Here is a 71,409-nt window from a genome sequence, read left to right on the forward strand (position 1 = left end):
TATTCCTTCCATAACAAGAATATCCCTACTTAATTTAGAATATCCCTTGTAATCTCTTCCTTAATTAGAATATATATTATAATCCTTTCCTTGATTAGAATATATCTTCCAATCCCTTCCTTAATTAGATTATCTTCCAATCTCTTCGACTCGCACCGCATCAATATCCCTACTTAATTTAGAATATCCCTTGTAATCTCTTCCTTAATTAGAATATATATTATAATCCTTTCCTTGATTAGAATATATCTTCCAATCCCTTCCTTAATTAGATTATCTTCCAATCTCTTCGACTCGCACCGCATCACATTAGTAACATCGGTCACCTCTTCCTCACCTTGAGATGTAGCAGCAGCCAAGACATATTCAAGACCATGTGTGACTTCAGCCATTGTAGGTCGTTCAATAGTCTGGTTATGCAAGCATTGGTTTGCAAGATCAAGGTATAATTTGAGGGAACGAGTTGATATTTGTCCCCTCAAACTCGAATCAATGATTGCGTCAACTATTCCTAACTTAAAGCAGCGTTGAACCCACAAAACAAGGCTTCGCTGTTCACCGTCTATTCTAGTATCTAAAGCTGGCCTCCCACATAATGCTTCCCACAGCACCACACCGAATGCATACACATCAGATTTCTTGGTTAGCCTATGGGTCGAGTAATACTCCGGATCTAGGTAACCAAAAGTCCCCTTTACTTCGGTACTAATATGGGTGTGAGTATTGCTCGTAGTTCCCACTTTGCATATGCCGAAGTCTGCAATTTTGGCCACCCAATCCCTATCCAACAAAATGTTTTCGCTCTTCACATCTCTATGTATCGTGTCCTGTTCACTATTGGTGTGCAAGTAATCTAACCCGCGAGCAGCATCCAAGCATACATTGAGCCTTTGCTCCCAAGAAAGCGGAGTCATTTCTCCATTGCTACTACCATCACGTTTATTCTTGTGAAGGTGATCTGCGAGAGTTCCATGTTCCATGTACTCGTAAATAAGGATCATCTCACGACCCTCATTGCAATACCCTATCAGAGAGACAAGGTGTTTGTGTCGAAGCTTTGAAAGAATATCAATTTCTGACCTAAATTCTTTCTCTCCCTGCTTAGATTCAGAACTTAACCTTTTAATTGCAACTGTTTTCGTCTTGCGATCAATAACTCCTTTGTAGACCTTACCAAAGCCCCCATGTCCAATCTCTAATTTTTTATCAAAGTTATTGGTTGCGGATAAGATCTCACCAAATGAAAATCTACGACAGAATTCCACATCCAGCAGTGATGGCGAAATGTTTTTACTCAAACTTTTTCCACTCCATTCACAAATTTGGTAAGCAATGACATTCAAAAGTGTAATAAAAATTATAACAAGAGTTGCAATTTCATTTCTACTGATTGTCTTTATCCAAGCATGAGGAAGGGAGATGACTGGATTCACTCCAGCAAGACTGTCGTCCGGGTTACTTAGTTTGAAAACCTCAATTCCCTTAAGAACTGAGTCAATAAATTCAGTTGTTTGATCATAGTTACCTGGGTACAAAGCTACAAATAGATCTTTCTTACCAATCATTTTGTCTCCTCTCACCGTCACCAAGTAATCCTTATGGATTGCAACTCCAATCTCACCACCCCAGCTGATCAAATCTCCTCTAGGCTCAATCATTTGATTATTTATTAGAATACTAAACTCCTTTTGCCCACTCTCCTTCACCTCATAATCAAGCTCACAAAAATGCATTCTGATGAGATACCCGAAACCCGAATCCACAGGCAACTTCCATGTAAAACTTACTCGTTCACTAATTTGCTTATTTCGGTTCATTGACCAAGACATCTGGAACAGTCGCTGTGGTGCACCATTTTTTGATGTTTCAGTATACTTGATCCGATTTGTTGACGTTATGGGAAAAACATTCGATTCTATGAGATGGTTTGAATCGCTGGTCCACTCCCTGAACATACTTGTGTCATGAGAAGATGAAAGTGAGCTGCCACCAATGTTTAACCGATGGGCCATCTCCATTGCAATGGCTTTACTGATGGGACGTCGGTAGTTCTGCCCTACAACATGCACCCCTGCATCTCCCTCCATGGTGTAGTAAAGTCCAAGCGGCATGGGAACGACTTCAATTCCATTTACAAATGCAAATGTCTCATCAGAAGGGATTACTCTTGAGGGGGAGAAAGTAATTGATAAGGGTTCGTCAACAGGGACATAAAGGGTGAATTCCTTCACAATGGATTTCAGGCCGAGAGAACCGACGGCTAGGAAAGCACTGAAATTGTTGAGGAGTGTATACGGGCCTGATTTTACGGTTAAGAAGGCCGTTGACCTTTTGAAACCAGAGTAAGAAGCTGGGTAGAAGTAAAGGCGGATGAACTTGTAGCCGGAGCCAACATGGAAGGTGTAGGTGAATGATGCCCGAGAAGCTCTAGCTGTCATATACGGAGTGGGATCGAGGAGGTTGTGAATGGAGTAAGGAGGGCTGACTGATTGACTTCCAGGTCCATGAAAAATGATCATGGTAGCAGAATCTGTTTCTCCAACCCATTGTCTGCCGTTAAGTGCTGTGGAGTTGCGGGGGAAACCGCAGTTGACGGCGATAGCATGCTGTGAATCGTACTCAACAGGTGATTTGTCGGCGGTTATCGATCGGAGGAGAATAAGGAGAGGAAAGAAGATGGAGCTGAAAGTATTCGGGAAATTGAACGGAGGTAAACCCATGGAAATGTCGGGGGGGCTTTTCCGATGTCGAGGGTCCAGTGTGGTAGATGAGGAAGAGACACCGAGGGCAAATAATTTATTGAGTTTTTCTTCTAAATTTCATGTAAGTTTCTTTGTCTAAGACCAGCCGCAGCAGGGGAGCATTTGGGGTGTTATTTGAGTGTCAAAAGAGGAGAGTGGGAGGCAGCAGGGGCAAAAGTGAGTGTCAAATTTTGGGTGTCAAAATTTGACATGGGTGTCAAATTTTGTTTGGCCCAATGAGAGGCTGCCATGTGGCAGGATAATATCTACTTTTAATTTTAGTTTTCTTATTTTAAAAATACATTTTAATAATAATTGATCAATAAAAAAAAAATTTATATCAATATTTTTTATTTTTCACGATCTATAAATAGAGACTTGGTTTGTGTCATTTGGACACCAAAAAATTTCAGAAATTTTCTACCATATTATCATCCTTGTTTGTATCACCTTTCTTTTGAAATCTTCAAACTCTTTCATCATTGTTTAGAGTGTTTGTTTTCTTCTTCGTTTTAAATAATATTTGTATGTTTGATTTATCAAGTGATGAATAATATTGTTTGTGGTTAAAAAAATGAAATTATGTATATGTTTAAATGATGTGGAAGTGAGAGAAAGTAAAAAAGTAATTTTGATACCTTGAATAACACGCTGCTGTATGACATGTTAAAAAGTGGGTGTTAAAAGAGGTGTTAAGCTGATGTGGCAGGGTGTTAAATGAAAAAATTTGATACCCTGCTGTGGGTAGTCTAAGAGAAAGAGAAATGGGTGGTTGTTGTATAGTTGACTTCCCAATTGTTTTACTTTTTTTTTAAAATAAAAATAAAAATTTATCATTAATTTAAATAAAAATTAAAAATAAAATTATAAAATAACATAAATCAAATCAACACGCCTAAACAAAATTATAGTGGTTAAATAGTATAATAAATTTACAATAACTAAAATTAAAATAAATAATTTCAACAATTTTATAAATTTTTTTTGAGAGTGACTCAAAAAATTTATTAGGATAAGTAACTAAATATTTTAAGCGATAATAAAAAATATCTTTAATTGATGGTCAGTAAAAACGTTGGAAAAAATTGTATTAAGTGATAATAGATCATACGTATATAATAAAAAAACGAGAAACTCATCAAAATAATGTGTAAATATTTGTAAAAAATCTCCCATTAAAAGATTAGTTTTAGTTTTTCTATATTTAAAAAATAAAAAACAATTTAGAATGCTAAGAATTAGATAAACACAATTTTAAAAAATAATCAAAATCCATGATTAATCTCCTGCAATCAAAATAGAGAAATATAAATGTTGTAAGGTCGGTCCTAAGATGAGACTAAGGGTGTAAATAAAATCGAAAAATTCGAACCAAAACAATAATAGAAAGCACAGAAAAGTCGATTGACGGTAGATTGGACACTGAATTCAATATTGAGGCTTGACGCCCCGAATGATTTAGGTTTTTCTAACCAAGCCTTAATTTGCCTAAAAAGAGAAAGAAGCTTCCCTAAACAACGAGAGAAGCCGAAAAAACTACACTCGGAGAGCCCTCCTCGACCTCGTAAAAAGACAAAAGAAAAACACATATCCAAGAGAAAGAGGAGACCGAGTTAGAAGAGGGAGGTCAATCTATCATCATTCACATGTTTTATCATATTTTATTTGTTTGACTCAGAACCTTTGAACCTTGAAGTTTGGCTTCTTAAATTAGAATACATCTTCCTTAACTAGAATATTCTTTGTATTGGGCCTACTTAGACGATTGAGCCTCCCCTTAAGTTAGAAAGTTTGAGAGATAATTCTACAGAAACATAATAGAGTCTAATATGTTTTCAAAATCATCTCAAACACAATACACGACTTGAAAATATTTTTCTCAAACTTGCTTGAACATGAATAACTCTCTTAGATATTCTACGTGTATTCTTACGCGAACCAATACGTACGTCCATTCTTACATGAACCAAGTCCTAATTGAGGAAGAGTTACAGGGCGTAAAACAAACAAATATACGGAGGGTTGTACGGTCCGATGAATAGACTCTCGACTTCCATTATGTTTTTTTAATATAAGAAATAATATAGAAATATATTTAAATTCGAGCATTTGGGGCTCGAGCCGAATTCGCACTTAATATTGAAAGCTCGATCGAGCTCGAGCTCGAGTCGAGCCAAACTCGAGCTAGAGCTAATTTACCCCTAATTAATATATAATGATTAGTGGGTTGATTTCAATAATTACTAAGCGACTTACTTTGGGTCCACCACATATTTACTGCTGAAACCTTTCCCCACTCCTAGCTTAATAATTTTGAAGTGTTCTTGAATCCTCTTTGACCCAAAATTATATTCTCAAAACTTAAGATTAAGTAAATATTATCAAATAATAATTCATATTTAACTCAAAAATTTATTTTTAAACTTAAAAGAATATTTTAAAAATATTTATTTTTACACAAATTTATAACTTTTTCAATAATTATCTATATATTTATCAAATTTTCAAGTAAACATTAATAATATTTTTTTAAAATCACACCATTGAAAAAATTGAAAAAAATTATGATAAAATTAATTATAGATCAATTAAATATTTTTTTTCAATTTTATAAATTCGTACCATTAAAAAAAATTATGATAAAATTAATTATAGATTAATTAATTATTTTTTTTTCAATTTCGTAGATGGTAATCAATTATTATTTTTTATTTCAACAAAATTATTTTTGTTATTTTTTATTTTTTTTATCAATTATATTTATTATTATAAATTTATGTTGGTTAAAAACGTATTATAAAATATATAAATAAATTATATAAAAAACTATATTTATAAATATATAAATCGTATAAAATGTTATATAAAAAATTAACTAAATATATAAATTATATGAAAAATTAAATAAAAAAAAATTAAAACACCAAATTATAACTTTGAGTTGTATGAATACTAAAAACCCATAGGGTTGGAGTCTATATACCTATTTTGAGTTTGAGTTTGCCATTATAACTCCGTCAAAGATGGTTTAAGTCATGTGAATAATTTTGTTTATAAAAATATGGGAAAATGATTGGTTAGTCATTTTTTTATTATAAATAAAATTTATATAAAAAATACCTTAGAAAAATTTGAACATAAAATTGACTTAAAAGTATTACACCATTTAATCAATTAAATTAATTAAATTATGTTAAATATATTACAAAATTATTAATCTTTACTGTATAACATACCAAAAAAAAATTATTTAAATTAAAAACAATAAGAATATTTTTGTTTTCACACTATCCAAAATTCGAGCAGAAAAACTCATTTAACTTTTTATAGATTTATCCTTTAAATTTAAATTTAAATTATTCTTATTTATATTTATATCTTATTATATTGAAATTTTCAAAAACTAAAAAAATGGTATAAAATGACATTTTGGTTAAGAGTGCAACATTACTTGCAAAATGAAAGAGTTTTTTTTAGAAAATATTTAATTTATTTTTTTAAATTAGTTATTATTTTTAATTTAAAATTTTAAGAAAATAATCATCCACCACTTCAATCTGAATGAGAATGATTTACCATTTAAAACTTAGATTTGAAGTGATACACATCAATAATAATAATAATAATAATAATAATAATAAAAGTGGGATAAAGAATATAAAGGAATAGAAAATAAAATATTTTTGTAAAAAATGATAAATGTTGAAGCTTAAGGTTTGATTGATTTAGTTATCTTTTTGTTATTGTTTTTATATACAATCAAAAGTCCAAAACAATATACGTTTTTATATATGTTGTCATGAATGTTGTATGAGATTATAAGAACTGCACACTTGTTCAAAATTTTGTATTATAATTTATTATCTACAATTAACTATATTGAGATATGTGACTATTTTTTTTTCTTATATTTGAGATTTTTTTTCTTATATTTGAGGATAGTGAAAATGTAACACATGTGATGAAGCTATAAGAACGATAAAACATAACTCTTAGGACTGGTTCTTTTTGGGTTTTCAAAAAAATTCAACAAAAATTAAATTTTAAATCAATCACTTCTCAACAATTACACCACTCATTTCATTAATCAAAATACTAAAATACTCTTTATTTTAAATTATTATTTTTTATTTTATTTATATATTAATACCCTTTAGGTCTTTCTACCAAAAATAATCACCACCTCCTTAAAATCATCACCAATCATTATTTATTTTTTTCTCTAGGTTTAAAAAAAAAATTAAATCCGAACAAAGCCTTATTTAAAAAAACAAAAACTTAATTAGAAACTCTTAATTGTTAAGAGAAAATGTCCACAATCAAACTTTTTTTCTTCTTTTGATACCAATGTACTCCAATTTTATTTTCAATTAGCATAACTTTATATATTTGTTAGATTTTCTAATGAATGAATGCATGTAAAAAATAATTCACAAATGCCAATAAATATTATGATTATTTTAGTAAGTTTTTCAATATGATATTGTATTTTGTGCTGTCTATTATCAGCACAGACAAATTGTTTATATTTTTCGATTGTATCACACTATTCAAAATTATCCACAATTGCATAGTATGAAATTAGTGTCAATTGAAAGTGGGACAAGTGAAATAAACTTTGTACTTATCTTTGTTGTTATGAAACTTGTAAGTTGTAATTTAAAACAAATTATAATAAATACTTCACCCAAAAGTGACTTGGGGATCAATAATTTATTGACTTATAAATTTATAATACAGTGAATATGAACTATACATAATCAAGCTAATTAAGCAAGCTTCTTGTAACAATAATGGATGAGTTTATGTGAAGACTAGATGGTGCAACTTTGAAACTTATGTCTTCATGATCACAGTCATGAGCTCAAGTCTTCACACTCTAACTGCCATCTCTCTTGTAACTCTAGTGTGTTGCGCAGGCCCAACAACACCGCCTCCATTGATGGCCTCTCTATTCCCCTATCTTCCACGCAATTCATCGCAATCCGCAAGTACTGAATCAAGCAGTCCGGATCAATCTTTCCCACTAGATATGGGTCCACGACATCGTCTATTCTATTCTCTTGGATGATGTTTCTTATGTAGTTGACTATGAAGTCTTGTTCTTCATCAAATACATCAATAGATTTCTTGGCACAAAGTACCTCTAGCAATACCACACCAAAAGCGTAGACATCGGATTGTTTTGTAATATGGCCGGTCAAATAGTACTCCGGATCTATGTAGCCATAGCTGCCATGTAAAGCCGCACTGACATGGGTAGAGGAACTCAATGCAGCCGATGCAAAATCAAAGTCTGAAATCTTTGCGACCAAGCTTCTGTCTAGAAGGATATTACTTGACTGCATACAGCAATGGATCACTCTTTTTTGTGACATCTCAGAATGAAGGTAGTGTAGTCCCTGAGCAGTACCAATGCATATCTCCAGCCTCTTTTTCCAGGGAAGACGATTCTTCTTCTTATCATGGAGATGATCATATAGGGACCCGTTATTCATATATTCCAACAAAACCAACATTTTGCCTTCCTTAATGCAGTACCCAATGAAATTGACTATTTTAGGATGATTAATATGTGACATAATCCAGAGTTCATTTTGTAAGTCTTCAAACACTAGCTCTTTCTCTTTGATTGCAACAACAGTGGTTCCATCATTAATCCTTCCTTTGTAACATTTTCCAGAACCACCTCTTCCAATAACATTACTGAAGTTGCGTGTTGCCGTTCTAACCTCATCAAGAGAAAAACTGCGGAAGGGTAAATGAGGATCCAAGCTCTTTCTCCGTCGAAAATCTATGCTTCTAAATAAAGCTTGGAGACTCTTTTGGAAGAAGTTGCCATCAGTCATCTTCTTCTTTTGCTGCATGTAATTATCATCCAATTCTAGTGTCCCAGAGGAGGTGGAAGAGAATGAACCTTCAGATATAGCAGCTGCCAATACAGATTCAAGACCATGTGTGACTTCAGCCATTGTAGGTCGTTCATTACTCTGGTTATGCAAGCATTCGTTTGCAAGATCAAGGTACAATTTGAGGGAACCAGTTGATATTTGTTCCCTCAAACTGGAATCAATGATTGCGTCAACTATTCCTAGCTTGAAGCAGCTTTGAACCCACAAAACCAGGCTGCGCTGTTCGCCTTCTATTCTAGTATCAACAGCTGGCCTCCCACATAATGCTTCCCACAGCACCACACCAAACGCATAAACATCAGATTTCTTGGTTAGCCTACGCGTCAAGGAATACGAAGGATCTAGGTAACCAATAGTCCCCTTTACATCGGTACTAATATGGGTGCGAGTATTGCTCTTAGTTCCTACTTTGCTTATGCCAAGATCTGCAATTTTGGCCACCCAATCTCTATCCAACAAAATGTTTTCGCTCTTCACATCTCTATGTATGGTGTCCTGTTCACTATTGGTGTGCAGGTAATCTAACCCTCGAGCAGCACCCAAGCATACATTGAGCCTTTGCTCCCATGAGAGAGGAGGAGTCACGTTTTCCTTGTAACTACCATCACGTTTTTTCTTGTGAAGATGATCTGCGAGAGTTCCATGTTCCATGTACTCGTAAACAAGTATCATTTCACGACCCTCATTGCAATATCCTATCAGAGAGACAAGGTGTTTGTGTCGAAGCTTGGAAAGAATATCAATTTCTGACCTAAATTCTTTCTCTCCCTGCTTAGATTCAGAACTTAACCTTTTAATTGCAACTGTTTTCGTCTTGCGATCAATAACCCCTTTGTAGACCTTACCGAAGCCTCCATGTCCAATCTCTAAGTCTTTATCAAAGTTGTTGGTCGCCAATGAGATCTCATTAAATGAAAATCTACGACAGAATTCCTCATCTAGTAGTGATGGCGAAATGTTTTTACTCCAAATGTTTTCTCTCCATTCACAAATTTGGTGAACGATGACATTGAGAAGAGTAATCACAATTATAACAAGAGTTGCAATGTAATTTCTACCTGTTGTAGTCAGCATTTTAAGTATTTGGTTAATCGGAGCATGAGGACGGGAGATGACTGGATTCACCCCAGCAAGATTATCATCCGGGTTACTCAGTTTGAAAACTTCAATTCCTTTAAGAACTGCGTCAATAAATTCAGTTGATTGATCCTCGTTACCAGGGTACAAAGCTACAAATAGATCTTTCTTGCCCATCATTCTGTCTCCTCTTACTGTCACCAAGTAATCTTTATGGATTGCAACTCCAATCTCGCCACCCCATCTGATCAAATCTCCTCTAGGCTCAACAATTTGATTGTTAATTAGAATACTAAACTCCTTTTGCCCACTTTCCTTCACCTCATAATCAAGCTCACAAAAATGCAATCTGATGAGATACCTGAAACCCGAATCCACAAGTAACTTCCATGTAAAACTAACTTTTTCACTCACTTTTGTATTTCTGTTCATAGACCAAGACGTCTGGTACAGTCGTTGTGGTGCACCGTTTTTTGATTTTTCTGTATACTTGATCCGATTTATTGACGTGATGGGTAAAACACTTGATTCTATGAGATGGTTTGAATCACTGGTCCACTCCCTGAACATACTTGTGTCGTGAGAAGATGAAAGTGAGCTGCCACCAACGTTTAACCGATGGGCCATCTCCATTGCAGTGGCTTGACTGATGGGAGGTCGGTAGTTCTGCCCTACAGCATAAGCCTCTGCATCTCCCTCCATGGTGTAGTAAAGTCCCAGCGGCATGGGAACGACTTCAATTCCATTTACAAATGCAAATGTCTCGTCATCAGAAGGGATTGCTCTTGAGGGGGAGAAAGTAATTGATAAGGGTTCGTCGTCGTGAGGGACATAAAGGGTGAATTCTTTTACAACGGATTTGAGGCCGAGAGAATCGGCTGTTAGGAAAGCACTGAAATTGTTGAGGAGTGTATACGGACCTGATTTTACAGTTATGAAGGCCATTGACTTTTTGAAACCAGAGTAAGAAGCTGGGTAGAAGTGGAAGCGGATGAACTTGTAGCCGGAACCAACATGGAAGGTATAGGTGAATGATGCCCGAGAAGCTCTAGCTGTCATATAGGGAGTCGGATCGAGGAGGTTGTCAATGGAGTAAGGGCTGACTGATTGACTTCCAGGTCCATGAAAAAGTATGGTTGCAGAATCTGTTTCTCCAACCCATTGTCTGCCGTTAAATGCTGTGGAGTTGCGGGGGAAACCGCAGTTGACGGCGATAGCATGCTGCGAATCGTACTCAACAGGTGATTTGCTGCCGGCGATTATCGGTCGGAGGAGGAGAAAGGTAGTAAAGAATGTGGAGCTAAAGGCGTTCAGGAAAGGTAGTGGATACAAACCCATGGCAAGTTTGTGGGACTTTTTCGATTTCGAAGATTCAGCACTTCAGTGTGGTAGATGATAAACCCTTCTTCTCTTCCCGCGCGCAAAAGAGATCTTCGATGCTCTGTTTTACATTCTTCTAATTTTCATGGAAGTTTCTTCGTCAACTCATTTTGATCAATAATAATAAATAAATAAATATATAAAAAAAAAACAATGTAAGAAAATATCATTACTTGATTTTATAACATTTAAATTTTAAATATTTTTTTATAATCATTTTATTAATTAAAAAGTCAAATAAATGTTAAATGTTGTAATATTTAATTTATAGTTGACTCCATAGAGTTAATTAATCCTTTATCTATATATATATATAAAAAAAGAGATTTGTTATGAAATCTCATGTTAAAAGAATCATTCCTAACCCAAAAAAACATTTAGTTTCTTCCTTTTTTATTAGTAAATTTATCAAATGATTTTAAGGAAAGGTAATTCAACAACACTTAATTTTTTCATTTTTATTTTATAATTAAATAATCAATACTAACATCCAATTTTTAAATCTTATCTTTCTACAAATTTTAAATAAACTTTCTTCTACTAAGATTTTGATATAATAATTTAAACAAAACATTGTCATTTCATTCACCATATTATTATTCAAATTAATCAATTGATCAATCAAATTATCAAAACAATCTTTATTAAATATTAATACTATTTAATATTTTTACCTGATAATCTACCTATTTATAACTCCAAATTAAACATAACCCTTATCCTAACAAGGCCTAAAAAATTATGCTATTTTACTTTAAAAAAAAGTCACATCTCCTACTAACCCTTATCTTCATCAGTCAAACAAGTGCATCATCATGAAGCCTTTCCTATATGGAATAATATTTTAATTAATTTAGTCTCAGATTGACTAATTGTATTTTTTATACAAGAACATCTCAAAATACAAAAGAGAGGAATAGAGATGAAACAAATGAAAAACCACACCCACATAGGAATAACAGAACCTTGTACTAAAGGCTGAAGAGTTCAAAGTCCATGTTCTACATTTCCGATGTTCTTGCTTGTGGTAGGAAGGATAAGTAAACTATTTAATAGTTTAATTAAGATAGCAACTCAAAGATATAATATTGTTCAATCCAACTTAAAATAATAATTCTTCATTTTCATTGTTTACCAATTGATATAGAATGAAACTTGACAGATCTCTTCTAAAAAAACCGGATATTCTCCATATTAGGTCCAACTCATTTGATGGGCAATAATAAGGGATAAACGCTCAAAGATAATATTTATACAATTGAGTAGTTCGTATTAATTTTGACTCGAATCACAGATGTTGAATTTACACGGCGTTCTCTACAATCCGACCAATTTAGATCTTTGTTTGTACTTCTCTTATATACTAATTTCTCGTCAGGAGCTCCGGGTTCATGTTTCAATATTCCACTTCAGTGAGATTTATTTTTATTTTTGTCTTGTAATACACTATTAATGATGAATATTTTGTATTATGCGTACTAGAGAAAAACTTTAGTGTAACTCACTACAAATATAGTGAATTGTTTGTAAGAGTCATATGGATATCGTAGTTTCACATTAAATTAAATTAATTTATTTTTGTGTGCTTGATTTTATTATTGGCTATTTGGTTTTGTTCGGTTGATTAACTCATTGTGGCATATAAAGAGAAAATAACAATTATTCCGCAATTGTTATTAGTTATTTTTTTCATCAAGTGATATCACAGTTTTTTATTTGACCAAATAGATGAGCAAAATTCGATCCGAATTGATTAAATTAACCTCAACGAATTTTTTGGTATGAAAACACAAGATGCTTGATTTGCTAATTTGTAGAGATTTGTTTAGGCGTGACAAAGCTAGACACGATAAGTGATAAAGATTGAAAATTTATGAATTGGAAAGCAACTTGTCACGTCCCATTTTTATGGGGTGCAAACATCGAGCCACAAGGTGTACTTCCATGATATTCCAGAATGCAAGTCTATGTAATCTGTGCTCAAGGGACTTGTGCACAGATACGAGGGACCGTGTGGGGAATGTTTCAAGGAAGAGGTTGAAGAGTATCAGGCCAAAGTCGAACCGAGTACGGCCACGACTAAGGTGGGGGAGTATGTCGCGGCCCATTAGAGTCACGACCCAATCCAGGGGATGTCGAGGCTCATTATAGTCTTGGTCTGATAGTGCGCTAATCTTGTTAGCCCAAGGGGAGGCCCAGTTGCCTACGTGGGCCCAGCGAATCTTCTAATCAAGGAAGAGATTGGAATATAATCTAATTAAGGAAGGGATTGGAAGATATATTCTAATCAAGGAAGGGATTAGAATATATATTCTAATTAAGGAAGAAATTACTAGAGATATTCTAAATTAGGTAGGAATATTCTTGCTATGGAAGGAATATCCTAAATTAGTGTAATTAAATTGTAATTAGACGTAATTCCTAATTTAACACATGTAAGTCCTATAAATACCCTGAAGGTATTTCATTGTAATTATCAAGCATTCTTTCAATATATATTATTCTCAAGAGTTTTCTCTCTCTAAGTTCTTTCTTGCGTTTGAGTTCTTCTTGCATTGTGTTTAGAAAGGCTTTCTAAGCTAGAATCAGGGTCGATTTAGCTTAGTGCCGCACGGGTCGAATTTTAGCCCGTGACAAGTGGTATCAGAGCAAGGTTGTATTTCCGCATTCAAGCTGCAAGAAATGGATTCACGAACTACCGTCACTAAGGTTCCGACCGGCCAACATAAGGACAAGGGATCCAAGAGGGATAAGTTCGTCGAGAGAGGTGCTGCCATGGAAGTGCGGGTGACCCGGCTTGAAGAAGGCATGAGCGATCACCAAGAAGCTCTCGAAGTGTTTAGCGCGGTGGCCGAGAAGGTGACGATGTTGGACGAGGGTGCTGAAAAGTTGGAGAATGAGTTAATGGGGATCATTAACGATTCGAATCGTAGCATTCGTGACGAAGTGCTAGGATTGGTTCGAGGGGAGGTTAATGACATCTGCCAGAAGGTGCTTGATCCAATCCGGGGAGAAGTCCATGCAATGGTTGAGACTCTCAAGAGGGAGATCTTGGAGAGGCTAGAATCGATGGAAAGACGGATTGCGAGGAATGGAGGGGAACATAGAGGTGCGGCACCTCAACGGATGGATGTTCCTAAGCCAACTCCATTCAAAGGCTCGAGGAGTGCAAGGGAAGTGGAGGACTTCCTTTGGAACATGGAGAGGTACTTTCGGGCATCAAGCATACTTGATGATCGTGACAAGTTGGAGACGGCACCTTTCTTCCTACAAGAGATGGCGTTGCTGTGGTGGAGGAGGCGAGAAGGAGATATTGAACGAGGGACCTTGAGGATGGAAACGTGGGAAGACTTCAAGACCGAGTTCAAAAGCCAATTCTTCCCAGAGAATGCCGAGTACGAGGCAAGGAAAAGGTTGAGTCAACTTGTGCACAAAGGAACCATCAAGGAGTATGTGAAGGAATTCCAGGAGTTGATGCTCGAGTTACCTAGTCTAACGGAACAGGAGACACTGTTCGCGTTTGTTAATGGCCTCAAGACTTGGGCACAGTTGGAGCTGCAAAGGGCCAAAGTGCGGGACGTTTCCGAGGCAATAGCGGTTGCAGAAAGACTGATAGAGCTCAAAGTGTCTGTGGACAGGCCGAAGTTCATCAGGGATGATGGAGAAGAAGGTGGGGGAGACCGCCCACAGGACCAGGAGAAATGTGGGGGAGACCGTTCATCTAAGAAGGGCATGCACATACAAACTCAGGGAGGCAAGCCGACGAGTCGGAGAAGCCAAGAGCCTGTTATATTTGTGGTGCCCATAATCACATAAAGTTTATGTGCCCGTTTAAGGGGGAAAAGGTTGCAGCAGTTAAAGGAACTGAGTCCTCTGATGAGGAAGAAGAGACTCAAATAGGATCCTTAAGACTGCTCAATGCTATGAAGACTAGTGTTGCGAAGCTGGACAAGGGAACAAGGAGGGGCTCTTTGTTTGTGGAAGCTTGGATCGGGGGAAAGCGCATCAAGGCACTAGTAGACACAGGGGCTACGCACAACTTAATGCGAGAAGGAGTAGCCAAGGTGTTGGGTCTGCGGATCAGCCCAACAAGAGGGACGGTGAAGTCCTTCGATGTAGCCAAGCCGGTAAATGGGGAGGCTAGGAGAGTGCACACCAGGATCGGAGGCTGGATTGGGACAGTCTCATTTACCTTGGTCCCAATGGAAGACTACGACGTAGTGTTGGGACTCGAATGGTGCGATCAGGTACGCGCTTGCATAATACCTTATTCCGATTCCTTAATCATTTTGGATCACGGGAAGACTAGCGTGATTCCAGCAAGGAGAGAATCAGAGGGAATAAGCAGATTCTCGGCGATGCGATTCGTTCGAGGTCGTAAACATGGTAAAGAGATATTTGCCACTTTTGCCAAGATGGGTGATGGGGACGGGTCCAAGGGAAAAGAAGAAGTACCCGAGGAAGTCCAGATAGCGTGTGTCGAAGCCTTCGAGGGGCTCAAGGCCAAAGACAACACACAACCATCAGATCCACAAGGTTTGGCCACAGGCAACGTGGTCCAAAGTCAGTCTGCCTTCACTCGCACCAAGTCCGTGGGAAAGGAAGCAGATCGTGCTCGGACATATTCAGAGGGAGACACCGGGAATATGAAGAGAGGGGCAGATCTAAGAGGGTGTGCAGTCATGAAAGGGGACGATGGAAAGGGGGAAGTTGCCCCCGCAACTGTTGAAGTCTATGCGGTATGTGCTCAAGGGGCTTGTGCGCAGATTCAAGAGACCGTGTTCAATCGAGAGATGTGTGGGAAACGTCTTATATCGGTTAAGGCTGGCGACCATAAGTGCACCCAATGCCGTGACGTGCAAAGGGGGAGGAAGAGCGCTCAGGGGATGCCAGAAAGAAGATCACCATGCACCGGTCTAGGGTCGTGCCGAGGACGGCCACGACTTAGGCGGGGGAGTATGTCACGTCCCATTTTTATGGGGTGCAAACATCGAGCCACAAGGTGTACTTCCATGATATTCCAGAATGCAAGTCTATGTAATCTGTGCTCAAGGGACTTGTGCACAGATACGAGGGACCGTGTGAGGAATGTTTCAAGGAAGAGGTTGAAGAGTATCAGGCCAAAGTCGAACCGAGTACGGCCACGACTAAGGTGGGGGAGTATGTCGCGGCCCATTAGAGTCACGACCCAATCCAGGGGATGTCGAGGCTCATTATAGTCTTGGTCTGATAGTGCGCTAATCTTGTTAGCCCAAGGGGAGACCCAGTTGCCTACGTGGGCCCAGCGAATCTTCTAATCAAGGAAGAGATTGGAATATAATCTAATTAAGGAAGGGATTGGAAGATATATTCTAATCAAGGAAGGGATTAGAATATATATTCTAATTAAGGAAGAAATTACTAGAGATATTCTAAATTAGGTAGGGATATTCTTGCTATGGAAGGAATATCCTAAATTAGTGTAATTAAATTGTAATTAGACGTAATTCCTAATTTAACACATGTAAGTCCTATAAATACCCTGAAGGTATTTCATTGTAATTATCAAGCATTCTTTCAATATATATTATTCTCAAGAGTTTTCTCTCTCTAAGTTCTTTCTTGCGTTTGAGTTCTTCTTGCATTGTGTTTAGAAAGGCTTTCTAAGCTAGAATCAGGGTCGATTTAGCTTAGTGCCGCACGGGTCGAATTTTAGCCCGTGACAAACTGCTACAATTAGGTAGTGGATTGACCAAAATATTTTTTATCGCATTGCAGAAAAGAACGACGCGCAAACTCTTTTGAAGTAGTTAGAGTCGATGTTCGTAAATGGTTCTTCTAGGAACAAGACGATAATAATTCGGCGATTCGTCTCTCAAGAACTCCACATACCATTCAAGATCCAAGTATATATTGAAGTGAGGTATCACTAGATTCGAGATATAATCGAGACGAAGCAATTCAATTTAGAGAAAGTTTATCTCATTGAGAATGGATCTGATAGATGGTCAAACATTTGTCTAAAGAGAAGTTAGATCCAACTGATTTGATGGGTTTGGACAATAAGGCTGAAAATCCAAAATAATTTTTTTTTTAAAGAATTCTTTTTCTTTAGAAAAGAGGATAACTATAAACATGCACTTAGAACAAAATAATATAGAAAGAGAGAAAATAAACAAAAGTAGAGTTAGATATTTAGAGTTTCGGTAATATAATAGGACAATCGAACGTATGTAATCAGTTTTGGCTCGAATCATAGTGGTGAATCCTTGCGGCATTCTCTACATTTCGACCCGTCTAGACTTTTGTTTGGATATATCTTATATACTTGTTTGAGTATTCCATTTCGGTGAGATTTATTCTTGTAATTTATCATTAACGGTGAAGATTTTGTATTAGTTAATCTCTAAGGTGCTAAAGAAGATTTGATGTAACTCACTACACTATAGTGAATGTGTTTTTAATAGGCCTACGAGTTACGTAATTTTTTTTTTATCATTGTTAGATTTTTTACGCTAAAATTGATGCGTATCTTTGTGCTTAATTTTATTGATTATATGATTGTGCCATAAAAGAGAGATTTTTTTTCCTAATTGTTAGGTGATTTTTCGGTCTTTAAATAGTTGTGCAAAACTAACTTAAAAGCAATTAAACCATTGACAAAAATGAAGCAAAAATATTGATTTTTATGATAGTTACTCATTTGTAATTTGTAGCAAGAATATCGGTGACATTTGAGTTGTTATTCCTAGCATAAGTAGGTTGCTACAAACTATGGTATCTACATATTTAGATGAGGAGGTGTCACCACTCACCAGGTCCAGTTAGAGGAGGGTAAAACAGCCTATACAATAATATAAGGACCCATCCCAAAAATTTAATTCTTATTTAACTAATAATAAATATATATATTATGAATTAATTAAATCGTTTCTCATCAATTATACTAATATTTATTTTAAAAGTTTTATATAATATATATTAATTTTATATTTAGATGAGGTGGTGTCACTACTAATAAACAGGTTTATAGTCTAACTATATGGGCTTAAACAAGTCTCAAAGACAGTGGGATTGAAATCTTCTTTGTTGCAGTGTTAAGTCCATATACATTATACCAGATTATATATGTTCTTCTTTTTCAAAAGAACCGCACCAAAAGCATGGACTTCAGAATATATTTTGCATCCAGTTAACTTGCAACAAAATATGTCCTTCAAAAAATGTATGTGATGAGGGAATGTGCTGCTCTGTTTTGCTGTATAGTTCATTTAGAAAACAAACAGACCCAAATTTAGGTAACTAATTAGTTTGAAGATACTATATTCCATGTGCAGCTCCAATGCAAATATTCAGCCATTGTTCTCATCATAGGGGAAGTAGTAAAAATATACTTAAGGCATTTTTCTAGGGATGATTAAACAGAGTCTTTGTGTTCTTGTAGAGATGCTATGCTTTGACATAGACTTCAAACACTTTACAACATCATCTAATATAAATGTTTCTTAAATACAAATTCAAATTGAAATACTCACATACAAACATACAAGTGTATCCAATTACACCATACTTCTTGTGGAGACTTATAGCTCAGTGGAAGGGCTCGAGTCTTTACACTCGAATCATTTATAAAAAAAAAGGTGCCCGGGGAAGGGAAAGTTGGTTGGTATGAATAGTTTGAGGTCTGATTCTATTTGGTGCAGTCCTAGGAGACTGGGTACCCGACTTCTAGCCTCATCCTACCTTGGACTCACACTGTCAGCCCATATACTACCCGTCGATTCTGTTGTGGAAAATCCCAATGACACACGAGTAGGATCAGTCAGCGAGAGAGGGAGGAAATCTTCACTTTCCGAGCTTCCATGCAGCATTATGTTGTTGTAGGCCCTCCCCATGGCCATGCGGAACCATTCCTCTGTCGTAGAATCCATGGAAGATTCTGTAGGCCCAGAAAGTGGATCAAGTGACACATCAAACTGCCATCTCTTTTGTAACTCTAGTACGATACTCAGGCCTGTCAACACTGCTTCCATTGATGGCCTCTCTATTCCCTTATCTTTCACGCAATTCATTGCAATCTGCAAGTACTGAATCAAGCAGTCCGGAGCAATCCTTCCCACTAGATAAGGGTCCATGGTCTTGTCTATTCTATTCTCCCGGATGATGTTGCTGAAGTATTCGACTATGCTATAACCACTCCTGTCTTCACCATAAAACCCACAAGGACTCTTGGCACAAAGTACCTCCAGCAATACCACACCAAAAGAGTAAACATTGGATTTCGGTGTAAGATGAAAGGTCATTATGTACTCCGGATCTATGTAGCCACTGGTGCCACGTACCTCCCCAGTGACATAGGTACTGGATCTCAATGCTGTCGATGCCAAATCCAAGCCTGAAACCTTTGCTACCCAATTACTGTCTATTAGAATATTTGTGGACTTCATATCTCGATGGATCACAGTTTGCGACATCTCAGAATTTAGGTAGTGTAATCCATGAGCAGCACCGATGCATATCTCCAGCCGCTTTTTCCAGGGAAGAGGATTTTTCTCCTTATGATGAAGATGATCATATAGGGACCCATTTTCAACGTATTCCAGCACAATCAACATTTCGCCGTCCTCATAGCAGTACCCAATGAAATTGACTATGTTAGGATGATTAAATCTTGACATAATCAAGAGTTCATTTTCGCAGTCTTGAATCTCTTGCTTTCTCTGATTGATTATTACCGGGGTGGTTCCACCATCAATCTTTCCTTTGTAACATTTGTTAAAACCACCTGTTCTAATAACATTACTGAAGTTGTGTGTTGCCGTTCTAATCTCATCAAGAGAGAAACGGCGGAAGTGTAGAAGCACATTCCCTACACAAGGCTCCATTTTCATAACGCTGTCACTGCTCTTTTTCCGTCGAATATCTATGCTTCTGACTAAAGCTTGGAAATTCTTCTGGAACATCTTGCCAAGCTTGGTCTTATTCTTCTTTTGCTGCATGTCATTGTCATCCAATTGCATTGGTTGAGAAGAGGTGGAAGAGATTGTACTAAGTGGAAGGGAATTCTTACTTAGATCTATTTCATCGGTACCATTATATTCTCCATCTGAACCAAAGTCGCTAGTAACATCGTTCACCTCTTCCTCACCTTGAGAAGTAGCAGCAGCCAATACAGATTCAAGACCATGTGTGACTTCAGCCATTGTAGGCCGTTCATTAGTCTGGTTATGCAAGCATTGGTTTGCAAGATCAAGGTACAACTTGAGGGAACGAGTTGATATTTGTCCCCTCAAACTCGAATCAATGATTGCATCAACTGTTCCTAGCTTGAAGCAGCTTTGAACCCACAAAACGAGGCTGCGTTGTTCGCCATCTATTCTAGTATCAACAGCTGGCCTCCCACATAATACTTCCCACAGCACCACACCGAACGCATAGACATCAGATTTCTTGGTTAGCCTACGCGTCAAGAAATACTCGGGATCTAGGTAACCAATAGTTCCCTTTACATCGGTACTAATATGGGTGCAAGTATTGCTCTTAGTTCCCACTTTGCTTATGCCAAGGTCTGCAATTTTGCCCATCCAATCCTTATCCAACAAAATGTTTTCGCTCTTCACATCTCTATGTATCGTGTCCTGTTCACTATTGGTGTGCAGGTAATCTAACCCGCGAGCAGCACCCAAGCATACATTGAGCCTTAGCTCCCATGAGAGAGGAGGAGTCACGTCTTCCTTGCTACTACCATCACGTTTTTTCTTATGAAGATGATCTGCGAGAGTTCCATGTTCCATGTACTCGTAAACAAGGATCATCTCATGACCCTCATTGCAATATCCTATCAGATAGACAAGGTGTTTGTGTCGATTCTTGGAAAGAATATCAATTTCTGACCTAAATTCTTTCTCTCCTTGATTAGATTCAGAACTTAACCTTTTAATTGCAACTGTTTTTGTCTTGCGATCAATAACCCCTTTGTAGACCTTACCGAAGCCCCCATGTCCAATCTCTAATTCTTTATCAAAGTTGTTGGTTGCGGATAAGATCTCACCAAATGAAAATCTACGACACAATTCCTCATCAGGTAATGATGGCGAAATGTTTTTACTCAAAAATTCTCCTCTCCATTCACAAATTTGATAAACGATGACATTCAGAAGAGTAATCACAATTATAACAAGAGTTGCAATTTCATTTCTACTGATTGTCTTTATCCAACCATGAGGATGGGAGATCACTGGATTCACTCCAGCAAGACTGTCATCTGGGTTACTTAGTTTCAAAACCTCAATTCCCTTAAGAACTGAGTCAATAAATTCAGTTGATTGATCATAGTCACCTGGGTACAAAGCTACAAATAGATCTTTCTTACCCATCATTTTGTCTCCTCTCACCGTCACCAAGTAATCCTTATGGATTGCAACTCCAATCTCACCACCCCAGCTGATCAAGTCTCCTCTAGGCTCAATCATTTGATTGTTTATTAGAATACTAAACTCCCTTTGCCCACTCTCCTTCACCTCATAATCAAGCTCACAAAAATGCAATCTGATGAGATACCTGAAACCCGAATCCACAGGCAACTTCCATGTAAAACTTAATCGTTCACTAACTTGCTTATTTCGGTTCATTGACCAAGACATCTGGAACAGTCGCTGTGGTGCACCATTTTTTGATGTTTCAGTATACTTGATCCGATTTGTTGACGTTATGGGAAAAACATTCGATTCTATGAGATGGTTTGAATCGCTGGTCCACTCCCTGAACATACTTGTGTCATGAGAAGATGAAAGTGAGCTGCCACCAATGTTTAACCGATGGGCCATCTCCATTGCAATGGCTTTACTGATGGGACGTCGGTAGTTCTGCCCTACAACATGCACCCCTGCATCTCCCTCCATGGTGTAGTAAAGTCCAAGCGGCATGGGAACGACTTCAATTCCATTTACAAATGCAAATGTCTCATCAGAAGGGATTACTCTTGAGGGGGAGAAAGTAATTGATAAGGGTTCGTCAACAGGGACATAAAGGGTGAATTCCTTCACAATGGATTTCAGGCCGAGAGAACCGACGGCTAGGAAAGCACTGAAATTGTTGAGGAGTGTATACGGGCCTGATTTTACGGTTAAGAAGGCCGTTGACCTTTTGAAACCAGAGTAAGAAGCTGGGTAGAAGTAAAGGCGGATGAACTTGTAGCCGGAGCCAACATGGAAGGTGTAGGTGAATGATGCCCGAGAAGCTCTAGCTGTCATATACGGAGTGGGATCGAGGAGGTTGTGAATGGAGTAAGGAGGGCTGACTGATTGACTTCCAGGTCCATGAAAAATGATCATGGTAGCAGAATCTGTTTCTCCAACCCATTGTCTGCCGTTAAGTGCTGTGGAGTTGCGGGGGAAACCGCAGTTGACGGCGATAGCATGCTGTGAATCGTACTCAACAGGTGATTTGTCGGCGGTTATCGATCGGAGGAGAATAAGGAGAGGAAAGAAGATGGAGCTGAAAGTATTCGGGAAATTGAACGGAGGTAAACCCATGGAAATGTCGGGGGGGCTTTTCCGATGTCGAGGGTCCAGTGTGGTAGATGAGGAAGAGACACCGAAGTCTTCTCGCGCGCAATTGATTTATTGAGTTTTTCTTCTAAATTTCATGGAAGTTTCTTTGTCTAAGAGAAAGAGAGAGGGAGTGGTTGTGGGAAATTGGATGAAATGACCCTACAAATAAGGCTATTTGCATCCGTGGTAATGTTTAATAATTTTTGATCTGATGACCACTTATTTTTTTTTTGACGATTTTACCCTTTTCGCGTAACGCGAAAGGACTCCGCGTTTCGCGAAGTGAAACGGTATTGATATATATACTCAAATTTTTTCATTTCTCTCATTTTCTTTCTCTCTCCTCCTTTCTTTCCTCCGGATTTTGTCGCCGGCGGCGTAAACTCCGGCGACGTCGACTATTATGAATGAAATCTACAAGATAAGAAACCTAATCCCCGAATCTATGTTTATATAACAGATTTATGTTCTTATTTGTATTTTTTAATGAAACCCTAACCCTAAATATGTTCTTTTTGGTGATATTTGTTCATATTGAATCATATTTGTTCATATTGGGTTATATTTGTTCATATATGTTCATATTTGTTCATATATTGGTTTATTAGTTCATATTGGTTCATCTTATTGATTGTTCTTTTGGCTGTGATGATATTTGCAGATGATATCGTTTCTGCTAGTTACTTAACGAAGCGTTAAGTACTTAACGCTTCGGCACGCGCGCGTAGGAAGACGAAGAGGCGCGCGTATATGCACGCGCCATACCATATATTTTAAAAAATAAAACATTTGGACATTCATTTCTTTCCCTCTTCTATCCTCTCGATTCCTCTCTCTCTACAACCGTCTCACTGAAGAACACATTGACAAGGCCGATCTTCCCGTCCCCCTCGTGTCCTCCCTCTCTATCATTTATTCCCCATAAATCTCAGGTTAGTTTTATTTTGGTTGTTGCATGTCTTTTTTTGGTTATGGGTTTTCATATTTGCATGTTTAGTTTTAGGGTTTTAGCTGTTTCAGTTTATTTGGTTAGGTTTAGCGTTTAATGTTTGTTTCTGGTTATTGATTATTGCATTATATTTGCATGTTTGTTTCTGGTTGTTGGTTATTGTTTCTGGTTTAGGGATTCGCGAAGTACTTAACGAAGCGTTAAGTACTTAGCGAAGCGTTAAGTACTTAACGCTTCGTTAAGTACTTAACGCTTCGTTAAGTACTTAACGCTTCGCTAAGTACTTAACGCTTCGTTAAGTACTTAACGCTTCGTTAAGTACTTAACGCTTCGTTAAGTACTTAACATTTGATGTGGTCTATGTATATGATCTTACATTTTTGTTGTTGTTCCTTTTGTAGATGGCAGAAACCACCGTTCCTGATTTCCCTGGACGGATTTCTTGGAAAAGCGCCCTCTGCCTTAAGAAGATTGTAACGAAGTTTGAGGAAATGGATCTTGTGGAGAAGGTGTACAATACCCAATTCCGATATATAGTCTCTGCGCCAGTGTTGCAGTTCTCAGGAACTATTGTACATCACATGTTGCTTAGGAGGGTAACCTCAACCTCCAAGGAGATTACTTTCAATATCAATGGGCAAGAACTTGTGTTTGGTATGAAAGAGTACGCCTTGGTGACGGGCCTAAACTTCGGAAGGTTTCCTGAGGTGAACGAAGAAGAATGCCGAGGTTGTCCACCTCTGTTGGTAAAATATTTTAAAGGGAAGTCGAGTGTAGTAATGCAAGACTTGGAGACTGCTTTTTTGAAATGTAGAGATAAGGAAGATGCCTGGAAGATGGGGCTGGTATGCTTGATTTGCCAGTACCTATTTTCATTTGACCCAAGGAGGGTGGTATTTGCCAAAATCCTCCACATGGTCGAAGACGAGGAAAGTTTCCTCCGATTTCCTTGGGGGAAAGTGACCTTTAGAGTCACCCTCAAGGGTTTGAACAAGAACATGAGACATCTCAGTCACAAATATTATAAGAAGAAGAAGAAGAGTACTACTGATCCTTATGCTCCTTTTGCTTATAACATTTATGGGTTTGCACTGGCATTTCAAGTGTGGACATACGAGGTCATCAAAGGTTTTGTTCCTAAATTTGCTAGAAAGAATGAGCTTAATGATCCTCTACGCCCAAGGTTGTTAGTCTATCATTCCAACAGGAAGAACACCTTGATCGAGATAAAGTCTGCCCTGGAGACAACGGATCTGACTGAGATGGAAGAGTCCTCCATGGAGAAGAGGTTATACAGTGGTGAGGACTTTGAACAAATAGATGAGTCAACTGATGAATTTTTTGAGGGATTTACAGAAGGGAAGTTAGTGAAGGAGGATTATGATGATGAAGAGGAGGGAAGTGAACCTGAGGATGAACAAGAAGAACCTACTTCCAAACCAAACACCCGGAAGAGAAAGGCTGCGCTTAATCTCAAAGAAGCAGTAAACCTGAAGAGGAAGCTTGCTTATGAATCTAGTCCTGCCAACATTCCTAGCCCCCCATCCGCTACTACTCCTGGATTACCTCCAACATCTTCTGTTGGATGTAAATGTGAAGAGCTGAAAGAGGAGGTAAAAGCGCTGAAGGAGGAGCTCATCAAAGAGGTGAAGGAGGAGCTCAAAGAGATGAAAACAGCTTACGAAGAAACTCAAACAAATCACAAGGCTTATATGAAAAAGTTGGTTGTTAGTATGTGCGAACAGTTATTAGCCAAATCCAACCAAAGGATGGCCACTTTAATTGTCAAATTAGATAGTATGGAGGAGGAGAGGAAGAAGAAGAAGAAGAGCAAATTGGAAAAGAAGGGCAAGACTGAGGTAAAATAAAGATACTTATCGCTTCGTTAAGTACTTAACGAAGCGTTAAGTACTTAACGCTTCGTTAAGTACTTAACGCTTCGTTAAGTACTTAACGCTTCGTTAAGTAATTATCTTTTGTTGTTCTTAACTAACCACACTGTTGTTTTATTTTTGCAGGAAGGGAATGTGGAGGAGATGAAGACGAATGACATGGAGATGAAGGATGGGAAGGTGGAGGAGGAGAGTGAGAAGGTGGAGGATATAACTGAAGTAAGTTTTACTTAGTGAAGTCAAATGTTGTTTCGGGAAGTAAACGCTGACCACACTGTTGTTTTCTTTTTGCAGGATGGGAAGGTGGAGGAGATGATGACGAATGAGATGGAGATGAAGGATGGGAAGGTGGAGGAGGAGAGTGTGAAGGTGGAGGATAAAACTGAGGTAAGTTTTGATTAGCGAAGTCATATGTTTCGGGAAGTAAACGCTGACCACACTGTTATTCTATTTTTGCAGGATGGGAAGGTGGAGGAGATGATAACGAATGAGATGGAGATGACGGATCGGAAGGTGGAGGATAAAACTGAGAGTGTTAATGTGAAGGTGGATGGTGGGGAGATTGAGAACGATGTGAAGGTGGATGGTGTGAAGGTGGAGGATAAAACTGAGAGTGTTAATGTGAAGGAGGATGGTGGGGAGATTGAGACTGATGTGAAGGTGGATGGTGGTGAGACTGAGAATGATGTAAAGGTGGATGGTGGGGAGATGTTTCTCTCCGATATGATGCAAGAAATAATTGAGAAAAAGAAGGATAAGGTCAAGGTTGAGAAGGTTGAGAAGGTTGAGAAGAAAGCCAAGGTTGGGAAGGTTAAACTCAAGGTTGGGAAGGTTGAGAAGAAAGTCAAGGTTGAGAAGGATGCCACGGATGGGAAGGATGAGAACGATGGGAAGGATGGGAAGGATTCGAGGGCTGGGAATGATGAGAACGATGATGATGACTTCCAATTATACAACACTCCACCTAAAGGAGTAGTTCCCAAAAAAAGAGTGAGGAAGCAGAAGAAAGATGAAGACTACACCAACCCTTCTTTGTCAAAACAGCCAAAGACGAATGATCCATTAACTATCAATCCCCTTCAAAAATTTGATGATGAGTTGTTGGTTCAATTACAGAATTGGTTGAAAGATGAAGCTACCAATGATGAGACAAAGACTGTGTTTACTTGCGAAGCACGAAAGAAGTTGTTTGTTAGAGTTCTAACAAAGTCCACATGGCTTAAAGATCCTGTAAGTCTTGCATTTCATATTAATTCTTTAACTTATGAATAAGGTTTTTGATATATGCTGCCTTTTGTAGGAAATCGACGCAGTGTGCCACTTGTTGCGCAAAAGGATTGAGCAATATCCCAAGACATATAAACATTGTAAAGTATCAATAGGGGATTGCTTATTAGCAGATATGATGAGGCGAGAGTACCCGAACTATAAAAAAGATCCTGAAAATTTTCCAATATCAGACGTCTTTTCTCAGTACTTCTGGGGAGCGCCTCATAGACATATGCCAGAATGGCCACTAGTAGACGATATTTACGTGCCTTTGAACATTGGCAACAAGCATTGGGTACTGTGCGTCGTTCGTGTACAAGATAATCACATTGACGTTTATGACTGCGACTCGAGTATTTATAGGAATCTCGATCCATACATGAGACCTTTGTGTGAGATGTTTCCACGAATATATGCAATGGGAGCCAGTGATGCTGAGCTAAAACGGTATCCTAATTTCAATTTCCAGAAACTGACATATAAAAGGTTGCCACACCCAGTCAAAAATGCAGTCGCCAAAAATGGGGAAGTCCCTAGAGCAGAAGAAAGTGGGGATTGTGGTGTATTTATGCTTATGCACATGGAATACTTGACTGCTGGTTTAGGTGTAGAGAAGGTGACTTCCAATGAAATGGACTTTTTTCGACAAAAGATGGCGGTCCGGTTATTTCATCAAATTACAGAACCTTAGTTTGTATTGTAATCGTTTATTGATTTTTGGATAGAACTTGACTTGTGCTTATGTATTCTGAACTTGTATTACTTTTTGGGTAGAACTTCAACTTAAGTTACATTTCATGTTAAAATATTTTTAGTTTTAATGTAGTCTAGTTTGTTGGTAGTCTGATATTTTAAAAACCAAAGAATTGAACATATAAATCAATGTACCAAGTAACTAACTTAAACTCACTTAAACCCAGTTTTACTTAACGAAGCGCTTAACGAAGCGTTAAGTACTTAACGAAGCGTTAAGTACTTAACGAAGCGTTAAGTGCTCCTACAGTACACAGATAAACTAGATACAACATACAGATTACAACTTATCCGATTACAACTTATCCGAGTTCAACTTATCCGAGTACAACTTATCCGAGTACAACTTATCCAAAACATAATACAACTTATCCAAAACATAATACAAATTATCCAAAACATAATACAACTTATCCAAAACACTTATACAACTTATCCCAATCCCAATCAATCTAAAGGCTCATATTGTTGAGATGATGGCTCGTGCTGTTGAGAAGATGAGTCATGATGCTTAGATGATGATGCTTTTGCAGTAGATGGAGCAGGCATGACTGCTTTGCATGTGGCCCTATTATGTCCTAGTCCACCACATGAGGTGCATCGTCTCGGAGCCTTACGTACCTCACCTTGAGATGACCTACGCTTTGTTTGTGGACGCCCTTTCTTAACCTTCACGGGTGGTTTTAGACATACTCGTTCCTTGATCATTTCGGGAATATCCCAATCGTCTTCATCACCAGCAGGGTAACATGTCTCCGCATATGCATTCATCCAAGATTCAGTTGTGTAATATCTGTAAGAATGGAAAATAAAACGATTAAACAATTGGTTAAATAGATTGAACATGTGAGCTGAATAATACCTTGAACAAAAGTCATAACAAACCAAATTGCGGTGACGGGCAGCAGCCATTGCATGAGTACAAGGAAGACCAGAAACTTCAAATACCCTACAAGTGCAGTTCATGTCTTTCAAATTGACTTTAAAATGAGACTGATTGTCATGCACATAAAACTCGAATCGGTTAAGCGATGATACTGTATAGAATCTAGCCTTCTCGAATCCCTCACGTAACCACTTTTCATATGTTGGAGATAACACTTCTCGGTGGTTGGACGCTCTTTCTCTTCTCTCATTAAACCAACCTTGTATTGTCACTCTTAAATACTCCGCCATTGAGGAAATGGGGTACTTTCTGGCTTCCCTGCTCTGACTATTAAAACTCTCAGCATAATTGCTTGTTAGTTGATTGTATCGCTTACCGGGGAAAAATGCTCTACTCCATCTTTGAAATCCAATTTCTTCCAAATAGGCAGCAATCCTATTATCTTTAACCCTTATCTTGTCAAAAAAACGATTGAATTCGTGGACGGTGTACGCACGAGAAGCCATATCAAACTCCATATGACAATTATCAGTTTTGAATTTCGCGTTGATATTCATCTTTATGTGATATGTGCACGCACCGTGGTATGCTTCTGGAAAAACAGCACATAAGGCATTGGCGATGCTTGGGTGTCTATCGGATACGAAGACGAGATCATCAACTAATCCAATTGCTTCTCTCAATTTTTGCATAAAATAAGTCCAAGAGTTATTATTCTCTGAATCAACAACTCCGAATGCGACAAGATATAATTGTTCATTAGCATCTAATGCAATAGCCACCAATAGTTGACCTCCCACCTTGTGCTTAAGAAAACTGGCATCAACACACAATACGGGACGACAAAATGCTTTGAAACCCCTAATAGAGAGGCCTAGGGACATGAACATATACTTGAAGTGCCCGAACTCGTCTGTTTGGATGTCTGTTATGGTACCAGGATTATGCTTCTCCAACATGTATAAGTATGAGGGTAATTTTTCATATGAATCCTCAACCGTTCCTCGCACCGCCACTAATGCCATTTCCCTAGCCCTCCAAGCCTTATTATAAGTCAAATTTACCCCATAAGTTGTCTGCATGTCTTCAATTATTTTCTTAGGCAAGTGATTATGGTGATGGTCCATATACTTACTCTTCACGCACTGCCCAATAACCCATGCTGGTGTTTGCATTTTTTTCTCTGGCCTAGATAGAACTGAGCATGAGTGTTGTTGGTCGAATTTCCGGATCTCAAACATCTCAGATAATTTACCTTTCACGGCACGCAATCTCCATTTGCATTTCTCATCCAAACATTTCACATACCAAAGATGTTTTCTTGACTTCTCCACCTTGAATTCAAAATGATTAGCCATCGCATATTTATATAGCATCAGTTGTAGTTCTTTTTTATTTTCAAACAAGGCACCGACTTCCAATACAGTTTCAGTAGTTAACGCCAACGCAAATGAGGGGTCTGTCGGTGATATGTCTGTCGGTGATATGTCTGTCGGTGATATGTCTGTCGGTGATATGTCTGTCGATGGTGTACCAAATGATGATCTTCTTGCACTACATGGTGTACCCAATGATGATCTTCTTGCACTAGTAGGTGTACCCGTTGATGCTCTTCTCGCACTATGTGGTGTAGGTATCGATGCATGAAAGTCCTGAGTAAGTGGGATGTGAGGCAAAGAGTTATCTCCGGCTTCATTACTTTCAACAAAGACCTCCGAGGGTAAAGCTTCTGGTACAATTTTCTGAGTAAATTGTGGGAGAATACTTTCTTGAGTTGGGTAGGTAAGTAGTGGTATCTTTTCTTTAGTAAATTGTGACTTCTCTACTACAGACACAAACAATGGTGACACAGTTCTACCCAAAATCAAGCGTGATAAATATATGTTCAGATCCTCATCATCTTCAATAAAAACGGGTTTAGGATTTGTGATATTCGGAATATCATACTTCACTTGCAGCACTAAATCATAGGTAGATTTCTGCACTTGAAGTCTTTCATGGAGTTTATCAATTAATTCAGCATAACGAGTACTTTGGGGTAAATCCAATGTTTTGATTGAAGAGGCATCAAAAAACCATATTCCATTAGCATCAACTTTCCACTCTCCATTATAGAAAACGAAAACTTCGGCTGCAAGATAAATTGGAAACGGGATAATTAATACTGTGAAATGGAAACCCTTCGCGAAACGGGAAGTACTTAGCGAAACGGGAAGTACTTAGCGAAACGGGAAGTACTTAGCGAAACGGGAAGTACTTAGCGAAACGGGAAGTATCATCAGATGAAACCCTAAACAACGCAGTGATTCGAAAATGCATAAATGAACAACAATAAACTTGAAATACATAAACTTACCAATTGTTACAGTGCTTGTGCTCGTCGTGGAGCTCATTGAGTGCCGCCGTTGAACTCCGTCGCCGGCGAGATTAGAGAGAAGGAGGAGAAAAGAGGAAGGGAAGAGAGAGAAGAAGAAGAAAAGAAATGAAAAAAAGATGGCCGGATTTTATTATATAGTAAGGGTATTCTGGACTTTTCACAGCGTCTCACTTCGCGAAACGCGAAGTCCCTTCGCGTTACGCGAAAAGGGTAATTTCGTCCAAAAAAAATTAAGTGGTCACCAGATCAATTTCAATTATCTGGTGACCACGGAGGCAATTTGCCTTATTTGTAGGGTCATTTAGTCCAATTTCCCGTGGTTGTTGTATAGTTGACTTCCCAATTATTTTTACTTTTTTAAAAATAAAAATATATTTATCATTAATTTAAATAAAAATTACAAATAAAAAATTAAATTACAAAAGAACATCATCCAAAACAAAAATTTAGATGTTAAATAATATAACAAATTTACAATAACTAAAATTAAAATAAATAATTTCAACAATTTTGTAATTTTTTAGGATGACTCAAAAAATTTGTAACGATGAGTGACTAAATATTCTGAGCGACAATGAAAATTATCTTTAACGATAGTTAGTAAAAGTTGAAAATGATTTTATTAAGTGATCAAATATGAATATGATAAAAAACGATAAACTCATCAAAATAATGTGTAATATTTGTAAAAAATAAAACTCCAATTAAAAGATTAGTTTGAGTGTTTCATTATTGATAAAAAAGAAAAAAACAACTTTAGGCTACTAAGATGATGGAGGAGGCCGAGACAGAATAGGGAGGCAATCTATCACCATTCACATGTTTTATCTGTTCATTTGTTTGACTCGAAATCCTTGAACCTTGAAACTTGCTAAGAAAGAAGTGTCATATTTTTTATTGGTTTATAATTTCTTATATCAATCATGTTTTTTTTATTAACTATAAAGATCTATATATTTTGATTATGGGTTTGAATCTTGGCACACATTTGTTTTTATAACTTTTTTTTAAAATTAATTTTGATTTAAATAATATTTAAATATACATTTTATTTAAGTTAATTAGTTATTTTGTTACATAAATTATTATAATTTTATTTATGAAAAGTTTCTCCATCCTTTTTCATTTTTAGTTTATTAAATTATATATATGTTTCATTTTTTTAGTTTATTATATATATATTTATTGTTTTTTCAATTACTAAACTCAACTGACCTAACAAATTATTTATTTGTTTTTTTAAACGCTGGGTTCTGTTTCTCTTTTGGAGAGCGAATAATCCTTACGGGTTAAACATATAGCTCACAAACACACTTAGTCATTTAATTAGGCGTAAAATTTGTCACCTAACGGCCTCGAACCCAGAACCTCAGATTGGTTGAGAATATCCACATCTTGTTGATGTTAAGCTAGAAAAGGGGATGACCTAACTAATTTTTATAACAAACTAAATTACATTGACGGATGGAGAGGAACGCAAGAACATTTTCAAGGGTTTGAAATAATGTGGAGTTTGTTTGAAATACAATTATTTTTTATGAAAATTCACTCATTCGAACGTGGAGTCGAATTCTCATTTGTGAAAAAATGGTAGATTTGTCAAAGATGAAGAATTGCATATAAGAAAGTCACCATTACTTTTGATTTCAAGGCGCTCTAGATTTGTTGTTTGTGTTTTTCACTTTTATTCTCATTTTAGTTGTATTTTTTATTTTCATCTTGTTAGTTCATTCATTTTTTTGTAAAGACTTGTTTTGCCTTGAACTCTTATAATATATATATATGGGAAGAATGCCAATTTTATTTACAAATTTGGTCGAATGTGTCAAATTTATTATTAAAGTTGTAAGATTCTATATAGGTATATAAACTTGACAAAAAGTGTCAAATTTATTATTCTTAACAGAATTATTTAACGAAGTTAAAATTTCGTTGACATGGAATTGCCACGTCATATTCAAATATTTTTATATATATATTTTTTATAATTCAAATTGATCATTTCAAACATAATTTTATCATATTAACCTCTTCAACCTATTTGGTCTTCCACCTTTCTGAAACCTTGTCGCTCCGATGCAAACTACACATTTCGAATAGGTTCCAGTTTTTATTCTCTACTTCGAAGCTCTTCTCTTCTAACGCTTCACTTGTTCCTCTTTCATTTCCATCCCGCCTAATTCCAACATAATTGCCATGTGTTGTATTTCTCTCTTATAATGATGATATACAGAGGAGAGGAGGGAAGATGATGATGAACAGTGATGAAAAATAGAAACAAATGAAGGCAGTTGATAGTAATTCTGAATTGATAGACATTAAATAAAAGCAACTTGACAAGGGTTATAGTGAAATGAAATCCAAATTTCTCAATCCCATCTAAATTGCAGTGCCCCAGCTAACCGACAACTGCCGATCTTTCACACCTTTCAGACTAAAAGAAATTCTCCATCCTTCTATTCCAAATTGGCGAACCGTCAATCTTCGTCGTTCTCAAATTCCTGCTCGACGCCGGAGGCTGTGACTAAAGCAACGTCCAAGTTGAAATCGTGGCAGTTGATTAAGGCCTTGGTGATGTTGATTGCCAGTGGCTTCCGTTTCTATGTGGGCGTCAAATAGAATCCGAGTGGAATTGATTGTAAAAATGCTGAAGTTATTAGGAACGATTTGGATTAGAAATAAGATTGCAGCATTAGAAGTAGAGTTAATATCGGATGAGCGGACGGTGAAGCCGTCAGTGGAAAGAGCCGAAGTGATTAGCTTCTCGAAGGAAGGAATCCTTCCTGATGTCCGACCAGGATAGATATTCGCAAGAGGAACTCCGGCGAGAATGGGCGACTGAGGAAGCCCGACGGAATAATTGGGAGAAATTAAGTTATGTTTGAAATGATATATTTGGGTTATAAAAAATATATATATACAAAATATGTAAATATGACGTGGTAATGTCATGTCAACAACATTTTAACGGAGTTAAATTATTCTGTTAAAAATAATTAATTTGACATTTTTTGTCAAGTTTATATACACATATAAAATTTTACTACTTTAATAATAAATTTGACACCTTCATCCAACTTCATAGATAAAATTGACATTCTTCATATATATATATATATATATATATATATATATATATATATATATATATATATATATATATATAACTCATTTAATTTAAGCATTTATTAAGATATATACTATTAAAAAATGATTTTATTTATTTTCTCACTTACTTATAATTATTAAACTGGTTAATTTATTCTCTCTCAAATCTCTCATCACTCCTCTCTTGTTATTATTATTTTTTTATTAAAATCAGTTTATAATATATTTATATTTTTGTTTTCAATATATAAAAATTTATACTTCAATTAAAAATATATAATTATATATTTACAAATTATTTAAATTTAAATTAATTTAAAATTTAAATATTATTTTATTTAATATTATAAAATGTTTTAATAAATTATTAACCACTAATAATTTTTATTTAAATAACATCTCATCACAGCTCAAAATAAATTAAAATAAATTGATACACTAATTATTTGAAATATTTAAAATTTTGATACCACTAATATTATGAAAAATATTTATACTATTGAATAAATAATATTTAAAATAAAATTTTATTTAAATAATATTATAAACTCACTTTGATAAATAAAAACTAAAAAATTGAATAAAGTATTAAATATATATATATATATATATTGAATAGTATATATAGTATAAACTCTTACCTAATTTATACTTTTAAATGAGACAAATTTATTATTAAATATATATATATATATATATATATATATATATATATATATATATATATATATATATATATATTTTAGATCAATATTTACAATTATAAACCAATATTTATATCCAGTTTTCAAAACTTATAAATAAAAAATAACATTTTTTTTAATCCACTATTTGGAGATATTCATTATTCAGAACAATCTCATACGTCATAAAAGAATTTGAAAGAAAGAAGATAATTTAATATGTTTTAAAAAATGACATGAATGACAAATTTCAAAATTACTAGATTTATTTTGCATTTCAATAAAATTATAATTCCCATATCTTATTAAAATCATTATTGCCTTTAAGTCATTCAAAAAAAATCAAAAAGATCAAATTCAATATAAACCTAGTTGTAATTTTTTTTTAACTGTTACTAAATATTTGATAAGTTCATGGACATGAAAGACATTTTTTAAATAAAAGATAGGACGATGAGATTTATATATTCAGAAGCTTAATAATGTGTTGGAAACATTATTTGTTTACTTAGAAATATTGAAAGGCATAAGTCACTATTTAAACTAGTATGAAACCCTACGTTGTACGGGGAAAATATAAATGAAATTTTTATAAAATATTTAATTTAATAAAAGAGAATATATTTATATGAAGAGAAAATATATATAATATATATATATATAATTAGAGAAAAAAAATAGAAAAAATAATTATTATTAATTGTTTCATAATATAAATAATATAAGTAAATTGTATAAAAATAAATAATAAATAAATAATATATAAATAATTGTGAAAAAATTATGTAAGGAAAAATATATTTATATAAAATTAATTATGAAATATATACATGATGTGGGAAAAAAGAATGATTGATTAAAACTGAAAATAATAATAATACAATACAAACCAAAAGACTTGATTTAATTTAAACTATTGAAAGCAAAATAAAAATTTAAGTTAACACAATATTAAACAAACATTCATAAAAAAAATGTATAACTCTAGTATAATTTAAGATATCCTATATTATAATAATAGTTAATAATGTATACTAATAAAAAACAACTTCCATAGAATAAAATTAAAAAATTGTAAAATAAAAAATAAAAACTAAATTTTTTGTCTTTTTTGTCCTATCTCTTCAAAATAATTCTCATATCACAAGGTATTTTTTCATATTTCTCTCTCTTCATTTATGAATTGTTTTTCTTTCCCTCACTATAAATATATTAATTAATTTTAATTTGTATATATATATTAATGTTATAATTATTATTAAAATATATTAAAATTTAATATTTTACATATACACGTTAAACCAAATATTTATCTATATTAATTGAGTTTAGCATTAAATACTAATTATAAAACATTAAAACCTGCAATAAAATCAAGAATTTCAAATATATATTATATTAATTATAAAATGTAACTTTCAGTTATTCCATTATATTAATTATAAAATAGAAAAAAAAAAGTTATCATGTTTAACATTAAATACTAACTACAAAATATTAAAACCTACAATAAAACTAATAATTTCAATTATATATTATATTAATTATAAAATTTAACTTTCAATTATCATATTATATTAATTATATTAATTATAATATAAAACTTAACCTGCAATAAAATCAAGAATTTCAAATATATATTATATTAATTATAAAATGTAACTTTCCGTTATCCCATTATATTAATTATAAAATAGAAAAAAATGTAGTTATCATGTTTAGCATTAAATACTAATTATAAAACATTAAAACTTACAATAAAATTAAGAATTTCAATTATATATTATATTAATTATAAAATTTAACTTTCAGTTATTATATTATATTAATTATAATATAAAACTTAACTTTCAGTTATCATATTATAATAATTATAAAATTTAACACAAAAAAATAATTATGAAAAACATAAACAGTGTAATTAAATCAATATAATAAATCAACCAAACTTTTCATCTTCTTTTCCATCTAAATATTTATTTTCCTATAAATAATTTTACATCAACAAGGTTCAATTTAAGAGAGAAGAGTGATATTCTGCCTATTCGGTTTACTTTTGCGGCTTTCACTGTTTTGCTTTTTTTTTTTCTCAGGAATTTTATAAATTTAGTCAACTACAACAACATTTTATTTTTTGAATTCCATCTTGGTTAAAGTGAGTAATAATTAAATTATATTAACATCAATTTCTCTATCAACATCATTATTTCATTCAATAATTAAATTGGCAATATGTTATGTTTCACCAATCTATTGTTCATTATTTTTTTTTTCTAGGAATTTGATCATTTCAGGCCGCTGCAACAACGTCCTATCTTTTGAATTTCATCTTGGTTAAAGTGAGTAATAATTAAATTATATTAACATCAATTTCTCTATCAACATCATTATTTAATTCAATAATTAAATTGGTAATATGTTATGTTTCATCAATCTATTGTTCATTGTTTTTTTTTCCAGAAATTTGATCATTTCAGGCCGCTACAACAACGTCCTATCTTTTGATTAAATTTTATAACTAATTAATAAAATAAAAAATTTAAATACATATAATCTCTTTATTCTTAGCATAATATTTTTTTTCTATTCTCCAATTTTTTTTAAATATTATTATTACTTATTATAACGTTTAATTAATTAATTTATTATTCATATTATTTTTATAATATTTGTCATATTTAATATATTTATATTATATTAATAATCTTTTTATTATTATTCAATCTAAATATTTTTAAAATTATTTTAGTTGAAGTTATCCAATATAATATTCATCCTTTCTTTGAGTCAAAGTAGGAGTAATGACTATATTTTATGATTTAATAAAATAAAAACAATTTTTTAGGTTAAATATATTTAATTTTTTTAAATACATATAGTTTTATTAGTTAAAAAAAGATGATTTCTATTTTTTGAGTATATAATTTTTTTTCTATTCCAAACAATTTCAAATGATAAAGTTTAATGTATTTAATATTATTTATAGGAAAAGAAATATTTAGATGGAAAAGAAGATGAAAAGTTTGGTTGATTTATTATATTGATTTAATTACACTGTTTATGTTTTTCATAATTATTATTTTTGTGTTAAATTTTATAATTATTATAGTACGATAACTGAAAGTTAAGTTTTATATTATAATTAATATAATATAATAACTGAAAGTTAAATTTTATAATTAATATAATATATAATTGAAATTCTTAATTTTATTGTAAGTTTTAATGTTTTATAATTAGTATTTAATGCTAAACATGATAACTACATTTTTTTTTTCTATTTTATAATTAATATAATGGGATAACGGAAAGTTACATTTTATAATTAATATAATATATATTTGAAATTCTTGATTTTATTGCAGGTTAAGTTTTATATTATAATTAATATAATAATTGAAAGTTAAATTTTATAATTAATATAATATATAATTGAAATTATTAATTTTATTGTAGGTTTTAATATTTTGTAGTTAGTATTTAATGTTAAATATGATAACTTTTTTTTTTCTATTTTATAATTAATATAATGGAATAACTGAAAATTACATTTTTATAATTAATATAATATATATTTGAAATTCTTGATTTTATTGCAGGTTTTAATGTTTTATAATTAGTATTTAATGCTAAACTCAATTAATATAGATAAATATTTGGTTTAACGTGTATATGTAAAATATTAAATTTTAATATATTTTAATAATAATTATAACATTAATATATATATACAAATTAAAATTAATTAATATATTTACAGCGAGGGAAAGAAAAACAATTTATAAATGAAGAGAGAGAAATATGAAAAAATACCTTGTGATATGAGAATTATTTTGAAGAGAGCATGAAGTACACCGTCAACCTTTCAAATTAAGCGTTATTAGATATATATAGATTAGTGGTAAAATATAAAATTAATGATCAACAGGTCCAGGTGAGTGCTCAAATATCTATTGTGATTAAATAACCTTATTAATAAATAGATAATGTTAGTTGGTTGATTTTTATAATTACTAAGCGACTTGACTTTGGATCCACCACATATTAATTGCTTAAACCTTTCTCAGCTCAATAATTTCCAAGTTTTTTTGAACCATCTCTATTCCCTCCTCTAAAAATATATTTTTAAATTCAAAATAAATATTACATTAAATAATAATTCATCTTCAACTTAAAAATCCATTTTAAAACTCCAAACAATATTATAAAAATATTTAATTTTTAACTTTTTTTTCAATAATTATATATATATTTATCAACTCTACAATTAAACATAGACAATATTTATTTAAAATCACACTATTGAAAAAAATTAATTATAGATTTTTTTTCAATTTCTTAAAATCATATTATTAAAAAAAATTATGATAAAATTAATTATAGATTAATTAATTATTTTTTTTAATTTCGTAGATGGTATTGATTATTATATTTTAACAAATTTGTTTTTGTTAATTTTTAAATTGTTTTCAATTATGTTTATTATTATAAATTTATGTTATGTAAAAACTTATTATAAAATATATAAGATAAAAAAAATTAAATATATAAAAACTATATTTATAAATATATAAATCATATAAAATGTATAAAAAATTAACTAAATATATAAATTATATGAAAAGTTAAACATAAAAAGTTGAAGGACCAAATTATAACTTTATAAAAAAAATTGAGTTTTATGAACACTAAAAACACATATATATAGGGAGGGTTAGAGTCCATATACCTATTTTGATTTTACATTTATAGCTGGGTTGGAAATGGTCTAAGACATGTGAATGATTTTGTTTATAAAAATATGGGAAAGATGATCGGTTAGTTAATTTTTTATTATTATCAACAAAATTTATATAAAAAATACTTTAGAAAGACTTGAACATAAAACCAACCGGTTAAAAAAGTATTATACTATTTAATCAACTAAATTAGTTAAATTATGTTAAATATATTATAATATTATTAATTTTTACAATATAATATATAAAAAATAAGTTAAATAAAAAACAAGAACAATATTTTTGTTTTCACGTGGTTCAAAATTTCGGGAAAAAAAATTTATTATTTTTATTATAGATTTGTCCTTTAAATTTAAACCGTTATTATTTATACCCTATTAGATTGACTTTTTCAAAAAATCTAAATAAATGTATAAAATGACAATTTTTTTAAAGTGCAACATTACTGGTAAAATGAAAGAGTTTTTGTATAAAATATTTAATTTATTTTTTTAAATTAGTTATTATTATTATTTTTTAATTTAAAATTTTAATACAATAATCATCCACCACTTCAATCTGAATGAGAATCAATTTACAATTTAAAAACTTAGATTTGAAGTGATACTCATCAATAATAATAATAAAAGTGGGGATAAAGAATAAAGGAATAGAAAATAGAATATTCTTGTAAAAAATGATAAATGTTTAAGTTTAAGGTTTGTATTATAATTTATTATCTACAATAAACTATTGAGATATGTGACTATTTTTCTTCTTCTTATATTTGAGTACATAGAAAATGTAACACATGTGGATGAAGACATAACCCTTATTTAAAAAAACAAAAACTTAAACAGAAACTCTTAATTGGTAAAAGATGTCCTCCAATCAAACTTCTTTTTTTTCTTCTTTTGATACTAATGTAATCCGATTCGATTGTCAGTTAGCATAACTTTATATATTTGTTAGATTTTCTATTAATTGAATGAATGCACGTAAAAGATAATTCATAAATGCCAATAAATATTATGATTATTTTAGTAAGTTTTTCAATATGATATTGTATTTTGTGCTGTCTATTTATCCGCATAAGCAAACTGTTTATACTTTTTCGATTGTATCACACTATTCAAAATTATCCACTATTCAAAATTATCCACTATTGCATACTATGAAATTAGTGTCAATTGAAAGTGGGACATTTGAAATAAACTTTGTACTTGTCTTCTTTGTTATGAAACTTGTAAGTTGTAATTTAAAACAAATTATAATAAATACTTCACCCAAAAGTGATTTGGGGATCAATAATTTATTGGCTTATAATACAGTGAATATGAACTATACATAATCAAGCCAACTTCTTGCAGCAATAATGGATGAGTTTATGTGAAGACTAATGGTGCAACTTAGAAATTTATGTCTTCACAATCATGAGCTCAAGTCTTCACACTCTAACTGCCATCTCTCTTGTAACTCTAGTGTGTTGCGCAGGCCCAACAACACCGCCTCCATTGATGGCCTCTCTATTCCCCTATCTTCCACGCAATTCATCGCAATCCGCAAGTACTGAATCAAGCAGTCCGGAGCAATCTTTCCCACTAGATATGAGTCCACGACATCGTCTATTGTACTCTCTTGGATGATGTTTCTTATGTAGTTGACTATGAAGTCTTGTTCTTCATCAAATACATCAATAGATTTCTTGGCACAAAGTACCTCTAGCAATACCACACCAAAAGCGTAGACATCGGATTGTGTTGTAATATGGCCGGTCAAGAAGTACTCCGGATCTATGTAGCCATAGCTTCCATGTAAATCCGCGCTGACATGGGTAGAGGAACTCAATGCAGCCGATGCAAAATCAAAGTCTGAAATCTTTGCGACCAAGCTTCTGTCTAGAAGGATATTACTCGACTGCATACAGCAATGGATCACTCTTTTTTGTGACATCTCAGAATGAAGGTAGTGTAGTCCCTGAGCAGTACCAATGCATATCTCCAGCCTCTTTTTCCAGGGAAGACGATTCTTCTTCTTATCATGGAGATGATCATATAGGGACCCGTTATTCATATATTCCAACAAAACCAACATTTTGCCTTCCTTAATGCAGTACCCAATGAAATTGACTATTTTAGGATGATTAATATGTGACATAATCCAGAGTTCATTTTGTAAGTCTTCAAACACTGGCTCTTTCTCTTTGATTGCAACAACGGTGGTTCCATCATCAATCCTTCCTTTGTAACATTTTCCAGAACCACCTCTTCCAATAACGTTACTGAAGTTGCGTGTTGCCGTTCTAACCTCATCAAGAGAAAAACGACGGAAGGGTAAATGAGGATCCAATCTCTTTCTCCGTCGAATATCTATGCTTCTAATTAAAGTTTGGATACTCCTTTGTAAGAAGTTGCCATCAGTCATCTTTTTTTGCTGCATGTTATTATCATCCAATTCTAGTGTCCCAGAGGAGGTGGAAGAGAATGAACCTTCAGATATAGCAGCCGCCAATACAGATTCAAGACCATGTGTGACTTCAGCCATTGTAGGTCGTTCATTACTCTGGTTATGCAAGCATTCGTTTGCAAGATCAAGGTACAATTTGAGGGAACCAGTTGATATTTGTTCCCTCAAACTGGAATCAATGATTGCGTCAACTATTCCTAGCTTGAAGCAGCTTTGAACCCACAAAACCAGGCTGCGCTGTTCGCCTTCTATTCTAGTATCAACAGCTGGCCTCCCACATAATGCTTCCCACAGCACCACACCGAACGCATAAACATCAGATTTCTTGGTTAGCCTACGCGTCAAGGAATACGAAGGATCTAGGTAACCAATAGTCCCCTTTACATCGGTACTAATATGGGTGCGAGTATTGCTCTTAGTTCCTACTTTGCTTATGCCAAGATCTGCAATTTTGGCCACCCAATCTCTATCCAACAAAATGTTTTCGCTCTTCACATCTCTATGTATGGTGTCCTGTTCACTATTGGTGTGCAGGTAATCTAACCCTCGAGCAGCACCCAAGCATACATTGAGCCTTTGCTCCCATGAGAGAGGAGGAGTCACGTTTTCCTTGTAACTACCATCACGTTTTTTCTTGTGAAGATGATCTGCGAGAGTTCCATGTTCCATGTACTCGTAAACAAGTATCATTTCACGACCCTCATTGCAATATCCTATCAGAGAGACAAGGTGTTTGTGTCGAAGCTTGGAAAGAATATCAATTTCTGACCTAAATTCTTTCTCTCCCTGCTTAGATTCATGACTTAACCTTTTAATTGCAACTGTTTTCGTCTTGCGATCAATAACCCCTTTGTAGACCTTACCGAAGCCTCCATGTCCAATCTCTAATTCTTTATCAAAGTTGTTGGTCGCCAATGAGATCTCATTAAATGAAAATCTACGACAGAATTCCTCATCTAGTAGTGATGGCGAAATGTTTTTACTCCAAATGTTTTCTCTCCATTCACAAATTTGGTGAACGATGACATTGAGAAGAGTAATCACAATTATAACAAGAGTTGCAATGTAATTTCTACCTGTTGTAGTCAGCCTTTTAAGTATTTGGTTAATCGGAGCATGAGGCCGGGAGATGACTGGATTCACCCCAGCAAGATTATCATCCGGGTTACTCAGTTTGAAAACTTCAATTCCTTTAAGAACTGCGTCAATAAATTCAGTTGATTGATCCTCGTTACCAGGGTACAAAGCTACAAATAGATCTTTCTTGCCCATCATTCTGTCTCCTCTTACTGTCACCAAGTAATCTTTATGGATTGCAACTCCAATCTCGCCACCCCATCTGATCAAATCTCCTCTGCGCTCAACAATTTGATTGTTAATTAGAATACTAAACTCCTTTTGCCCACTTTCCTTCACCTCATAATCAAGCTCACAAAAATGCAATCTGATGAGATACCTGAAACCCGAATCCACAAGTAACTTCCATGTAAAACTAACTTTTTCACCCACTTTTGTATTTCTGTTCATAGACCAAGACGTCTGGTACAGTCGTTGTGGTGCACCGTTTTTTGATTTTTCTGTATACTTGATCCGATTTATTGACGTGATGGGTAAAACACTTGATTCTATGAGATGGTTTGAATCGCTGGTCCACTCCCTGAACATACTTGTGTCGTGAGAAGATGAAAGTGAGCTGCCACCAACGTTTAACCGATGGGCCATCTCCATTGCAGTGGCTTGACTGATGGGAGGTCGGTAGTTCTGCCCTACAGCATAAGCCTCTGCATCTCCCTCCATGGTGTAGTAAAGTCCCAGCGGCATGGGAACGACTTCAATTCCATTTACAAATGCAAATGTCTCATCATCAGAAGGGATTGCTCTTGAGGAGGAGAAAGTAATTGATAAGGGTTCGTCGTCGTGAGGGACATAAAGGGTGAATTCTTTTACAACGGATTTCAGGCCGAGAGAATCGGCTGTTAGGAAAGCACTGAAATTGTTGAGGAGTGTATACGGACCTGATTTTACAGTTATGAAGGCCATTGACTTTTTGAAACCAGAGTAAGAAGCTGGGTAGAAGTGGAAGCGGATGAACTTGTAGCCGGAGCCAACATGGAAGGCGTAGGTGAAGGATGAACGAGAAGCTCTAGCTGTCATATAGGGAGTCGGATCGAGGAGGTTGTGAATGGAGTAAGGGCTGACTGATTGACTTCCAGGTCCATGAAAAAGTATGGTAGCAGAATCTGTTTCTCCAACCCATTGTCTGCCGTTAAGTGCTGTGGAGTTGCGGGGGAAACCGCAGTTGACGGCGATAGCATGCTGTGAATCGTAGTGATGAACAGGTGAGTTGCTTCCGGCGATTATCGGTCGGAGGAGGAGAAAGGTAGTAAAGAATGTTGAGCTAAAGGCGTTCAGGAAAGGTAGTGGATGCAAACCCATGGCTAGTTTGTGGGACTTTTTCGATTTCGAAGATTCAGCACTTCAGTGTGGTAGATGATAAACCCTTCTTCTCTTCCCGCGCGCAAAAGAGATCTTCGATGCTCTGTTTTACATTCTTCTAATTTTCATGGAAGTTTCTTCGTCAACTCATTTTGATCAATAATAATAAATAAATAAATATATAAAAAAAAAACAATGTAAGAAAATATCATTACTTAATTTTATAACATTTAAATTTTAAATATTTTTTTATAATCATTTTATTAATTAAAAAGTCAAATAAATGTTAAATATTGTAATATTTAATTTATAGTTGACTCCATAGAGTTAATTAATCCTTTATCTATATATATATATATAAAAAAAAAAGATTTGTTATGAAATCTCAAGTTAAAAGAATCATTCCTAACCCAAAAAAAAACATTTAATTTCTTTCTTTTTTATTAGTAAATTTAGCAAATGATTTTAAGGAAAGGTAATTCAACAACACTTAATTTTTTCATTTTTATTTTATAATTAAATAATCAATACTAACATCCAATTTATAAAATCTTATCTTTCTACAAATTTTAAATAAACTTTCTTCTACTAAGATCTTGATATAATAATTTAAACAAAACATTGTCATTTCATTCACCATATTATTATTCAAATTAATCAATTGATCAATCAAATTATCAAAACAATCTTTATTAAATATTAATACTATTTAATATTTTTACCTGATAATCTACCTATTTATAACTCCAAATTAAACATAACCCTTATCCTAACAAGGCCTAAAAAATTATGCTATTTTACTTAAAAAAAAAGTCACATCTCCTACTAACCCTTATCTTCATCAGTCAAACAAGTGGCATCATCATGAAGCCTTTCCTATATGGAATAATATTTTAATTAATTTAGTCTCAGATTGACTAATTGTATTTTTTATACAAGAACATCTCAAAATACAAAAGAGAGGAATAGAGATGAAACAAATGAAAAACCACACACACACACACATAGGAATAACAGAACCTTGTACTAAAGGCTGAAGAGTTCAAAGTCCATGTTCTACATTTCCGATGTTCTTGCTTGTGGTAGAAAGGATAAGTAAACTATTTAATAGTTTAATTAAGATAGCAACTCAAAGATATAATATTGTTCAATCCAACTTAAAATAATAATTCTTCATTTTCATTGTTTACCAATTGGTATAGAATGAAACTTGACAGATCTCTCCTAAGAAAACCGGATATTCTCCATATTAGGTCCAACTCATTTGATGGGCAATAATAAGGGATAAAAGCTCAAAGATAATATTAGATATTTAGAGTTTCGACTATACAATCGAGTAGTTCGTATTAATTTTGATTCGAATCACATATGTTGAATTCACACGTCGTTCTCTACGATCCGACCAGTTTAGATCTTTGTTTGTACTTCTCTTATACACTAGTTTCTCGTCGGGAGCTCCGGGTTAATGTTTCAATATTCCACTTCAGTGAAATTTATTTTTATTTTTGTCTTGTAATACACTATTAATGATGAATATTTTGTATTATGGGTACTAGAGAAAAACTTTAGTGTAACTCACTACAATATAGTGAATTGTTTGTAAGAGTCATATGGATATCGTAGTTTCACACTAAATTAAATTAATTTATTTTTGTGTGCTTCATTTTATTGTTGATTATTTGGTTTTTGTTCGATTGATTAACTCATTGTGGCATATAAAGAGAAAAATAACAATTATTCCACAATTGTTATTAGTTTTTTTTCCATCAAGTGATATCACAGTTTTTGATTTGACCAAATAGATGAGCAAAATTAGATTCGAATGATTAAATTAACCTCAACGATTTTTTCGGTATGAAAACACAAGATGCTTGTTTTGTTAATTTGTAGAGATTTGTTTAGGCATGACAAAACTAGACACGATAAGGGATAAATATTGAAAATTTATGAATTGGAAAGCAACTGCTACAATTAGGCAGTGGATTGACCAAAATATTTTTTTATCACATGGCAGAAAAGAACGACGCGCAGACTCTTTTGAAGTAGTTAGAGTCGATGTTCGTGAATGGTTCTTCTAGGAACAAGACAATAATAATTCGGCGATTCGTCTCTCCAAGAACTCCACATACCATCCAACATCCAAGTATATATTGAATTGAGGTATCACTAGATTCGAGATGTACTCGAGACGACGCAATTCAATTTAGAGAAAGTTTATCTCATTGAGAATGGATCTGATAGATGGCCAAACATTTGTCGAAAGAGAAGTTTAAAACTTATCGGTGAAGAGCGGGATTCTTAGAGCCTACCCAATGATTTGGAGGGGGTTGTTGGATCCAACTGATTTGATGGGTTTGGACAAAAGAGAGAAAATAAACAAAAGTAGAGTTAGATATTTAAAGTTTCTGTAATATGATAGGACAATCGAACGTATGTAATTAGTTTTGGCTCGAATCATAGTGGTGAATTCTTGCGGCATTCTCTACATTTCAACCCGTCTAGATTTTTGTTTGGATATATCTTATATACTTGTTTGAGGATTCCATTTCGGTAAGATTTATTCTTGTAATTTATCATTAACGGTGAAAATTTTGTATTAGTTAATCTCTAAGGTGCTAAAAAAGATTTGGTGTAACTCACTACAATATAGTGAATGTGTTTTTAATATGCCTACGAATCACGTTGTTTTTTTTTTATCATTGTTAGATTTTTTACGCTAAAATTGATGCGTATCTTTGTACTTAATTTTATTGATTATATCATTGTGCCATAAAAGATTGATTTTTTTTCCTAATTGTTAGGTGATTTTTCGGTCTCTAAATAGTTGTGCAAAACTAACTTAAGAGCAATCAAACCATTGACAAAAATGAAGGAAGAATATTGATTTTTATGATAGTTACTCATTTGTAGCAAGAATATCGGTGACATTTGAGTTGTTATTCCTAGCATAAGTAGGTTGCTACAAACTATGGCATCTACATATTTAGATGAGGAGGTGTCACCACTCACCAGGTCCAGTTAGAGGAGGGTAAAACAGCCTATCCAATAATATAAGGACCCATCCCAAAAATTTAATTCTTATTTAACTAATAATAAATATATATATTATGAATTAATTAAATCGTTTCTCATCAATTATACTAATATTTATTTAAAAAGTTTTATATAATATATATTAATTTTATATTTAGATGAGGTGGTGTCACTACTAATAAACAGGTTTATAGTCTAACTATATGGGCTTAAACAAGTCTCAAAGACAGTGGGATTGAAATCTTCTTTGATGCAGTGTTAAGTCCATATACATTATACCAGATTATATATGTTCTTCTTTTTCAAAAGAACCGCACCAAAAGCATGGACTTCAGAATATATTTTGCATCCAGTTAACTTGCAACAAAATATGTCCCAAAAAATGTATGTGATGAGGGAATGTGCTGCTCTGTTTTGCTGTATAGTTCATTTAGAAAACAAACAGACCCAAATTTAGGTAACTAATTAGTTTGAAGATACTATATTCCGCCATTGTTCTCATCATATGGGAAGTAGTAAAAATATACTTAAGGCCTTTTTTCTAGGGATGATTAAACAGAGTCTTTGAGTTCTTGTAGAGATGCTATGCTTTGACATAGACTTCAAACACTTTACAACATCATCTAATATAAATGTTTCTTAAATACAAATTCAAATTGAAATACTCACATACAAGTATATCCAATTACATCATACTTCTTGTGGAGACATATAGCTCAGTGGTAGGGCTCGAGTCTTTACACTCGAATCATTTATGAAAAAAAGAAAAAGGAGTGGGCACGAGGGAGGGAGGGAAAGTTGGTTGGTATGAATAGTTTGAGGTCTGATTCTATTTGGTGCAGTCCTAGGAGACTGGGTACCCGACTTCTAACCTCATCCTACCTTGGACTCACACAGTCATCCGACAAACTACCCGTCGATTCTGTTGTGGAAAATCCCAGTGTCACACAAGTAAGATCAGTCACTGAGGGAGGGAGATAATCTTCACTTTCCGAGCTTCCATGGAACATTATGTTGTTGTAGGCCCTCCCCATGGCCATGCGGAACCATTCCTCTGTCGTCGAATCCATGGAAGATTCTGTAGGCCCAGAAAGTGGATCAAGTGACACATCAAACTGCCATCTCTTTTGTAACTCTAGTACGATACTCAGGCCTGTCAACACTGCTTCCATTGATGGCCTCTCTATTCCCTTATCTTTCACGCAATTCATTGCAATCTGCAAGTACTGAATCAAGCAGTCCGGAGCAATCCTTCCCACTAGATAAGGGTCCATGGCCTTGTCTATTCTATTCTCCCGGATGATGTTGCTGAAGTATTCAACTATGCTATAACTACTCCCGTCTTCACCATAAAACCCACAAGGACTCTTGGCACACAGTACCTCCAGCAATACCACACCAAAAGAGTAAACATTGGATTTCGGTGTAAGATGAAAGGCCATTATGTACTCCGGATCTATGTAGCCACTGGTGCCACGTACCTCCCCAGTGACATAGGTACTGGATCTCAATGCTGTCGATGCCAAATCCAAGCCTGAAATCTTTGCTACCCAATTACTGTCTATTAGAATATTAGCCGATATGAAGTCGGGATGGATCACAGTTTGCAACATCTCAGAATGTAGGTAGTGTAATCCATGAGCAGCACCGATGCATATCTCCAGCCGCTTTTTCCAGGGAAGAGGATTTTTCTCCTTATCATAAAGATGATCATATAGGGACCCATTATCAACGTATTCCAGCACAATCAACATTTCGCCGTACTCATAGCAGTACCCAATGAAATTGACTATGTTAGGATGATTAAATCTTGACATAATCAAGAGTTCATTTATGCAGCTTCGAATCTCTTGCTTTCTCTGTTTGATTATAACCGGGGTGGTTCCCTCGTCAATCATTCCTTTGTAACATTTGCTAAGACCACCTGTTCTAATAACATTACTGAAGTTGTGTGTTGCCGTTCTAATCTCATCAAGAGAGAAACGGCGGAAGTGTAGAAGCACATTCCCTACACAAGGCTCCAATTTCATAACGCTGTCATTACTCTTTTTCCGTCGAATATCTATACTTCTGACTAAAGCTTGGAAATTCTTCTGGAACATCTTGCCAAGCTTGGTCTTATTCTTCTTTTGCTGCGTGTCATTATCATCCAATTGCATTGGTTGAGAAGAGGTGGAAGAGATAGTACTGGGTGGAAGGGAACTACTATTTACATCTATTTCCTCAGTACCATTATATTCTCTATCTGAATCAAAGTCACTAGAAACATCGGTGCCCTCTTCCTCAACTTGAGATGTAGCAGCAGCCAATACAGATTCAAGACCATGTGTGACTTCAGCCATTGTAGGTCGTTCAATAGTCTGGTTATGCAAACATTGGTTTGCAAGATCAACGTACAATTTGAGGGAAGGAGTTGATATTTGTTCCCTCAAACTCGAATCAATGATTGCGTCAACTATTCCTAACTTGAAGCAGCGTTGAACCCACAAAACAAGGCTGCGCTGTTCACCGTCTATTCTAGTATCTAAAGCTGGCCTCCCACATAATGCTTCCCACAGCACCACACCGAATGCATACACATCAGATTTCTTGGTTAGCCTATGGGTCGAGTAATACTCCGGATCTAAGTAACCAAAAGTCCCCTTTACTTCAGTACTAATATGGGTGTGAGTATTGCTCGTAGTTCCCACTTTGCATATGCCGAAGTCTGCAATTTTGGCCATCCAATCCCTATCCAACAAAATGTTTTCGCTTTTCACATCTCTATGTATCGTTTCACTATTGGTGTGCAGATAATCTAACCCGCGAGCAGCATCCAAGCATACATTGAGCCTTTGCTCCCAAGAAAGAGGAGTCACTTCTCCATTGCTAATACCATCACGTTTATTCTTGTGAAGGTGATATGCGAGAGTTCCATGTTCCATGTACTCGTAAACAAGGATCATCTCACGACCCTCATTGCAATATCCTATCAGAGAGACAAGGTGTTTGTGTCGAAGCTTGGAAAGAATATCAATTTCTGACCAAAATTCTTTCTCTCCCTGCTTAGATTCAGAACTTAATCTTTTGATTGCAACTGTTTCCGTCTTGCGATCAATAACTCCTTTGTAGACCTTACCGAAGCCCCCATGTCCAATCTCTAATTCTTTATCAAAGTTGTTGGTTGCGGATAAGATCTCACCAAATGAAAATCTACGACAGAATTCCTCATCTGGTAGTGATGGCGAAATGTTTTTACTCCAACTTTTTTCTCTCCATTCACAAATTTGATAAACTATGACATTGAGAAGAGTAATCACAATTATAACAAGAGTTGCAATGTAATTTCTACCTGTTGTAGTCGGCATTTTAAGTATATGGTTAATCGGAGCATGAGGATGAGAGATGACTGGATTCACCCCAGCAAGATTGTCATCCGGGTTACTTAGTTTGAAAACCTCGATTCCCTTGAGAACTGCGTCAATAAATTCAGTTGATTGGTCTTCGTTACCAGGGTACAAAGCTACAAGTAGATCTTTCATGCCCATCATTCTGTCTCCTCTTACTGTCACCAAGTAATCTTTATAGATTGCAACTCCAATCTCACCACCCCATCTGATCAAGTCTCCTCTAGGCTCAACCATTTTATTGTTTATTAGAATACTAAACTCTTTTTGTCCACTCTCCTTCACCTCATAGTCAAGCTCACAAAAATGCAGTCTGATAAGATACTTGAAACCCAAATCAACAGGCAACTTCCATGTAAAACTAACTCGTTCACCCACTTTTGTATTTCTGTTCATAGACCATGACGACTGGTACACTCGTTGTGGTGCACCATTTTTTGATGTATCTGTATACTTGATCCGATTTGATGACTTGATGGAAAAAACACTTGATTCTATCAAATGGTTTGAGTCGTCAGTCCACTCCCTGAACATACTTGTGTCATGTGCAGATGTAAGTGAGCTGCCACCAATGTTTAACCGATGGGTCATCTCCATTGCAGTGGCTTTACCAATTGGAAGTCGATAGTTCTGCCCTACAACATGTACCCCTACATCTCCCTCCATGGTATAGTAAAGACCAGGCGGCATGGGAACGACTTCAATTCCATTTACAAATGCAAATGTCTCATCATCAGAAGGGATTGCTCTTGAGGGGGAGAAAGTAATTGATAAGGGTTCGTCGTCGTGAGGGACATAAAGGGTGAATTCTTTTACAATGGATTTGAGGCCGAGAGAATCGGCTGTCAGGAAAGCACTGAAATTGTTGAGGAGTGTATACGGACCTGATTTTACGGTTATGAAGGCTGCAGACGCCTTGAAACCAGAGTATGAAACTGGGTAGAAGTGAAGGCGGATGAACTTGTAGCCGGAGCCAACATGGAAGGAGTAGGTGAAGGATGCCCGAGAAGCTCTAGCCGTCCTATAGGGAGTGGGATCGAGGAGGTTGTGAATGGAGAAAGGAGGGCTGACTGATTGACTTGCAGGTCCATGAAAAATGATCATGGTAGCAGAATCTGTTTCTCCAACCCATTGTCTGCCGTTAAGTGCTGTGGAGTTGCGGGGGAAGCCGCAGTTGACGGCGATAGCATGCTGTGAATCGTAGTGATGAACAGGTGAGTTGCCGGCGGGTATCGATGGTAGGAGAATAAGGAGAGAAAAGAAGATGAAGCTGAAAGTATTGGCGAAACTGAATGGAGGTAAAGCCATGGTTATTTCGGGGGGATTTTCCGATGAGGAAGTGAAAAGACACCCTCTTCTTTTATCGACCCATATGAGTGATCGATGGAGTTTACTCGGAATTTTCTTCGTCAGAGATGGTGGCTGTGGTTATGGTTGACTCCCCAATTTCCACAGTCTCCCGCGTTAAGGAAGTAAGTAAGGAAGGAAAAAAGGGAAAATAAGAGAAGAAAAAGTTGTCGTTGGGAAATCAAGTTAAGGTCCTGTTTGGTATGAATTCTCTAGTTAAGAGAATTATCCCTACCGAAAATCATGATGAAACTGGTGATCATTTTCTTGCTAAGATGAAACTGATAATCAATAACACTTGAATACTGTAAAAAAAAATCATCCTATATTAATATTTATAAGTCAATATTAAAATCTACATCAACTAGCTATGCTGATAGTTTTGTAGTCTAACTATATGGGCTTAAACTGGTCTCAAGACAGTGGGGTTGAAATCTAGGAGCAAGTTTTCAATCTTTGATTCAGTATTAAGCCCATATACCAGACTACAAAGAATCACACGAAAAGCAGCAGATTTCCTAGTGAGTCATTGGGTTCGCAAATATTCTGCATCCAATAAATTATCACAAACAATGTCTAAACTTCAATTCAACTGTTTTTTTTTATGGGTTTTACAATTTGGTTGGAATTTTTGCAATTAAATGAAAATAAATGTATTTGATGAGGAGAAGGTGCTGCTATTGTTTGCTGTATAGTTCATTTTGAAAAGGAAAAGAAAAAAACAGATTCTGAAAATTTAGCCAACCAATTAGTCTGAATACAAATATTCAGCCATTGTTCTCTCGTGATAGAAATATACCTGAGGCCTTTTCTGGGGATGATTAGCCAGAATCTTTGAGGTCTTGTAGAGATGATAAGCTTTCACATACACTTCAAACACTTTACAACAACAGTTATGAATCCTTTCTCCATCACCTTATATAAATGTTTCTCAAATACAAATACAAATACAATTTCAAATACCAAAAGTGTATCCAACTACACACCATACTTCTGTGTGATTATAATTACGTATGCAAGAAGACTCTAACAAAACATTTATAGTATACTATATCCAAAAGAAGTAAAATGGGATTACCAATTGTAATCAGAAGGAGGGTGGTGGTGAGGTGGAATCCCATGTCTCAGCAGTTGCAATCCTCAAAAGAGAAACTGGAAAACTGAATCTTCACAGGGCACACACGAGAGAGAGATGATTTTTGCGTTTAATCAAGACATGTTCCAGAAGAGCTTTAAGGGAAGGTTGGTTGAATTATGAAGAGTCTGGACTCATCCTACCAAACAAGAACCTGCCAGTTTATTCTGTTGTGGACGAATCAGAAGAGAAATCGGTAAGATCATTCTGAGGGAAAGGGAGATAGTCATTCTCTGAAAAATGGACCCCTCCGCTGTCATAATGTATCATGTTGTTGTAGGACCGCCCCAGGGCAAGGCGGAACCATTCATCTGAATCCGAATCCATGAAGGATACTGCTGCCCCAGAAGGTGGATCTAGAGACGCATCAAACTGCCATGTCTCTTGAATCTTTAGCATTTTACGGAGGCACGACAACACTACCTCCATTGATGGCCTATCAGCTCCCCTAACTTTCACACAATTCATTGCAATCCGCAAGTACTGAATAAAGCAGTCTGGAGCAATCCTTCCCACTAGATACGGGTCCATGGCCTCATCTATTCTATTATCTTCGATGATGTTTCTTATGTAGTCGACTATGTTTTGTCTATCAACCTCCTCAAATATATCAATAGATTTCTTTGCACAAAGTACCTCCAGCAAGACCACACCAAAAGAGTAGACATCCGATTTTAGTGTAAGTCGGGCAGTCATGAAGTACTCTGGGTCTAGGAAGCCCATGGTGCCACATACAGCCGTGCTGATATGGGAATTGGAACCCAATGCAGCAGATGCCAACTGAAAGCCTGAAACCCTTGCGACCCAGTACCTGTCTATTAGGATATTAGCCGACTTCATATCGCGATGGATCACAGGTTGCGACATCTCAGAATGCAGGTAGTGTAATCCCTGAGCAGCACCGATGCATATCTCCAGCCGCGTTTTCCATGGAAGAGGATTTTTCTCCTTATCATGAAGATGATCATATAGGGACCCATTATCAACGTATTCCAGCACAATCAACATTTCACCATCCTCATAGCAGTACCCAATGAAATTGACTATGTTACGATGATTAATTCTTGACATAATCAAGAGTTCATTTACGCAACCTCCCACCTCTTGCTTTCTCCTTTTGATTATAACTGGGGTGGTTCCATCATCAATCATTCCTTCGTAACATTTGCCAAAACCACCTCTGCTAATAACATTACTGAAGTTGTGTGTTGCCGTTCTAATCTCATCAAGAGAGAAACGACGGTAGGGTAGAAGCACATCCTCTAGACGAGGCTCCAATTCCACAACACTGGTGTTGTCACTGCTCTTTTTCCGTCGAATATCTATGCTTCTGACTAATGCTTGGAAATTCTTCTGGAAGATCTTTCCAAGCTTGGTCTTCTTCTTCTTTTGCTGCATGTTATTATCATCCAATTGCAGTGGTTGAGAAGAGGTGGAAGAGATTGTACTAAGTGGAAGGGAATTCCTACTTAGATCTATTTCATCGGTACCATTATATTCTCTATCTGAATCAAAGTCACTAGAAACATCGGTGCCCTCTTCCTCAACTTGAGATGTAGCAGCAGCCAATACAGATTCAAGACCATGTGTGACTTCAGCCATTGTAGGTCGTTCAATAGTCTGGTTATGCAAGCATTGGTTTGCAAGATCAAGGTACAATTTGAGGGAAGGAGTTGATATTTGTCCCCTCAAACTCGAATCAATGATTGCGTCAACTATTCCTAACTTGAAGCAGCGTTGAACCCACAAAACAAGGCTGCGCTGTTCACCGTCTATTCTAGTATCTAAAGCTGGCCTCCCACATAATGCTTCCCACAGCACCACACCGAATGCATACACATCAGATTTCTTGGTTAGCCTATGGGTAGAGTAATACTCCGGATCTAGGTAACCAAAAGTCCCCTTTACTTCGGTACTAATATGGGTGTGAGTATTGCTCGTAGTTCCCACTTTGCATATGCCGAAGTCTGCAATTTTGGCCACCCAATCCCTATCCAACAAAATGTTTTCGCTCTTCACATCTCTATGTATCGTGTCCTGTTCACTATTGGTGTGCAGGTAATCTAACCCGCGAGCGGCATCCAAGCATACATTGAGCCTTTGCTCCCAAGAAAGAGGAGTCACTTCTCCATTGCTACTACCATCACGTTTATTCTTGTGAAGGTGATCTGCGAGAGTTCCATGTTCCATGTACTCGTAAATAAGGATCATCTCACGACCCTCATTGCAATATCCTATCAGAGAGACAAGGTGTTTGTGTCGAAGCTTGGAAAGAATATCAATTTCTGACCTAAATTCTTTCTCTCCCTGCTTAGATTCAGAACTTAACCTTTTAATTGCAACTGTTTTCGTCTTGCGATCAATAACTCCTTTGTAGACCTTACCGAAGCCCCCATGTCCAATCTCTAATTCTTTATCAAAGTTGTTGGTTGCGGATAAGATCTCACCAAATGAAAATCTACGACAGAATTCCTCATCTGGTAGTGATAGCGAAATGTTTTTACTCCAAAAATTTTCTCTCCATTCACAAATTTGATAAACGATAACATTGAGAAGAGTAATCACAATTATTACCAGAGTTGCAATGTAATTTCTACCTGTTGGGATCGGCATTTTAAGTATATGGTTAATCGGAGCACGAGGATAGGAGATGATTGGATTCACCCCAGCAAGATTGTCATCCGGGTTACTCAGTTTGAAAACCTCAATTCCCTTGAGAACTGCATCAATAAATTCAGTTGATTGATCCTCATTACCAGGGTACAAAGCTACAAGTATATCTTTCTTGCCCATCATTCTGTCTCCTCTTACTGTCACCAAGTAATCTTTATAGATTGCAACTCCAATCTCACCACCCCACCTGATCAAGTCTCCTCTAGGCTCAACGATTTGATTATTTATTAGAATACTAAACTCTTTTTGCCCCCTCTCCTTCACCTCGTAGTCAAGCTCACAAAAATGCAGTCTGATAAGATACCTGAAACCCAAATCAACAGGCAACTTCCATGTAAAACTAACTCGTTCACCCACTTTCGTATTTCTGTTCATAGACCATGACGTCTGGTACACTCGTTGTGGTGCACCATTTTTTGATGTCTCGGTGTACTTGATCCGATTTGATGACGTGATGGAAAAAACACTTGATTCTATCAGTTGGTTTGAGTCATCAGTCCACTCCCTGAACATACTTGTGTCATGTGCAGATGTAAGTGAGCCGCCTCCAACGTTTAACCGATGGGCCATCTCCATTGCAATGGTTTTACCGATGGGAAGTCGGTAATTCTGCCCTACATCATAAGCCCCTCCATCTCCCTCCTTGGTGTAGTAGAGACCAAACGGCATGGGAATGACTTCAATTCCATTTACAAATGCAAATGTCTCATCAGATGGGATTGCTCTTGAAGGGGAGAAAGTAATTGATAAGGGCTCGTCGTGAGGGACATAAAGGGTGAATTCTTTTACAATGGATTTCAGGCCGAGAGAATCTGCTGTTAGGAAAGCACTGAAATTGTTGAGGAGTGTATAGGGACCTGATTTTACGGTTATGAAGGATGTGGACGTCTTGAAACCAGAGTATGGAACTGGGTAGAAGTGAAGGCGGATGAATTTGTAGCCTGAGCCGACTTGGAAGGTGTAGCTGAAGGATGACCGAGAAGCTCGAGCTGTAATATAAGGAGTGGGATCGAGGAGGTTGTCAATGGAGTAAGGACTGACTGATTTACTTCCAGGTCCATGAAAAATGATTGTAGTAGAATCTGTTTCTCCAACCCACTGTCTGCCGTTAAATGCGGTGGAGTTGCGGGGGGAGCCGCAGTTGACGGCGATAGCATGCTGTGAATCGTAGTGATGAACAGGTGAGTTGCTGCTGCCGGCGATTATCAATCGGAGGAGGAGAAAAATAGGTAGGAAAGGTAGTGGATGCAAACCCATGGCTAGTTTGGGGGACCCTTTTGGATTTCGATAAAGAATGGAAACTGAAAGAAACCCCTCTTCCCGCGCGGATAAGAGATCTTTGGTGCTCTGTTCTACATTCTTCGAATTTCATGGAAGTAAGTTTCTTCTTCAGAATTCCAGCGGAGTGTCGGAACTCATTTTGATAAATAATAAATAAATAAATAAACAATGTACCAAAATATCTTAAGTTATTTAATTTAAAAGTCAAATAAATTAGGCCTAAGAAAATGATGTTTTTATTCTAGAAGAATGACATTTACTCACTTACAGCTAATATAGGTAGAGATGATAAGCTTTGACAAAGATTTCAAACACTTTACAACAACAACAGTTATGAATCCTTTCTCGATGCCATATGCCAACATAGTCTAATAAATGTTTCTCGAATCCAGATACAATTTTACTTATGTATGCAAGAAGACTATCGAAACAGTTATAGCATAATATAACCAAATGAAGTAAAATGGGATTACCAATTGTAATCAGAAAGGAAGGGAGGGTGCTGGTGAGGTGGAATCCCATGTCTCAGAAGTTGCAATCCTCAAAAGAGAAACTGGAGAACTGAATATTCACAGGGCACGCACGAGGGAGAGATGATTTTGGCGTTTAATCAAGACATGTTCCGGGAAAGCTTGAAAGGATGGTTGGTTGGATGGTTGGTTGAATTATGAAGAGACTGGATTCATTGTGCCAGTTGAGCCTGTGGTAGACAAATCAGATGAGAAATTGGTAAGATCAACCTGTGAGCAGCACCGATGCATATCTCTAGCCGCTTTTTTCCAGGGAAGAGGATTCTTCTCCTTATCATGAAGATGATCATATAGGGACCCGTTATCAATGTATTCCAATACAAGCAACATTTTGCCTTTCTCATTGCAGTACCCAATGAAATTGACTAAGTTTGGATGCTTAATTTGTGACATAATCAAGAGTTCCTTTACTGAGCCTTACAACTCTTGCTTTCTCTGTTTGATTATACGGACCTGATTTTACGGTTATGAAGGCTGCGGACGTCTTGAAACCAGAGTATGAAACTGGGTAGAAGTGAAGGCGGATGAACTTGTAGCCGGAGCCGACTTGGAAGGTGTAGTTGAAGGATGACCGAGAAGCTCGAGCTGTCATATAAGGTGTGGGATCAAGAGACCGACTGATATACTTCCAGGTCCATGAAAAATGATGGTAGCATAATTAGGAAAAAGAGCATTAAGTTTAACATCTTAACTGTCAGATTAAAAAGTCACAAGAATTTCAATCAGAAAGAATAACAATGTTTCTGTAAATCATATTTGGGAACTCGTTTAACTGGGAAATTCTGTCCAAATGTCAAACTAATCTAGAATCATCATCTGATTAGTTTCCAATTAAAATTATACAACTCCATAAATCAAACTGACCTAGTTTACAGCTGTGGCAATTCATCTATTCGTCTCTTCTTTTTCTTTTCATCGTCATTCTAGCTATCGTTTCCAAAACAGGAAGACATATTGCCAATGGGTTGCTTCTTCTTATTATTTATCCCAAGCTTAAATCGAATAAGAGGTCTCGGGCTCTGTAAAACACCGCCTTTACTCCTTTCTTGTTCTTCACATTCATTTGTTGTGATTTTTTCTGCTCCAGTAACTGGGACTTATGTGTCGAATAAAGGAATATGATTACGACCCGTATTTTCTTGTACTTCTTTCTCTCCAAATTGAATAGTAAGAAAAGGATTGCTCTCGACAACTCTTTTTCCTTTGGCAGCATCTCCTGATTCGACAGCTGCGGGAAATTCGACCAACATTTGCTGAAGATTTAAAAAAGACTCTGGATTCTTGTGTTTTCTAACAAGCTCGACGATTTCCCCATTTGTTTCAGCTCCTCCTTCGTTAACCACAGGTGATTGTGTGATGATATCGGGAAATGCTGGCAGCCAAGCAGGTATGTGTTGGTCAGGCGGAGTTTCTCCCAGTTGCATAAATCTTGATCTGATCTTTTGGTCTTTCAAAACAGGAAAACAGGGAACTGAATATGCAAATGCAATCTCAGCAGCATCGTGAAAGTATTGAATCAGTTCCCTAATTATACCGGAATTCGCAAGGCAATGATTCACATCTGAAGCACCGGAAAACCCATGTGATGATCCTAACTCTTTCAATGCTTGAATAACATCCAACACATCACAGTCATTCCGATTGGCTAGATTTTAATAGAGATTAGAGGTTTTTCCAATGTCACGAATATACCTAACTGCTACATCTGACATTACATTTAGGGATGATTGCTGGAAGCCCTGAAATCCTAGAGAATCGAATACCTGAGCAACAGCTATCTTCGCAAGCGCTTGAACGAAGTCGTCAGCTCCTGATTTCTTATTAGTGAGATTACATCACGTAGAAAAATGCCATTGCCCTTCAACTCCTAGTTCATCTCGTCTGATAAGAAAGACCAGAACTATTACAATCCAAAATAAACCCTAAATCGGCACAAAATATAGTCAATTTTCGAATACTGAATTAGGAGGGAAAATTTTACGAGATGTCCCTAAAAAGGCTATTAAATGCGAGCGCATAAATTTAATGGTGTAAATGAATTCTTCAAAATATTTTGACGAAATTATCCTGTCGCGTAACGCGATGAACAGAATCGTCTCGCGAAATAAAAACCTGTGAAATTACTTTGTCGCGTAACGCGAATAGCACAACCATTTTGGATTTTTCATAGGTTTCGTTCGTATCAATATATTATATTGACGATTATTCTATCGTTAACGTTACATTTTTATCACAAATTATTTTAAAATAGTTAATAGCATATACGACAAACACGTAGTAAAGAGATAGATAATATGACAAATCGTTAAGTTAAAAAGACATATAAGTTATAATTTTACACTTTTATATTTTATTATCATGTCAACCCATAAATACTATTCTTGACGACCAAACATTGGTATAAACAAATACTTAATAAGACCTATTGAATTTGATTTTATTTTAAATAATTAAATTCACATGTTTCAATTAAATTTGTTTGGTTGAGATAAATAAAGACAAATTAGATTTTAAAATATTCTACTTTTTAATTAATGATAAATATATTTTAATGTGACAATAATTAAAATATATAAAAATGATACATTATACTACAAACTTGATGTTTTTGCCCATTTGAGTAAAATCCCAATACCTAAAATTATGATAATTCATCTTTGTATAATATAATTTAAAGTTGATAAAAATGACTTAAATTATAGTCTCAAATAACAATTAAGCCAAATATATAAAGATGAAAATAATATTAATTTGAGGTTACTTGTTACAAATATTTTTTTTTTGGGGTTAAAAATCAAAACTAATAATATTTATTATAAAAATTTGATCATTTTATTTTATAACTTAATTTAAAATTTAATAAAAAAATCAAATCTGAAACTAGGTATGAATTTATAGTACACCATTTCTTAATGCCTCCATCTAATACATGTAATGTTAAAAATATGGGTATGAAGTCAGGCCCATCTAGAGTTGTATCCATTTTAGTAATATAGGATTTAAATTTGATGGGATTTGGGAGTTCTCAAACAAAGCATTATTTAATTAAGAGATGTTAATGTATTAATTTTTTAGTTTGTCAAAAAAATAAAAATCTTTGGTAAAATAAATGTTAAAAAATTAATATAATTATTTAAAAAATGGTATAAAATTATTTTTAATTAATTTTATATAAAAACATATTAATATAATTATTTTTTAAATAAAAATAAAATAAGATTACTCTGATAAAAATAACATTTTTGAATAATAATTTATGACTTTTATTTCTTAAAACTAGTTTAAATTATTAATAGATCAAAATCGAACAAATTCTTAAAGCTCAATGTATAATTATTTTGTTATATTTAATTAAAATATTTTTTTTAAAATAATGTTTTGTTTATCATAAAATTAAATTACATATATTTTCCAACTTAATGATAGAAATTTTATGAGAAACATTTATTAACATAAACACAAAATAAATAAATAAAAGACCAAAAAGTTTAAAAATCAAAATAAGAAGATTCATATGAATAAATAAGAAAAAAAATATGGTAGGTTAATGATATGAATATATAATATATATATATATATATATATATATATAATATATATATATATATATATAAAAGTAGGTTACCAATGAAAGTTCCAAGTTCACCAAGCTTCTTCATCTCAAAACGAAGCGAGAGCTAATCTTGTAGACGAACAACCTCATCATAGTTACTGCTCGTCAAGATTATGTCATCCACATAAAGAAGCACCACCACCATCTGTCCATGATTCTTCTTTATAAATAGATTTGAGTCGGATTCTGAAGCCTTATACCCACAAAATTGAAGATATTCTGCAATCTTTCCATACCAAGCACGAGGGCTTGCTTTAATCAATATAGTGCCTTCTTAAGTCTACAGACCAATTGGGGACCACTAGTCTGCTCGAATTCAGGTGGTTGTTCCATATATACTGGACGATCAAATTCTCCGTAGAGAAATGCATTCTTGACATCCAATTGCCACAACTTCCATCGAGAACTTGCTGTTAAGGCCAACACAGTGCGAATTGATGTCATCTTCGCAACTGGGCTGAATGTCTCCTCGTAATCTTCTCCATACTTCTGTGAGAATCCTCGAGCGACCAATCTAGCTTTGTATCGATCTATGTTTCCATCAGCCTTTCGCTTGATTCGATACACCCACTTACATGTGACTGCTTGAGTATCAGGAGGCTTCGGAACAACGTCCAATGTCTCATTCTTCTTGAGAGCATGCATTTCCTCCTCCATTGTTGCCACTCATTCCTTGACATTTTTTGCTTCATTATAAGAAGTGGGTTCCTCGTCGTCTATTGCGTTTGACAAGAAACAAGAAAATGTTGTTACAAAATTATCATCCCTGAATCGATAGGGCCTTACAATGTTTCTTTTTGGTCGAGATTCCCTATTCTGTTGTTGACTTGATTCTTCCTGATGTGGACTTCCTGGTAACCTTTCACTTTTGGCTACTTCATCGACTGAAGTATCTTGAGCTAAGTCAGGGCTCCCCCTGTCACTATTATTACTACTACAGGAGCTTCCCGTAGACGTGGGAATGGGAAGATCAATCTGAACAATTTCTTCAACATCCTTCATATAGTGCGAAGAAATTTCGTCGAAAACAACATCTCTCGACACAGTGCATTTGTGGGTTGATGGATCCATACACTGCCACCCTTTCCTTCTCTGGTCATAGCCGACAAACACGCATTTGACTGCCTTCGCATCCAATTTGCTCATTCTCGAGTCTGGAATATGGACATAACAAGTAGATCCAAAAACTCGAAAATGTTTAACATTTGGCTTAAAACCAAAAAGCATCTCGAATGGAGATTTGAACTCATTCGGGCTAAGGGGAACTCGATTGATGACATGAGCAGCACAACTCATACCTTCTGCCCATAACTGCCTTGGTATATTCTTCATATGCAACCAAGACTTACAGGTCTCTGTAAGGTGTCGAATCTTCCTTTCGGCTATCCCATTCTGTTGCGGGGTCTCAGGGCAGGAGAGTTCTCTTTTTATGCCATTTTGCCTACAAAACAGTTCAAACTCTTTTGAGCAAAATTCTCCACCATTGTCTGTCCGCAATACTCGAATTTTCCTTTCTTGTTCTCCTTCTACCGTCTCCTTAAACTCGAGAAATTTAGAGAACACTTCAGACTTCTCTTTCACAAAGTACACCCAAGTGAACCTGGAGAAATCATCCACAAACAACAGCATATATTTACCTCCCGAGTATGAGGCAGTTCGAGTTGGTCCCATCAAGTCACTATGAACTCGATCCAAAGGACCCTTACTTCTCGATACAGAGTTGTCGAATGGAAGTCGATGAGCCTTCTCATATTGACATCCTTCATACACACTGCCCTCCTCAATTCTCAGATCTTCAGGTAAACCTTCGACAAGTTTCTTTCGAGATATAACACTGAGCTTAGTCATATTGACATGCCCAAGTCTTGCATGCCATAGAAAAGAGGTGCTTTTGTCGTTCATCTTTTCTATGTATGAATTTGAAGCTGAAAGGACAAAGAGATTATTTACCCGAGTTCCAGTATGAACCACATCTGCCTTGATTTCTTTCACGTTTCTTAAGAACTTCACATCATGTGGACCGAACAACACCAGATTTCCAGCGTCTACAACATTTGCAACCGAGAAGAGATTCTTCTGAATTCCTAGAACGTGGTAGACATTCTTCAGAGTAATAGATTCTCCTTTATCGCTTTCAATGACAACTGATCCTTCCTTTTTAACTTCGTGAACCGAGTTATCTGCCGTGACAATGCCAGCGCCCCCATTATGAACTCGACTCGACGAGAACACAGAACCATCTCCAGTAACATGATGTCCGCACCCTGAATCGACGATCCACCTTTGATCGATCTCATGTTTACCATGAGAAGCCTCTGTTTTCGTTTACTTCGAAGTCGTCACATCGACATGAAAAGCCTTGTCCCAGTCCTCCTCAACACGCTGGTTAGACTTTTCTCCGAAATTTGAACCAGCAAAATTTCCATTCAAATTTACTCGACAGTCTCTTTTGAAGTGTCCAGTCTTTCCGCACCTAAAACACTTAAGGGACTTCTTAGGAATATTTGAAGAATCTTGACCTGTTTCTTCCTTCTTCGACTTTCCCTTTTTCCAGCTCGATTTCTTCACGAACAACGCATTGTTCGACTCCTCCTTTATACTCGTTCCAGCCATTTGTGCGGCCAACGACTCTTGAGATGACAAGAGATTTTCAAACTCCTCGAGTGAAGGTTGTTGAGCCCAACCTTGAATCGAGGTGATGAATGGTGTATATTCAGGTCGAAGTCCTCGAACAATATGCCTCTTTGTTCGAGCCTCTGAGATTTTCTCATCTGGATTCAATAAAGAAATTTCTGAGCATATGTTCTTTACCTTAAGAAAGAACTCCAAGACAGATCTGATTTGCTTTGCGGCTGCCAACTCGTTTTCAAGCATCTGGAGACGAGCCTCGTTCTTCTTATTGAAAAGACGATCAAGCGTTTCCCAGATCTCACGAGCAGATCCACAACCGATGATGTGCTCAAATAGATTGTGGGAGATTGACCTCTTCAACACAAATTCTGCATTCTCGTTGAGTCTCTTCCGCTTCTTCGATGCTTCCGCATTTTCAACAACATCCTCAAGAGCTACATCATCATCGTCTACGACGATGTCCCACAAATCTTCCCCAACCAGGTACGATTCCATACAAGTTTTCCATATCCGGTAGTTTGACTGGTTTAACAACTCCAAACCGAGTCCAGCTACACGACCACCACTTTCCATATCGAATAACAACGATATCTTCTTCAACAATATTACCAAAGCTCTGATACCATGTAACGAAGTCACAATCAGGACTTCGATGATTGAACAGTGAAGAAATATATATGAAAGTGAATAGAAAATTAGAGAATGAAAAACAAACTGGAATGAGAATATGTCTATTGAAATTGATGTAAATAAGAACACGATTACAATCCTTAAATAAAATAAAGCATAACTAAGACATTAAACAAAAGACATGAAGAGTCTCATTACTAGATAAGATCAAGAGTCTTGGACAATCCAAGAGGCTCTCTTTAACAACTAAAGACTCCTTAATTATTATTATTATCATTACTTTAATTTCTAACACTAAGCATTCACAAACGAAACTTAGAATGAACATTCCCTGTATTCAAGCAACATCACTTTAAAAAAAACTGGAGAAACTGATACATGCACAAACAATCTATATTTTAGAATTAAAGCACAAGACAAGATAGAACAACACATGAATGTGTCACTCTTCATTTTGACATGTTGTAAAAGGAAACAAATCTGGCTTCATCTGACGAATGACTTAATGAAATAAACTACTCAAGCTCTAATCAAACCAAACAAACCATGACTAGCCTATTTAGAATTGAACAGTTAAACCTAAAGTGAATGAAACCTGCACTAACGAAGTTCTGAAGTTTTCAAATTTGCCTTTAAATTCGTTTTTAGTCTTATTCCAGCATTCTAATATGTTTATCATTATCACATAAAAACGTCTATAAATTAGCCTACAACATGTTCTCAAAATAAGATCACTTAAAACAAAATGTTAACATTTCTCATTCAAATTATTTCTCTTTTTTATCTAGAGTTACCTGATGAACACTTTTTTTTTCAAGACACAAATTAATATAATAGGTCAAATACATTTAAAACTCATTTAATATATTTGATTTATTTAAAATAATTTTATTTTATTAAAATAAGCTCAAATTTAAATTAAAAATATGGTATATGGGTGTCTATACCAACTAAAAAATAAATAATTTATCAAATTAAAAGAATGAATTAATTTTATTAATTAAAAAAATCTAAATTATAAAATTAATATTAATTTTAAAAAATCTAATAAAATACTTCTTAAAAATCTCAAACTACTTTTAATTATATTAAATAAAAATAAATAAAAATTAATAAGGTATCAATTTCAACATTTTTCTAATAGTAATTAGAAAGGAGCAATATTATATTAATAAAAATACCGCATTGCTTACCTTTATAAAAAACTTAACACATTTATATTTTTTATTTGGTTCGAATAAATATGAGACAAATACATTAAATTAACAGATTTTTTTAGGTAGGAAATAAAATTAAGAAATTGTCTCAACTTAATGAATAAATATAATATTCTTCATAATTATAAATATATAATCATTTATTATTATATAATTAGAAGTAGTTTATATTTTTTTCTCAATTTTATTAAAACTTTCTAGGATTAATATAAATTTTATAAATAAGTTTTTTATTTAATTAATAAAATTAATTTAATCCTTTTATTTTATAAATTATTTATTTTTTATTAGGTAAATTTTTTTATTAATTTTTAGAATTTTAAAATTATTTAAGTTTTTTAAAAATAATTTAATGATATAAAGTAAATATGTAATTAAATGAATATTTTTCTAGGGGAGAATACTATATTTATCCATGAAGTTGAAGTAATTTCTTAATTTTATCCTCGATCTATAAATAAATATGTTGTGTATATGATCTTGTAAATTGTCTCATATTTATTCAAACAAAAAAAAATAACAGTATTAAGTTTTTTTTTTTTTTTAAGGTAAGCATACATAATTATTTTTATTTTATTTTTAATCCCCGTAAATGGTATACATAGCATTTGTTCCCTTCTAATTCCTATTACTAAAAGGAATAATGAATACTGATATGGTAGATACAATTCAAGCCAGTTTTATTTATGCTAGGTTTGTTTGTGTGTTATTGATTTATGGATGATGATGAGTTGATGATGCCTTGTCAAGTAAACTGTGAATATATAGCAGCATTCCTAATATCAAGAACCTCACTGGTTAAATCTTCGTAAGTAGGCGGCTTTGAAGGATTCGAGCCAAAACCTAGGAAGTAGCCTAATGTCACGGCCCACTTAAGTTGGATGGAAAAATCAGCCCATAAAAGAGAAATATCTAGAAAGTTCTCTAGAACATTCTAGAAGTGTCCAGGTTTTTCCTTCCAAAGAATTCTCTAGAATTCTCTAGGAAGTACTTAATGTAAATAGTCCAAAGATGTGTCTAGAATTCTCTAGGACTTGCTAAATGTAATTAAATATTAGAAATCTCTAGAAAGACCTAAGATAAAGGAGTATCTAGAATGATCTTCTCCCTTGTATATAAACAAGCCTTGGTCATTAAACCAAGCACCAAGTAATTGAATACAAACTTATTCTCCAAGCTCTCACTCTCACTCTAAAGTTTCCTTCTTGCATTCTTAGACAGGTTGACTAGTTAGCATTGTGGCAATACTAACATAGTACCGCACGGGTCGAGGAAAATCAAGCATTCGAAAGTTAGCACGTGACAAGTGGTATCAGAGCAAGCGTTTTGTACTTCCGCACTCACGTTGCAAGAAATGTATTCAGGATCGAACGTCACAAAGGTTTCGACCGGCGAACAAAAGGACAAAGCGCCCAAGAGGGGAAGGTTCGTTGAGAGGAATGCTGCCATGGAAGCGCGGGTGACCCGGCTTGAGGAAAGCATGAGCGAGCATCAAGAAGCTCTCGAGGAGTTTAGCACGGTGGCCGACAAGGTGGCGGCGTTGGACGAGGCAAGTGAAAAATTGGAGAATGAAGTCATGGGCATTATCAACAACTCGAATCGTGGCATTCGGGACGAAGTACTTGGGGTGGTTCGAGGTGATGTCAATGCTATTCAGAACGAGGTCCTCGCGACAGTCCGGGGAGAACTCCAAACGATGATCAACGCCTTCCGGAGGGAGATGATGGGAAGGCTAGAGGCGGTCGAAGCCCGGATTGGCTTAAATGGAGAGGAATTTCGAGGTGCGGCACCTCATCGTGTGGATGTTCCCAAGCCGACTCCATTTAAGGGTTCGAGGAGTGCAAGGGAAGTTGAAGACTTCCTTTGGAACGTGGAAAGGTACTTTCGGGCATCCAACATACTCGATGATCGAACTAAGTTGGATACAACACCTTTCTTTCTAGTAGACATGGCGCTTCTATGGTGGAGGAGGCGTGAGACGGACATTGAACGTGGCACATTACGAATGGAGACTTGAGAAGATTTCAAGGCCGAGTTCAAACGCCAATTTTTCCCAGAAAATGCGGATTTTGAAGCTCGGAAACGACTAAGTCAACTCGTGCACAACAAGACCATCAAGGAGTACGTGAAGGAGTTCCAAGAACTGATGCTCGAGTTGCCAAGTCTCACCGAATAGGAGGCCCTGTTCACATTCGTCAATGGCCTGAAGACGTGGGCACAACTAGAGCTCTAGATGGCCAAAGTGCAGAATGTTTCCGAAGCCATTGTGGTCGCGGAAAGACTGATCGAGCTGAAAGTGTCCACGGATAGGCCAAAGTCTAGCAAGGAGAACAAGGAGAAAGGTGGGGGAGACCGCCCATCCAAGAAGTGGCATCCAAACAGCAACTCGGGGAAGCAAACCGAAGAATCAGGTAAGCGAGCTTGTCATATTTGCGGTGCTACTAACCTTTTGAAATTCATGTGCCCGTTCAAATGAAAGAAGGTTGCGGTTGTGCAAGGGACCGATCCAGCCGAGGAAGAAGAAGACGGGACTCAAATGGGATCCCTAAAACTACTTAATGCGGTCAAGGCTAGTGTGGTGGAACCGGTCAAGGGAACAAAGAGGGGCTCGATGTTCGTGGAGGCCTTGATCGGAGGAAAGCGTGTCAAAGCACTAGTTGACACGGGTGCCACCCACAACTTCATGCGTGAAGGTGTGGCCAAAACGTTGGGTCTCAGCATCAACCTAATAAAGGGGACCATCAAGTCCGTCAACACAACAGCCAAGCCGGTGGCCGGGGAGGCGAAGAGCGTACCAACTCAGATCGGGGACTGGAAAGGAGTGGTCTCTTTCACCGTAGTCCCTATGGATGATTACGACATAGTGTTGGGGCTGCGATGGTTCGACCAGGTACGTGCTTGTATTATTCCTTACTCTGATTCTCTAATCATCTTGGACCACGAGAAGACTAGTGCTATACCAGCAAAGAGAGAATTAGAGGGAAAGGGCATGCTCTCGGCGATGCAATTCAGCCGAGGTCTGAAACGTTGTGAAGAAACGTTTGCGGCTTTTCCCATGGTGGATGATGAGGATGAGCCCAAAGGAAAAGGGGAGATACCCAAGGAGGTCCAGGCGGTGCTAGAGGAGTTCAAAGACGTGATGCCCAATGAACTCCCAAGGAGACTACCATCAGAATGAGACGTGGACCACAAGATCGAGTTGGTGACCGATGCTATGCCACCATCTCGCACGCCCTATCGGATGGCACCACCCGAGTTAAAGGAGTTGCAGAAGCATTTGAAGGAGCCGCTCGACGCCGGTATGATCCAGCCATCCAAATCGCCCTACGGTGCCCCGGTGCTGTTCCAGAAGAAACATGATGGGTCGCTGAGGATGTGTGTGGACTATAGAGCACTCAACAAACTCACTGTTCGGAACAAGTACCTGATTCCTCTCATTGGTGAGTTGTTCGACCAACTTGGAGAAGCCAAGTGGTTCTCGAAGATAGACTTACGATCCGGTTATTGGCAAGTGAGAATATCCAAGGGAGATGAGCCCAAGACCGCCATGGTAATCAGGTATGGATCGTACGAATTCCTTGTCATGCCTTTTGGCCTTACGAATGCACCGGCCACGTTTTGTACTCTAATGAACAAGGTTTTACACCCTTACTTAGATAAGTTTGTGGTGGTCTATCTCGACGATATCGTTGTATACTCACCCACGTTGCATGAGCACGTGGAACATTTGAGATTGGTTTTCCAGGCCTTGCGCGAGAACAAGTTATACGCAAAACTAGAAAAGTGCTCCTTCGCCCAGGATGAGGTGATGTTCCTGGGTCATCGTGTGAAGTCTAGGTGCATCATGATGGATGAGGCCAAGGTCAAGGCCATTCGAGAATGGGAGCCGCCCAAAACTGTACCCCAACTTTGGTCTTTCCTTGGCTTGGTGAACTACTACCGAAAGTTCATAAAAGGGTACTCAAAGATTGCTGCACCCCTGACCGACCTATTGAAAAAGGACTGAGCATGGAGCTGGGACGAGCAGTGTGTGGAGACCTTCGAGGGGCTCAAGGTCGAAGTTACAAAACAACCTGTTCTAGCACTGCCTGACCACACTAAGGAATACGAAGTTCAGACCGATGCATCTGACTTCGCAATTGGAGGTGTATTGATGCAAGAGGGGCACCCGATTGCATTTGAAAGCCGGAAGCTGAATGACACTGAACGACGATACACCGTCCACGAGAAAGAAATGACAGCGGTCGTGCATTGCCTACGCACATGGAGGTACTACTTGCTCGGCAGCAAGTTCAAGGTCAGGACGGACAATATTGCCACTAGCTACTTCCAGACGCAGAAGAAGCTCACACCAAAGCAAGCTAGGTGGCAAGAATTTCTAGCGGAGTTCGACTACACCTTGGAGTACAAGCCAAGGGTCACCCATCGTGTAGCCGATGCACTAAGCCGCAAGGCAGAGCTGGCCGCCATAAGCCAACCCGAGAACAACCTGAGGGAGCGCATACGGGAAGGCCTGGAGAAGGATCCCCATGCGAAGGATATGATGGAATTTGCTTGAAGTGGCAAGACCCGAAGGTTTTGGGTCGAAGACGGGTTGCTCCTTATGAAGGGAAAACGGGTGTTTTTGCCCAAATTGGAAAGCTTGCGACGTGATGTTCTGAAGGAGTGTCGCGATTCAAAGTGGGCTGGACACCCCGGAATGCACCGCACTATGGCACTCATGGAGGATTCCTATTATTGGCCTAGGATGCGGGAAGACGTGGAGGCATATGTGCGGACATGTCTTGTGTGCCAACAAGACAAGGTTGAGCAGCAACAACCAGGCGGATTACTCCAACCCCTACCAGTGCCGGAATATCCATTCGAAAGTGTTTCAATGGACTATATCACAATGCTGCCAAAGTCGGAAGGGTTTGGTTCAATCATAGTGGTGGTAGACCGATTTTTCAAGTATGGCACCTTCATTCCGGCACCACCAGATGTCACAGCCGTCGAAACGGCCAAGCTGTTCCTAAAGAACATTGTGAAATATTGGGGAGTTCCAAAGACGATCGTGAGCGACTGGGATCCCCGCTTCACCGGGAAGTTTTGGTCCGAGCTGTTCAAGTTATTGGGGACCAATCTAGCATTCTCGACCAGCTTCCACCCCCAAACTGATGGGCAGACCGAGAGAGTCAATGCCTTGCTGGAGTTGTACTTGAGACACTACGTGAGCGCCAACCAAAGAGACTGGGCCAAGCTTTTGGATACGGCGCAATTTTCGTACAACTTGCAGAAAAGTGAATCAACCGGAAGAAGTCCGTTCGAACTCGTGATGGGGAGACAACCATCCACTCCACATAATTTGGCCACAAGATACGTGGGTCAAAGTCCGGTTGCCTTCACATTCGCTAAATCCTTCGAGGAGGAAGCGGATCTTGCTCGGGCGTCTTTAGATAAAGCAACAAAGAAGATGAAGAAATGGGCGGATCTAAAAAGGCGGGCAGTCGAGTTCAAGGAGGGAGACCGAGTAATGGTAAAATTACTCCCGCAACAATTTAAGTCCCTCCGGTCCGTGCACAAGGGGCTAGTGCGAAGATACGAGGGGTCGTTTGAAATTGTGCGGCATGTAGGTAATGTCTCCTATCAGCTGGATTTGCCACCAAAACTAAAAATCCATTCGGTCTTCCACGTGAGCAAACTCAAGCCGTTCCACAAAGACGAAGAGGATGCCGGACGGGGAGAATCAAATCGGGCAGCGACTACCGTCACCATC

General features: G+C 36.0%; 8 protein-coding genes across 8 annotated transcripts in view; 1 reads left to right on the plus strand and 7 right to left on the minus strand.

Moving 5' to 3' along the window:
* Positions 1-2,748, minus strand: part of LOC124940763 (receptor-like protein kinase FERONIA) — an 18,545-nt gene extending 15,797 nt beyond the window's left edge. Inside the window, exon 1 of the mRNA XM_047481302.1 lies at positions 1,377-2,748. Within this exon, the coding sequence (XP_047337258.1) occupies positions 1,377-2,720 (1,344 nt within the window). The 5' untranslated portion in view covers positions 2,721-2,748. The remainder of the gene's footprint in view (positions 1-1,376) is intronic.
* Positions 2,749-7,597: 4,849 nt separating this feature from the next.
* On the minus strand, positions 7,598-10,128 carry LOC124939607 (probable receptor-like protein kinase At5g38990). The gene has a single exon (XM_047480068.1). It carries the CDS (start codon positions 9,908-9,910, stop codon positions 7,598-7,600), a length of 2,313 nt encoding a protein of 770 aa, XP_047336024.1. The 5' UTR covers positions 9,911-10,128.
* Position 10,129: 1 nt separating this feature from the next.
* Positions 10,130-11,068, minus strand: LOC124939608 (receptor-like protein kinase FERONIA; the record flags this gene model as incomplete). Its single annotated transcript, XM_047480069.1, has 1 exon — positions 10,130-11,068. A coding segment is annotated over exon 1 (939 nt), but the record flags the coding sequence as incomplete, so codon positions are not given.
* A 7,311-nt stretch (positions 11,069-18,379) lies between these two features.
* On the minus strand, positions 18,380-22,667 carry LOC124938332 (receptor-like protein kinase FERONIA). The gene has a single exon (XM_047478754.1). It carries the CDS (start codon positions 22,621-22,623, stop codon positions 18,829-18,831), a length of 3,795 nt encoding a protein of 1,264 aa, XP_047334710.1. The 5' UTR covers positions 22,624-22,667; the 3' UTR covers positions 18,380-18,828.
* LOC124939609 lies at positions 22,622-27,503 on the plus strand. Its single transcript, XM_047480070.1, has 8 exons — positions 22,622-22,666; positions 23,992-24,162; positions 24,964-25,449; positions 25,942-26,028; positions 26,077-26,175; positions 26,599-26,712; positions 26,783-27,367; positions 27,477-27,503. The coding sequence occupies exons 1-8, from the start codon at positions 22,622-22,624 to the stop codon at positions 27,501-27,503; spliced, it is 1,614 nt and encodes a 537-aa protein (XP_047336026.1).
* Positions 27,504-40,707: 13,204 nt separating this feature from the next.
* On the minus strand, positions 40,708-44,308 carry LOC124939610 (receptor-like protein kinase FERONIA). Its single transcript, XM_047480071.1, has one exon. The coding sequence runs from the start codon at positions 44,176-44,178 to the stop codon at positions 40,708-40,710; it is 3,471 nt and encodes a 1,156-aa protein (XP_047336027.1). The 5' UTR covers positions 44,179-44,308.
* A 3,478-nt stretch (positions 44,309-47,786) lies between these two features.
* On the minus strand, positions 47,787-51,975 carry LOC124938466 (putative receptor-like protein kinase At5g39000). The gene has a single exon (XM_047478909.1). It carries the CDS (start codon positions 51,903-51,905, stop codon positions 48,090-48,092), a length of 3,816 nt encoding a protein of 1,271 aa, XP_047334865.1. The 5' UTR covers positions 51,906-51,975; the 3' UTR covers positions 47,787-48,089.
* An 802-nt stretch (positions 51,976-52,777) lies between these two features.
* Positions 52,778-57,142, minus strand: LOC124937614 (receptor-like protein kinase FERONIA). The gene has a single exon (XM_047477910.1). It carries the CDS (start codon positions 57,007-57,009, stop codon positions 53,242-53,244), a length of 3,768 nt encoding a protein of 1,255 aa, XP_047333866.1. The 5' UTR covers positions 57,010-57,142; the 3' UTR covers positions 52,778-53,241.
* Between the last annotated feature and the right edge of the window lie 14,267 nt (positions 57,143-71,409).

Source organism: Impatiens glandulifera, chromosome 5, assembly GCF_907164915.1.
Source record: "Impatiens glandulifera chromosome 5, dImpGla2.1, whole genome shotgun sequence".
NCBI classification, from domain to species: domain Eukaryota; kingdom Viridiplantae; phylum Streptophyta; class Magnoliopsida; order Ericales; family Balsaminaceae; genus Impatiens; species Impatiens glandulifera.

What these genes read in the sequence shown, in the direction of transcription:
- LOC124939607 (XM_047480068.1), bottom strand. Translation starts at nt 9,910, where the DNA reads ATGATGGGCAAGAAAGATCTATTTGTAGCTTTGTACCCTGGTAACGAG.
- LOC124939609 (XM_047480070.1), top strand. Translation starts at nt 22,622, where the DNA reads ATGGAAATGTCGGGGGGGCTTTTCCGATGTCGAGGGTCCAGTGTG. An exon ending in GATGTCGAGGGTCCAGTGTG is followed by an intron (nt 22,667 to 23,991) that starts GTAGATGAGGAA and finishes TTCCTTTTGTAG; the next exon opens with ATGGCAGAAACCACCGTTCC. An exon ending in CTGAGAGTGTTAATGTGAAG is followed by an intron (nt 26,029 to 26,076) that starts GTGGATGGTGGG and finishes GATGGTGTGAAG; the next exon opens with GTGGAGGATAAAACTGAGAG.
- LOC124938332 (XM_047478754.1), bottom strand. Translation starts at nt 22,623, where the DNA reads ATGGGTTTACCTCCGTTCAATTTCCCGAATACTTTCAGCTCCATCTTC.
- LOC124939610 (XM_047480071.1), bottom strand. Translation starts at nt 44,178, where the DNA reads ATGGGTTTGCATCCACTACCTTTCCTGAACGCCTTTAGCTCAACATTC.
- LOC124938466 (XM_047478909.1), bottom strand. Translation starts at nt 51,905, where the DNA reads ATGGCTTTACCTCCATTCAGTTTCGCCAATACTTTCAGCTTCATCTTC.
- LOC124937614 (XM_047477910.1), bottom strand. Translation starts at nt 57,009, where the DNA reads ATGGGTTTGCATCCACTACCTTTCCTACCTATTTTTCTCCTCCTCCGA.